The 59,102-nt window shown below is 43.9% G+C and overlaps 2 protein-coding genes across 4 annotated transcripts; both read left to right on the forward strand.

Annotated features, from left to right (window-relative positions):
* Positions 1–8,597: 8,597 nt before the first annotated feature.
* On the forward strand, positions 8,598–21,598 carry LOC307210639 (keratin, type II cytoskeletal cochleal-like). Of its 3 annotated transcripts, none has more exons than XM_079966680.1 (10): positions 8,598–8,899; positions 9,137–9,432; positions 13,780–13,991; positions 14,850–14,910; positions 15,276–15,371; positions 16,073–16,237; positions 17,535–17,660; positions 19,164–19,384; positions 19,874–19,902; positions 20,029–21,598. In XM_079966680.1, the coding sequence occupies exons 1-10, from the start codon at positions 8,665–8,667 to the stop codon at positions 20,625–20,627; spliced, it is 2,040 nt and encodes a 679-aa protein (XP_079822806.1). In that variant the 5' UTR covers positions 8,598–8,664; the 3' UTR covers positions 20,628–21,598. The 3 variants fall into 3 exon arrangements, with proteins under 3 accessions (XP_079822806.1, XP_079822807.1, XP_079822805.1); XM_079966681.1 differs by having other exon boundaries at positions 9,200–9,432; XM_079966679.1 differs by having other exon boundaries at positions 8,598–9,432.
* Positions 21,599–38,833: 17,235 nt separating this feature from the next.
* LOC307209911 (keratin, type II cytoskeletal cochleal-like) lies at positions 38,834–46,603 on the forward strand (the record flags this gene model as incomplete). Its single annotated transcript, XM_079965283.1, has 5 exons — positions 38,834–38,881; positions 40,659–40,754; positions 41,577–41,741; positions 44,752–44,877; positions 46,379–46,603. The coding sequence occupies exons 2-5, from the start codon at positions 40,698–40,700 to the stop codon at positions 46,601–46,603; spliced, it is 573 nt and encodes a 190-aa protein (XP_079821409.1). The 5' UTR covers positions 38,834–38,881; positions 40,659–40,697.
* Positions 46,604–59,102: the final 12,499 nt, after the last annotated feature.

Genomic DNA, 59,102 nt, shown 5'->3' on the forward strand with positions numbered 1-59,102 from the left:
ACAGAAGAAGATTTGTGCTGGAGAGTAAGAGTGGAATTTTAGAAGCTTTTGTTTAAACCCCCCCCCCCCCAGACCCGGGAGTGTCCTGTATGTGAGCTGGAGAAAAAGGAACAAGGAGTTTGACAGCTGTCAAAGGAGCTGTCAAACGGGCAGTGAAAGTTAAAAATCTTATTATTTAACACCTTTCTGGACTAAATTTGTTATATTTGAATTAAAGTGGTTGGGAACAAAGTAGTGAAATAACAAAGTAACGGACTGTTGGGAAAAGACTATTAAGTAACCAGAATCCCCCTAGGGGAAACATTGAAACACTACAATGGCTGCAGATGGAAAATTACAGGCAGAGATAGAAAGAATGTTTTTTCTCGTGGGAAAGTTGCAGGAGCAGACTACGGCTATGAGTAAACAACTTATAACCTTGAACTCTAAAATAAGTGACTCTGCTGAATGCACAATGGACTTGACCGGGAAAAAATCTGCAGCTGAATTATAAGAGATAACTTCGGAACAGGAGGAGAGGGAACAAGGGCCAGTACAGATGGAGAGTACCAACCAGAAGCCTACATTGTCAGAACACAAAGAAGAAGACCTTTGGATTACAAATTTGCGAAAGATGCGAAAGAGGAGGGAGGAAGCCCCTGGAACACTTGGAATATTTGAATTTAAAAGAAATAAGAAATATGATTGGGGCTTCCTCTTTGAGTATGGATTAGCTGACCTTTCGCAGCAGCTGGTACCAAGTACTTTGGATGGAAGAAAATCTGATGAGACTGAGCTGGAACTCCTTCGAGACCCGAGGACCAACAAAGAGGGCTACCAACAAAATCGGCAGAGAGAGACTGACAGAGATTTAAAGGCCTCAGATGTGAGGAATCCAGGCTAAAAACTGTTTTTGTGGACATGGGGACATTGGGAAGGGACAGAAACCGGGGCGGGGGGGGGGAAAGAATTTTTAAAAATATGTTTATGACCTTTGTGTTTGATTATTATGACCTATTTTTAAGATAAAAAGGAAATTCGTGGAAGGAATTCGAGTCGACCTTAGAAAAGGATTTAATATTTATAAGAAAACTGGATAAGTAAAATTTGGCCAAGTAATAAGAATTAAGTATTTCTTTAAAAATATATATATATAATAATAATATGTAAAGGATGAGAGATATGAACTTGCTGAGCTAATTTAATTGAATTAGGATGTATGAAGGGGGGGTGGGGGGAGGTCAAGAACTGGGGTTAGGAAAGTAAGGATATGAAACTTTATATGTGTTGTCTTTGTCTGTGTGTGTGTGTCTGTGTTTATAAAATGTGAAAACTCAATAAAAATTTTATTAAAAAAAAATGAACTGTTTGTGGAATGTCTTATATATATATATATATTTAAATTTTTATTAAAAGTTTTGTTAATACAGTAGAGAAAAGACAGAATAGACAGATAATAGACAGAAAAAAGAACAAACATAAAATTTAACATCTTGTAATACCCATCTTTTCTTCATCTTTTAGACTTCCTCACATCTCCCACTCTTGCGTTCCAAGTTATAAAACTTTAACAAGCAACTTATCACCTTGTTTCAATTCTTATTATGCACATTTCCAATGTTTGTCCCCAACTTTGAATACTTTTATCTGGGTCTTACATACCTAACTTTAACACAATGTTTATTCAAAATTTGTTTTTCTCATAAAATTCACTCATTCTCATAATCTTATCTACTGACTTTATGGGCCCTGTTATTTTCAAATCTCTCATCCTTCTTAGCACTCATACAGTTTACAACGTTTTTGTAGATAGTCCTTGAATTTCTTCCAGTCCTCTTCCACGGCTTCCTCTCCCAGGTCTCGGATTCTGCCGGTCATTTCTGCAAGCTCCATGTAGTCCATCAGTTGCATCTGCCATTCTTCCAGCGTGGGCAAATCTTGAGTTTTCCAATACTTAGCAACGAGTATCCTTGCTGCTGTTGTTGCATACATAAATAATGTTCGATCATTCTTTAACACCTTCTGGCCGACAATGCCCAAAAGGAAGGCCCCTGGTTTCTTGGGAAAGGTATACTTAAATAAATATTAAATATTTTTTTTTTCAAAACTGTGACTATTTTTTAAATTTTAAAACTGTTTTTAGAATGCTTCTTTTTTAAAAGGGTTTTATTGCAGATGTGCTTGCTGTTCTGGGCATCTTTGGGAAGAAAGGCAGGATATAAATTCAAATAAATTTATTCTTGATGTGTAGAGAATGCCTTTTGATATGTTGTCCACCTCTGAAGTGAAATTGGGGACTGTTCCTCAGATTTCCCCTCCCCTAAGAACAACAGCCTGGAGCAAATCCAAAAGATATTCAATAAAACTAGTGATATTTCCTGGATGTGAGGTTGGGAAGAGCAATTCTGTATATCTCTAGACCAAACACATCACAGGAGTTCTCTTAATCATCTCCCAGAACTGGAGAACGTCAGAATGAAAGGCATGGTTCTTTTCTTATGTCAAAGGCTGCCTGCAAAACAAACAACATACATACACAAACACTGAAGTTTGTGAGAACACTTTTGCCTGCAATAGTGAGAATACTTTCCCTAACAATGTGCAGTTTCTACAACCCTATTAGGCATTCACAAAGGGGCCTAAATGAATACATGGACGGGAGGAGCAGAGTGTAAGCTGCTGCTACTTCACCAACATTATTCCCTGTCACACTGGGAACCAGCACCTAGTGTGAGAGACAGGGCTAAGTCAAGGAGTCCTGAAGTTGCCCAGGTACTAGTCAAGACAGAGTTCAACAGGGAGCTGTCCTCACTGACAAGTCCTCCTCTTCCTACACAGCTTCTAGGCCATTGTCCACAGCCACCTTTTCCCTCCTATTGCGGAGACCCTGGCACCTGAGAAAGAACTCAGATAGAACTTCCTGATAGACAAACAGGCCAACTCTGGGCTTCCCACCGGGTCCTTTGCTGCCTTTGCTTTTGCAGCTCAGGTGGAAAAAGCATGGCTCAGGTAATTGTCATGGAGGTTACTGTGGGGCTCGGGTGAAACACACATGAGCTAAATCTGTTCAGGGCATCTTAGGGCCTCTGTGAGTTCTTGCAGTTCCTCGGTTGTGGTGGCGCCTCTGTGGGAATCCTATGCCTCTTGCTCAGAGGATGTATCCCTGAGATCTGGGTTGGGCTGGATCTTGACATGGTGAATTCAGGGGCACCCCTCTGCAGAAGGGGAACCTCCTGTACTCGTTTTGGAACCAATACAAATCAGTACGGTTCCCTGTTGCACACTTTGAACATGTGGATTGTTCCTAATTTACTTGCTCCATGCCCATAGCAGTCTTGCAGTATATCCTACCCCAAACTGGACAAAGCCTTTACTAGAATAACTTCACACCTCACCCAGAGTTACCACCTTGCCTGTTGACAAACCTGCTTATGGAAATGGCTCTAGGACAGTTACATTGCAGAAGTGGTGATGATGAGTCTGGCTGTGGTTGAGCATAACACTCACAGATCAAAGCCCTTTCGAAAACAGAAAAATGCCATTGGTGTGTCCCACTTCTAAGCAATTAGATGACAAAGAACAGGTTTCAGCTAAGGCTAAAGAAGTCAATCTTACCCAAATAAGGGAGTGATCTGCAGGGTGTGTGTGAACTAGTTTCAGTTAAATCAGATTCACCTTTCCCACAGAGAACTGTTCTCTGGACACTGGAATATGCTTGCAAGGAAATTTCACATGAACCAAAATCCAGCACGTATATATGTATGTGTATATGAAATCAAGTATTGTGCATTTAATGGAAATATTCCACATTTAAGAATTCCTTCTCCCAAGTTCATTACAGATCTAGCTTATATTGCCAGCTGTTATTATTCCTCCTCCTCCTCCTCCTCCTCCTCCTCCTCCTCCTCCTCCTCCTCCTCCTCCTTCTTCTTCTTCTTCTTCTTCTTCTTCTTCGAATCTAATCCACTCATCATCCAAACAGATCCCAGGACAGTATATAACAATAACAGAGATACTGGAGTACAATAAAAGCAAAACTTCATCATGAAACAGCCATGTCACATTTTGCACTAGATGACATTTTGTAATTTGAGAGTTGTTTTCGTTATGCACATTTATTTTTAAATGCATATATATTTTTTACATTACTGTTCTATAATGCTTGGAAATGTTTGCTGGGAAGCAGTTTAAAACCCATAAACAGACTGACTAACTAAAAAACTCCAACAAGAAGTAAAATGATGACAAATGTATACCCTCTAAAATGTCAGCCAGGCTCATTGGAAGACGAGCTCTGCATGCGGCATGAATGTTGGCAGCATCAACTCTGCCATGTGGGAATGCCCTGCAGGTGACTGCTGCACATGGAGACAAAAAGTGAAGTCGTGTATCCATAGCAGAGGAGAAATTACCACCAGTAGGAGTGCAGAAAGAAGAAACGCCATGATGATGCATCAGCAGCAGCACAACTGGATGCCTTCATCTGCCCCAGCTGCAACAAAACATGTCTCTCTCGTATTGGTCTCTACAGCCACAGCAGGTGCTGCCAACAGTTTGATTTCACCCCCAAAGACACACTCCTGTGTTGTCTCCGGAGACAGACGTATGCCAACAATGAAATGCCCTAACCTTGGATAAACGAGTCAGGCATAAAGAGCTGATAATGGAACTTAATAGTTGCCACTCACATGCTCCTTACACAGAATGGCCAGCAAATCGTCAGAGGGTAGCAGGCATGTAAACTCCCCAAATTGCTTAAACCAAGCAATGCTGGAAATAAAAGAGAAACAGAATCCTTTAAATGAAATCATGTAGAATAGATATACAGTGGTACCTTGGTTTACAACCATAATCCGTTCTGGAGGTCCATTTGTAAACCAAAACAGGCTGTGACCCTAGGTGCGCTTTTGCCAATGTGGCCTCCAGAAAGTTTTTGTTCAGAATCCCCCCAAAATGGGTTGTATTCCAAAAAAAGTTTGCAAACTGGGACACGCACTTCTGGGTTTGACAAGTTTGTAATCCAAAATGTATGCAAATCAGACTGTTTGCAAACCAAGGTACCACTGTAATATAAATATTGACAAGTACAATAATTTTTTCCACGTGGTACATTAATAATATTTTATAGGTTTGGGATTACCTTGGTGGCTGGCAGTGGAGGCTGGTCACTGCTCCACCAGCCTCACCTGCATGCCTTGTTTCTTATATCCAGATCATCTTCTTCCTCGGGGTTGTCTCTAGGACTGGTAGGGCAGCAGGCAAGGAGCCCAGACGGCAGCTGCTTCAATGGCAGAGCAGGCTAATTCTAGCTTTGTCCACATCCTCCTTGCTGAGCTCTACAAAGGCAACAGCCAGTGCCACCCTCTGGATGGTTTGGAAGTCAGAAGACGGGGGCATGGGGGCTGTCTGAGTGCAGACTGAGGTGTTGGGGATCAGCCACCATGGGATTAGAAAATTCATAATATTGTTATTTTATCTGTGACATGTGATATATATATAATTTTATTCATTTAATGAAATTTATATACTACCTTGAGGTAGTTTACAAAAAGAATACATCAATGAAATTATAAGTTTAAAAAGTTAACAACTACTATTTAAAACATTCAAAAGATAATTAAAATCGATGGTGAACTTGGAGAAAAACAACAGATTAAAACATCTGTCCACAGTCTGTATGTGTGAATGGGCTTGGCTAAACCAAAAGGGTTTTGGCCAGGCACCAAAAAGATTATAGCAAAGGTGCCTGGCTGATGCCACTGGGCAGGGAGTGATAAAGTGAAGCATAGTTTTAGCCCAGGAACAGAGGAATGTTTGCAGTCTGAGGTAAACCTGAAGTCTTACTGGCAATATAAAAGTTGTTCCCAAACCCAACAACTCAAAAGATAAAAAAATATACAAGTTTTAGCAACTTGATTTTGAGATGTAAATACTTGTGTCTGTAATAACTTTCTCACTGGAACCGGGCGCAAGCCTCAACCATATTCATTTTGTTCCATTCCTGTGATTTCAGACCTATGTTTGACAAATAAGCAAGTAGATTTAAGAACAAGAGGAAAGAGTGCTACTGAATCACAGTGAAGGCCCATCTTCTCTAACCATTGGCCATGCTGGCTGGGAGCTGATGTGTATTGGAGTCCAGCAATATCTCCAGCACCAAAGTTTTCACTGTTCTGAAGGAATAAGGGCCCATCTGATCAAACTGAAGACCTAGCCAGTCTAGTATCCTGTTCCTATGGCCAACCAGGTCCCTGTGGGAAGCCCTCAAGTGTAAGAGCACAAGAACATAAGAAGAGCTCTGCTGGATCAGGCCATCTGTTCCAGCATCCTTTCCTCCCATTGGCCACCCAGATGCCTGTGAGAAGCCACCAAGCAGGAAAGAGACCACCTGATATTCCAAGAGACTCGTCTTCAGAGGCATGCTGACTCTGAACTGGAAGGCTTCATAGCTTACAATAGAGCCATCTTATATAAATGCATCTTAATTTAATTTAAAAGCCATTCAAACTTGTGGCCATTACCACATCTTTTGACAAGGAGTTCTGTAAGCTAATTACTAATTGTGTGAGAGAAAGTATTTGGCTGCCTTAATAGACTGCTTTTGGTTGGTTTCGCTTGTGTGGCCACAAGTTTGGATATTATGAAGAGGAGAAAGTTCTATCTACTCACCATGCCATGAATATTTTTCTAAACCTCTGTAATTTCAAAACAGTACTTAGCTTTTCCTCAAAACCTAGTAAAATGTGGGAACTCAGCTGGCCCCATGGAGTCACTGCCAAGATTAAAAGGGAAACAAGAAGACTCACCTTGGAAACACCATGTAACTTCCTAAATTTTTGTCTGAAGAAAAATCTTGGCTGAATTTGGAAGCTCAGGCAAAAGATCTATGGGAATTGTTGAAGGGGTTAAAACAAACATTTATTAGCATAATCTGGTGGGCAGGGGAGGTGTGCTTGACTACTTTCACTGCCAGTAAAACCCAGTGGTATTTGGGGAGCTCCTATGCAGACAGACATCTGCAGGGATTCTGTGGGAAGCCAACATAGTTTCAGTTAGATCTGCCCAATTTCTCAAGGGTTCTTGCAAATGTCTCATCCCAACCCAGCATGTCTTCAAAGAGAATTACATTCTCCAAACTGGGGTGAACCAATAAACAACAAAAGTGTCATCTCCCAATTTTTCCAGGACCGAAAGTGTCATCTCCCACCACCCCCTGCGCCAGTTCAACACTTGAGCGCTGATTCAGAAGCACTAGAAACTGGACAGTGTGCCTGTCAATCACAAACAGAAGATTTTAACTGCAAGTTGAAACCATTCCGTTGTCTCTTTAATTCATGGACAAGGAATCTGACTACACTTCCCATCATCCCTGACTACTGCCCCTGCTGGTTGATGGAAGTTGGAGTCCATCAACATCTGGAGGGTAACAGACTCCCCACCTCTACTTTAAAGGTAAAGGGATCCCTGACCATTAGGTCCAGTCGTGGCCGACTCTGGGGTTGCGGTGCTCATCTCGCTTTATTGGCCAAGGGAGCCGGCTTACAGCTTCCGGGTCATGTGGCCAGCATGACTAAGCCGCTTCTGGCGAACCAGAGCAGCACACGGAAACGCTGTTTACCTTCCTGCTGCAGCGGTACCTATTTATCTACTTGCACTTTGATGTGCTTTCGAACTGCTAGGTTGGCAGGAGCAGGGACCAAGCAACGGGAGCTCACCCCATCACGGGGATCCGAACCGCCGACCTTCTGATCGGCAAGTCCTAGGCTCTGTGGTTTAACCCACAGCACCACCTGCGTCCCGTGTCCTCTACTTTAGGTCGTGCCTATTTCAGCCAACATCCCTTTACTGCTATTAGCTAGCTCCTTGTTTCATTGGATAGATACAACTAGGTGTGTACATAACGTCCCTGACTCCCCCCCCCAAAAAAAATTCTCTCAACATTCTTATATGCCAGACGTTTTGCTTAACATAGCAACCTCCAAATGCACTTCCAGCTTTGCTTTAGGCAAAAGTCTGCTAGCAAGTCAGAGCCTTTTGGAAGTCCCCCTTCCGGAGAAATCCCATATTTTACAGAACTTTTTCTGTCCTGGGTGATTTCTGATTAAGGGGGTGCCCCTCAAATTCATTTCTGATTCCCCTTTAAGCAAAATGCTGGCGGCAACTCAGAACACAATCTCCCCCATGTCCGTCCTTCTATCTGGTTGGAGGACGGTAATCCTGGAAAAATTGCTCATTAACAATAATGGTATGTTCCCTGACATAATTAAACATAAAAAGGGATGAAGCTGCAAGTGAAACACACCTGTAAACAAGCCACTTGAAGTATTTTGCTGAAAGATAATTACACATTGAGGAAGCAGATTAATTAAAGTAAAGCACAAAGGCTGCTGAGAAGAAAGCTTGCAAGCAAAGCAAGTTTTTTTAATTTCACACTATTTCATATATGATAAGTGTTTGCTCTGGAGCAGAGGCTGCACTAAAAGGAACTTTTTCTGGCTGCTAGGCAAACCAAACCCATGCTGTTTCATTTAATTTTTTTGCACCCCATGCAGCTCTTGAGCCATATATAAGAGCGGAGCTCCTGATTTCATATCAAAGGGATTCTCTGTACTTCGTCCTCTGCTCTTCCTTCGTCCCATTGCTTCACTTATAGTACCAGCTTGCTTCATTTTTCAAAAAGCTACCATGAACATATGTGGTGGTCCTCGATATCTTGGTGGACGAAGGGGCTTCTCCTCTGTTTCTGTCACTGGTGGCCTGGGTGGTGGTCGAGGCAGCTGTGCTCCTATGTGTCAGCCAGTTGCAAGGACGCAGGGAGCTGGTGGCTACTCCAGCGTGAGCCTTAATAACTTTGGTGGTGGAGGTCGAAGGATTGCTTGTGGTCAGGGCTATGGAGGACAAATATGTGGTGGTATTGGTGGTATGGGCATGGGCATGGGTGGTCAAGGCATGGGCATGGGTGGACAAGGCATGGTTATGGGTGGTCAAGGCATGGGCATGGGTGGACAAGGCATGGTTATGGGTGGTCAAGGCATGGGCATGGGTGGACAAGGCATGGTTATGGGTGGTCAAGGCATAGGTATGGGTGGTCAAGGCATAGGTATGGGTGGTCAAGGTATAGGCATGGCTGGTCAAGGCATAGGCATGGGTGGTCAAGGCATGGGCATGGGTGGTCAAGGCATGGGCATGGGTGGTCAAGGCATGGGCATGGGTGGTCAAGGCATGGGCATGGGCGGTCAAGGGTGTCAGGGTGGCTTTGCAGGTTATGGCAGGATGGGAGGCTTGGGTGGTGGCATGCCATGCAGAGGCGAAGGGATCCGAGGTGTCTCGATGGATGAGCGCCTCTTGAAGCCACTTTCGGTTGGAGTTGATCCAGAGGAGCAGAAAGCACGGACACATGAGAAAGAGGAGATGAAGACCTTGAACAACCAGTTTGCCTGCTTCATCGATAAGGTAAGAGCTTGGCCATCCAATGGGTTTTCTCCCCAAGGCAATTTTTAAATGAAGAAAAGAGAGCCAGCGTGGTGTAGTGGCTAAAAGCAGTGGACTCATAATCTGGTGAACCGCGTTTGCTTTCCCGCTCCTCCACCTGCAGCTGCTGGGTGACCTTGGGCTTGTCACACTTCTCTGAAGTCTCCCAGCCTCACTCACCTCACAGAGTGTTTGTTGTGGGGGAAGAAGGGAAAGGAGAATGTTAGCCGCTTTGAGACTCTTTAAGGGGAGTGAAGGGACGTGGGTGGCGCTGTGGGTAAAACCTCAGCGCCTAGAACTTGCCGATCACATGGTCGGCGGTTCGAATCCCTGCGGCGGGGTGCGCTCCTGTCGTTCGGTCCCAGCACCTGCCAACCTAGCAGTTCAAAAGCACCCCCGGGTGCAAGTAGATAAATAGGGACCGCTTACCAGCAGGAAGGTAAACGGCGTTCCATGTGCTGCGCTGGCTCGCCAGATGCAGCTTGTCACACTGGCCATGTGACCCGGAGATGTCTGCGGACAGCGCTGGCTCCCGGCCTATAGAGTGAGATGAGTGCACAACCCTAGAGTCTGGCAAGACTGGCCCGTACGGGCGGGGGTACCTTTACCTTTTTACCTTAAGGGGAGTGAAAGGCGGGATATCAAGTCCAAAAGCTGCTGCTGCTTCTTCTTCATCTCCTCCTCCTCCTCCTCCTCCTCCTTTCTTCTTCATGAGGACCCCAACCTCCTTTAGTTGTAGTTCATTCCGCCTTTGCTCCTTTCCCTTTCCTCCTTTCCTTTTGGGTTTCTGCCATGGTGCTCCCTAGTCCTAGAAGTACCCTCCAATCACATCTATTTAACATTTCCTACTCACTGGTTAAAATCCTACCATGAAATCTACTTCTTAAAAGCCTTTTCTGAAACACAACTATGTATTTAGCACATATATAATCCACTTTAGGGTTTAAAGGGCCCACTGCACTATTTCAGGAAACTTTACAACAGACTTGTTATAAAGATTATGCTCCTATTGCAGATGTGTAGTTGGGGAGGAAAGCTAAGAGATAGTAGCTTGCTTAGGGCTGCATGCACAACATACATTTAAAGCGCATTCTCTTCACCCCTGGGAAGTCTCATGGGGTCTGTAGTTTGTTCAGGGTGCTGTGAATTGTAACAATGTGATGGGTAAACTACAAATCCCAGGATTATTGGTGGTTGGGGGGGGGAGAGGTATTAAATGTATGGTGTGTACACAGCCTAAAAGACAACATTTGAGCCATGAGGTTCTTGGTTCAAAGTTCTCCTCCTAATTTGCTAAAGTAGCCCTCCAATGCTTTCCATTTGCTCCGTTTTCCTGACATGCCACTTTGTATGTCAAATCCAACACAGATTTGGTTCCCTCCATCCTGCTTTGTTTTGTCCATCTTACATCAGTTGTAAAAACCTCTGGTTCTTCGGGGAGCTTCTCATTCCAGTTTCAACTCATGGAGTGAAGAAATGAAATGGCATTGTTTTTCCAGGAAAATGTATTTGGCCTCATTTTGGACAAACTGGATAGACTATATTTTCCTGTAAAAATGTTGCAAGTATCATAGAGGAAAGGCAACTGGTTATTATTATTTTTAAACACACATACACAAATTGCCTTGGGCGAGATTGGAAGGTAGAGTGAAAATGCAAACGTAAGTTGCAAGGCCTGTTTGAAAAAAATATTACTTGCAACAAAACTCATTTTGGTTTTGTACTCACACAGTTACTAAGACTTCTGGGTAGTAGAAGAAACTTCAGATTGCATACAAGTAAAATGATATCCTGAATCACTGCAACCTGGTTTGTTGCAGGGTAGTTTAAGAGAACTTCCATCCAGGAAATAAATGCATAGCATTTAATATTACAGAATTGCAGACTGGTTGCATTAGATTCAGGAGACTATTTCCAGCACAGGAGAAAAAGAAATGGGAGGTTATAAAGCTACTAGTTTCTCCTTCATCCTTCAGATTATTTTTAGCTAACAACTCTCACCCCTTTTCTTTTTCTTGTCTGCTGGAAATACATTGAATGCTGCATTCTTATTTTCTGCATGGAAAATAAGTTCCCTGAAATACTAAACATTTGAATTCCAATTCATTTGTTACTTAGGGATAAAAGGGTGCTTATGAACCAGTCCCATACCCACAAGAACGTTCCTTCATTCAAACAAGCACCAGGGAGCTTTGTATCATGGGAATCAGTTTATAGTATGTTTCTGAACCGTTATATCTAACACCATGAGAACCTCTGGAAAAGGTGGGAGTGTCTTATCTTTGGTGCCCACCCCAAGTGAATTAAGAGCATTGAAGAACCTTCTAGAACAGAGATGTCATTGGATTCCAACTCCTATCAGCCCCAGACAGCATGTTCAAAAAAGACCTTCCAAATGTCCCTATATTCCAGGGGTGCCCCTGATTAGAGATGCCCTCCCAGTTTCTGATTTGATCCTGGAATGTCCCAATTTTCCTTAGGATGCCCCTATTTTCATTGGAGAAATGTTGGAGGCTGTGGTAGGATGTCCCTAATTTAACTGGAGAAATGTAGAAGGTATAGTGTTATCCAACCCCTGAGCCGTCTGAAGGCAATGCTGTATAGGGAAGTTTTTATTTAATGTTTAATGTTTTGCTATGTTTTTATGCATGTTGGAAGCTGCTCAGAGTAGCTAGGGCAACCCAATAAGACGTGTGGGGTATAAATAGTAAATGTATCATTATGTAATGGGACATCCTTATTTTCATTGGATAAATGTTGGAGGGTATGTCAAAGGTCAGGGAAGATGGGAGCTTTAGTCCACCAATATCTGGAGGGCCACAGGTCCCCCATGCCCGATATCAACTTCTCACTTGAACGACTCATTCATAGCTCAGCCAGTACAGCATTTGACTTTTTATCTCAGGGTCTTGGATTTGAGCCCCACATTGGGCAAAAGATTCCTAAATTCAGGGGGTTGGACTAGATGACCCCCTGCAGTCCCTTCCAACTCTGCAATTCTCTCATTCTATGATTCTATAATTCCCAGTAGGGAGTGGGTGACTATCTTGCTCAACACATAAGTTAATTGGCAATAAAGGTTTGTTTGTACTTAGTTTTGAGGTCTATGACTAAACTGCACTGAAGTATTATTAAAAGAGGGTTTGTTTGTTTTGTTTTTTAAAAAAACACAATGCAAAATGAGGTGGTAGACCAAGGTGACAGAATGCAGGATGTTACCTCTTCAGACCATGGGTGGTGCTGGGTGGCAACGTTTGTAGCATGTAACCCCTTCATTCATTTGGGTTGGTCAGTTGGTAGAGATAAGTCACCATTGACTGTTCGCATCGCACCACCCCCAAACTTGCGCAAACCCTATTCCTGATTTGGCTACTAAATTCTTGAAACCCATTGTCTGACAATCTGCATTTCATTATCTCAAACACAGGATTTTCTGATAAGCAGTACAAGGAGTCTAGAGGGATTACTATCTGTTTAATTTTGTTCTCCATCCCCCTTAACCATCCTGATTATTGGTATTCAGCTAATATGGCCGCAACAAGAATATTAGGTCCATATCTGTAATGCAGCCACAGCTAAAAGTTAAATGTTAGGAACGAAACTTTTGTTTCTAAAAGTATTTGGCTTGTTTCTGGACATATTTCTGGACATAAATCAGCATAGGGGACACAATTTGATACACCAAAGAATTTTTGGAAGAAAACTGAAGTCTTTCAGTAGCCTGGTTGAAGGCATTTAACCAAACTAGGGTAACATATAGTAAGCTACTGAGCTGTAGCCTACCCATAAGATTTTAGGCCTTGCAATTTGATCTGCACAGGGGCGAGGTTTCATTTTGGATTGTTGCTGGAAAAGCATGAGCAAGAAAGTGTGTTCTCACCTCTGAATTGTGCTATGTAATGCACAGCAAGAAATTAGGCCTTGTTGGGAGACCTGCCAGAGTGGGAAGTATAATTGGAAGGCAGTGGAAGACAGGAGTGCCTGGCGTGCACTGGTCCATGGGGTCAGAAAGAGTCAGAAGAAGAAGAAGAGTTTGGATTTGGTATCCTGCTTTATCTCTACCTGAAGGAGTCTCAAAGCGGCTAACATTCTCCTTTCCCTTCCTCCTTTCCTCCCTCACAACAAACACTCTGTGAGGTGAGTGGGGCTGAGAGACTTCAAAGAAGTGTGACTAGCCCAAGGTCACCCAGCAGCTGCATGTGGAGGAGCAGGGAAGCGAACCTGGTTCACCAGATTACGAGTCTACCACTCTTAACCACTACACCACACTGGCTCTCAGACAATACTAAATGGCTAAACAACTAAATAACAACAACATGTTCCTTTCAGGTCCGATCCCTGGAGCAGCAGAATAAGGTGCTTGCCACCAAGTGGGAGCTTCTGCACCAGTGTGTCCAACCTGCAAGGAAGAACCTGGAAGGCTACTACGAGAATTTCCTGGCCACACTTAAGAAGCAGCTAGAATGCCTCTTGAGTGAGAGACAGAAACTTCAACATGAACAGAAGAACATGCAGGAACTGGTAGAGGACTACAGGTCAAAGTAAGTAAACTCATTCACTAGGGTGTGGCGTGCCGCACTGGTGCGTCAGGAGACAATGGCAAGTGTGGCGGGAAAGTGTGGTGGGAAAATTCAAGGACAATCAAAAAAGCATTTAAACATTTCAGTGCAGTATAATGTAGTACAGGCATGTCCAACAGGTCGATCGCGATCTACTGGCTGATCACGGTGCTCCCCTGGTCGATTATGGTTGATCCGTGGACCCCCAGCAATGTACCCCCCCCAAAAAATGCACCCCCTCTGATGTAATGTACACCCCCCCGACAATGGGTCAGGCGTCCAGTTGTCTTATACTATGAGTAGATCACAGTCTCTTGAGAGTTGGATGTGCCTGGTGTAGTATAATTTTATTTTATTTTTATTTCTTTGCAGAATATAGATAGATATCAAGCACTGCTAGGAGTTGTTTTGTTTTCTAATGTGTTTCTCATCAATAAAATTTGGTGTGGCACGATCAATTTTTTATTCTGAAAATCTGGCCCTTAGAAAAAGGTTTGAGAACCACTGCACTAGATGAAAGTTTTGCAGCCTGCCTAACTCCTCACCCAGGAGTAGAGGGGCCATTTTAATTCTTCTTCTTCTTCTTCTTTTGGAAAAAAAAAGTTTCTATTCCAATTTCCCCTTCTACACATTGGGATAAAGCCAACTAAGTCACACTCAGAGTAGCCCCATTGAAATCAATGGACTTAATTTATTTCAGATAAACCTTGCTGACCCCTTCCTTAGTGTAAACACTCCTTTCTTGGGTCCCACTGATGGTTCTTGCAAAGCAGGTTTTCTGTTAAATTCTTCCAACAGTAAGAGCAAACCCTAAGTGTTTTCCCCTTCTCTCCAAAACAGATATGAAGAGGAAGTCAATAGGCGCACATCAGCAGAAAATGAATTTGTGGTGCTCAAAAAGGTAAGAAATTGTGGCCTGGAAAATATTAATTACATACATACAGTCTAATTACTATGGGGCACCTGGAACTGTGCATGTGATACCTTGTCCACAAACCTACCCTGTATGTACCTCAGTTAAAGCAGATACTCTGTCTGTACACACAGACTCTGTCTGTACACACACAGCAGGAAACGATGCCTGGAGGTGTTTCTGCTTTCTGGAATCATGCAAATGCCAATTCCAAGATAGAAAGAACATAATTATTTTTAGCTTTATTAAATTCAATTCTACCAGTCCTTCCTTCCTTCCTTCCTTCCTTCCTTCCTTCCTTCCTTCCTTCCTTCCTTTCATGTTTTTTTTGTGTGTTTTCCTTCTCTCTACAGGATGTTGACAGCGTATTCCTCACCAAGGAAGAACTAGAATCCAAAGTAGATGTGTTGGCACAAGAGTTGGAAGTCCTGAGATGTGTCTTTGCAGAGGTACGATTTAATATGAACCATGTGGGAAGCTTATCCCTCAAGAAATAGGAACTTATTACTTGGACATCTTATACAAAATGGGATTTAGGTCTGCTTGGTCACCCCCCCACAACTGCTACACAGGCCCACTGAAGGTGCCTGAGGCAAGCCACCATGTCAGACTCAGTTCAGTTTCCCCAAATGTAAAATGGGAGTCACAAAGTCCCATGACATTATTCACCTCTGTGGAATTTCCTGGTTGGAGCTTTGTAAGGAACAACCGAAGGGAAGAGGAAACTCTTGTTTATGTGAAGAGCTATATACTGTATGCATCGGAGCTTGAGCCACATTGCAGATAAGATGGTAGAAATGAAAACAAAAACAGGAAAAGGGGCATATTTATTTGAATAGATGGAGGTTGCATCCTGCAAATTCAGTTTATTCCCACCATACTCAATGGGAATGTCTCCATTTGCCTAAATGTTTACATTTTAATATTGGGTAGAAGTTATTCCCTACAAATGTATCTCCGAAGACAGCTTGGGAGCATCTGCTGTTATTGCGATCCAGCACATTTTTACAGAATTTGTCTTAATAAGAGCAGTTTGAAAAGCCCAGTAAGTAGTCCAACTCATTTGTTTGTCCAAATTAGGAGCATGATGTTTAAAAGGGAAAGGTTAGGCATGTGCAATCTTACAGAGAGACCATTTCATGTTCTGCAGGAGTTGGCTCAGTTCGACCACCAGATTGGTGACACCTCGGTGGTTCTGAAAATGGACAACACACGAGACTTGGACATGGACCTCATCCTTAAAAACGTAGAAGCCTGGTATCAGAATATTGCTCATACCAGCAAACAAGAAGCTGAAGCTTTTTACCACAACAAGGTGAGTCAGAGTACAAGAATTAATCCCCATTTAGGGATCTCTGCACATGATCAGTATTTAGCGCAACAAGAATACAGCTGCCCCTTTATTCATACTATTATGTATGGTCACGGTGCCATTTCAGCCCAAGGAACCATTATGATGTTGGAATGTGCAGCTTGGAATGTGGCTACACAAGTGCTTGACTTGAACATCAGCAGTTAGGCAGCAAGGCAGAGGCTCTGCTTTCATGTACCAGACTGAAGATTGTTCAGCAGCCATGATCTCTCCACCCTGCAGCAAACCTATTGACTCTGAAGTATATGCTGATTTTTAAAATAGTTGGTTATGGAGTTGATGGTGACTGAAACTATTGTGGAAGATCGTTTAGAGATCTATGTGCACAATGTAGATCAGGGGTCGGCAGCCTAAGGTCCATGGCTGGAAGCAGCCCACGGAGGCCATTTAACCGGCCCACGAGCCACCCCTGAACCAAGCTGCCCGCTCGGCGAGTAACCGTACGCTGCGCTTAACCGGCACAGCGTGGCATGGGGACTCTCTTCCGTGGCTCCGGAAATCACTTCTGTGCATGCCCAGATGCAGGAAATCGTGTCTGCGCATGTCCTCAGTGCCGGAAATTGCTTCTGCGCATGCCCAGGTGCCAGAAATTGCTTCTGCACAGGCATGATTTTCAGTGCCTGGGCATGCGCAGAAGCGATTTCCGGCACTGAGGACATGCACAGACACGATTTTTGGCATCATGCTACGCCGGCCCGGCCCACGGAAGATCTCCATGGGAGTGATCTGGCCCAGGCCTGGTAAGTCTTGCCGACCCCCTGCTCTAGATAGTGGTCCTTTGCTCTAGGTCAAAACTAGAGGCATTTTGGCCACACATATACACACACAAGTTGTAACATAATGCAGCCTAGAATTAAAGTGTGATGCTAATAAAGCACAAGGACCTTGGGCTGTGCAATGGAATTTCCCTCCATCTCCTCTCCCTGTGCCCCACTCCACACCACACTAAATCCGCTCTGGAGGTTCCCCCAGGCCTCCAGATCAGATTTTGGGAGAGTGCAAGAGCATGCAGGGAGAGGGACAGGAAGTTCGGTTGTACAAGCAGAAATTCTTGTACTGGTGGAAGTAATTAACTGGATACCCCATTGTGTATATATAAATAAAAATGTGCATGTTTCAGTAAGTGCACAGTTATCGGCCTTTTTCAGCAAATGCATTATAGGAGATAAAGCACTGGTTTCTTCAGCAGCTATTCAGGTGGTGCTGATTCCCAGGAATAACTGTGTTTTCCTTGCACTAGATTGCAGAAATGCAGAACCATCGGGGCAAATTCAACGAAGAGCTTAAATGCAACCAGCATGAGATCACAGAGCTGAACAGAGTGATCCAGAGGCTGCATAGCGATACTGACAATGCAAAGAAGCAGGTAGAGCAAGTCTTGTTTTAGCCACTTGTCTCAGCAGATGAACTTGTCTTCCTGTAACAGCAATGGTGCAGATCGCAAGCTACCCATAGACACAGGCCTAATACAGTAGTTCCCCAACTGTGAGAATGGTGGGAGGGTTTGCTGCAAGAAAGAACCCAGATATAGCAACATTCTTTCCTTCCTTCCTTCCTTCCTTCCTTCCTTCCTTCCTTCCTTCCTTCCTTCCTTCCTGTTGCCTCTGCTGGGAATGATTTTGCTTTGCCCCGTATTGGATACAATAAGATCATTTGATTATTACTGATGCAGAGGAGGTGCAGATTGACCAGCTCTCAAAAAAGTTGTGTGGTGTGAGGCTGCATAGCAATAGTGGAACATTTGCCTTGCATGCAGCAGCTCCTAGGTTCAATCCCCTGAATATCCAGGCAGGGCTGAAAAATGTTCCTGTCTTCATTGCCACTGACCATCACCAGTAGACCATACTGAGCTAGATGGAGCAATAGTCTGACTTGGTATAAGGCATGCCCAATGGACTCTTCTGGTGGCTTTGATCTTTTGGTCATAAGGCATCAGATACTGCCAACTACTAAATGCTAGCACATGGCAACTATCAAAGATGGTTACATCTGAAATGCCCATTGCAAATGAACTATTAAATATCTAAACCCCGTCACATGTTAGCCATTCAGATACTGTAAATTTCCAATGACTGAAATCAAATCTCAAAGTTAAATCTCCAAGATATATAGTCGTACCTTGGATCTCAAATGGCTTAGTTGCCGAACATTTTTGCTCCCAAACAACTGGAAACCAGAAGTGAGTGTTCCGGTTTTCAAACTTTTTTTGGAAGCTGAATGTCCAGCGGGGCTTACGCAGCTTCTGATTGGCTTCAGGAGCTTCCTGCAGCCAATCAGAAGCTGCGCTTTGGTTTCTGAACATTTTGGAAGTCGAACGGACTTCTGGAATGGATTCTGTTTGACTTCCAAGGTATGACTGTAAACCACGTATCATTGGGTGTCAACATTACAGATTGTCTAATAATATGATATATGAGTGTTCAGGGGATATTTGAAGAATATATACTAAAGAGAATTCAGAAAGCCATCTCAACCATATCCATGACTAACCATTGAAAAGGATGATGGGAAAAGCCCTTGAGAAAAATCACATAGCCCTTTCCTATTCTTTGCAGTGGCAAGGTCTGTAAAAGACAAGTTGCAGCAGCAGAGAGGAAAGCCAGTGCTTGCATTTACTACTTCAGGGGTAGGGAAACAGTGGCCCTCTTGATGTTGTTGGACTTCACCACCCCTGACCATTGGCTATGGTGGCTGAGCCTGGTGAGATTTGGAGTCCAACAATGTCTGAAGGGCCGCAGGTTCCCTATCCCTGCCCTCACTCATCAGCACTGCAAGAAGCCACAGGGATCCCATTTCCTTCTGCTTTTAGCTTTATCTTGAGTATTTTCCCGACAGAACCATTAATTTTTATTCTTTTCCCCATTCCCAGGTTGCAAGCCTGCAGTCAGCTATCTGTGATGCTGAGCAGCGTGGTGACATTGCCCTAAAAGATGCACGGAGCAAGCATGTTGAACTGCAGACAGCCTACCAGCAGGCCAAAGATAAATTAGCTTGCTTGCTTCGTGATTATCAAGAGCTGCTAAACACCAAGCTGGCTTTGGATATTGAGATTGCTACTTATAAAGCAATGTTGGAAGGAGAGGAGAACAGGTGGGGTGCCATTTTGAATATATACATATAATTGAATGGATATGTTTTTTGGGTTTTAGCTACCATTTGCCCCAGGCAGCATGGGCAATGATTATGGAGGTTGGAAGTTTCAGACCCACAGCATATGGAGGACCATAAGTAGGGATATGGGAAAAGCTTGATTCAGGTCACATTCAAAGTTGCATCTGCCAATTTTCCACCTTCAGAAACAGTGCGTACGGAATCACAGCCATCCTGCAAAATTCACACTTCACTGGCTTTTTATCAGCCAAGTAATCAGCGCAAAAATGCACATATTGAGGTAAAGTGTGCATGAAAAGGCATATAGACTGGGGAAAGGGGCCCTCTGTTAGATTCCCCACCACCAAGACTCGCTCCCGGCATCCTCCTTTTTCATCTTCAAAATATGGCAATCGTACAAAAATTCCGTATGTAAGCCACCTTCAGTTGTAAAATAATTAATGCATTTTGTTTCTCTGTTCCTAACAGGATATGTGCAGGGAACCCTGTCAGCGTTGGTGAGTATATTCAACATTCACCTCGTCAAAAGAATATTAATATCAACAGCTTGTTTGCTTGTTTGTTTGGATTTGTAAATCTATCAGCAAAATAACTGAACCTGTTTTCTTGGTCTTCCTTCACAGCTATGGTGAGTGGCGGCTTCCCGGTTGGCGAATGTGCACCTGGAGCTGGAATGGCCTTTGGAGCTGCTGTAGGAAGAGGCGTAGAACATGGAGTTGGTGCCTACGGCGGCGTTGGGGACGGGTTTAGCACTGGAAGTGCAGGATGCGTCCACACAATGGGTTCCCGAACTGCAGCTGGCTCAGTAGGCAGAGCGGCCGGTGTTGGTTATGGGATTGGACATAGCGCTGGAGTAGGAGCTGGAGGAGGGTTCAGTTCCAGAAGCGGAGGCTACGCTTCGAGCATTACTACCACTAAGCACGAGGTGACCTCTGGGGGTGGCAGGCACAGCTCAGGCATTTCTACAGAAGGGAGTTGTGGGGGTGGGCACCACGGTGGGATCCACCACGCAGTTGGGGGAGCCGGAGGAATTAGCTCCTCTGGAAGTGGGGGCTATGGGGTTGGAGTGCAGAACTTGGCTGCTGGGGGGGCTTATGGCACCGGGTCTGGTGGAGGCATGCTATCAGCTATACATGGCGGTTCTCGAGGGGACTGCACCACCGGTGTTAGAAATGTGCATGTAACATCCGTCAGTTCTTCATCCAGAAAATGCCTCCACTGAAACCCAGCTGTTGGGAAGGAATGAAGCCCGCCTGTAGACAGCTGCACGAATCATTCAATTTGTGGCCAGTGGCAGCCATGTGCTAAAGTAACAGCCCTGCCCAACATACGATCTCTAGCAGAGAAGTTTCTGATTTCTTGTGGATTGCTGTAGCTTGAGTTCAATGGCTCGGTAGCTATCTTTGGGAATTATTTTGGCTATGCAAGCAATCTCCCTCCATGGTTTCTCCTTTTCCCCTTTTTCACCCCCTGGGTTTTCTTGCACAGGCTAAATTAGGACTCACTACATTTGGATTCAGAAATCCCCCCCCCTCCTCGTTCTAGCAAAGCATTTCAGAAGGGGAAGCAATGGCTTCACTGTCCGATATGAGATTGCAAAGTAGCATTTATCTTTCCAGTTGCATTGCGCAGGAATGACATTTAGCTATATGCATATTTTACTCAGTTGGTTTTTGTTAACCCCGCTTTGCGTGTATGCTCTCATCATACCAGAACACTCCCTTTGATATAAATTACAGTATTGTTGCAACTACACCTGCAACAGATGTGGGTGCTTTGAGGTCAAATTAATCCAAAATTGTTAGCAGCCAAATTTGAGGGTTGGGGGAAGTGACAGCGTGTGGTGTGTTTACCTGCAGTTAACTTGTGCATCAGTACCCTGGTTTTGGTGACAAGAACTGCGTTTCAACCTTCCTAAAAGCTGTTTATGGAATTCAAAAAATAATAATCAAGAAATCTTCAGAATTATTCTGTTAAATTCTGTTTCAGCTCTACTTGCAATAAAAATTAGTAACAATTAAGCACTTTTATATGTTTTTCCCACACTTCAATGCATGCATTGCTATTTCGTTTAAAGACTGGTTCAAAACATCTTGTGCTGTCTGTATCTACACAGTTGTAACATCACTGCCTACACTTTGCTTCTTGTCAAGAACTCCAAACCCTCGTCTGCATTTTAAATAAACTGCATGCATGCACCTGGCTTCCGTCTTACATAAGTGTTTTCCATTCTCCCCTCTCTCTGAGAAAACAACAATATGCAACTAAACTTATATACAGTGGTGCCTCGCAAGACGAAATTAATCCGTTCTGCGAGTCTCTTCGTCTAGCGGTTTTTTCGTCTTGCAAAGCAAGCCCATTGACGGCTTAGCGGATTAGCGCTATTAGCGGCTTAGCAGCTTTTAGCAGCTTAGCAGCTTAGTGGATCAGCTGATAAGCGGCTTAGCGGCTTAGAAAAAGGGGGGGGGGGAGGAAAAAAAACCCGCAGGAACTCGCAAGACATTTTCGTCTTGCGAAGCAAGCCCATAGGGAAATTCGTTTTGCGAAGCACCTCCAAAACGGAAAACCCTTTCATCTAGCGGGTTTTCCATCTTGCGAGGTGTTCGTCTTGCGGGGCACCACTGTATGCTAATACAGGCCCTCTCTTGAGACAGGTATTTTGCTGCAATGTGCTTTGAAACACTTTATTGATGCAATAATAGTTCATCATTGGTGGATTTATTCTGCTTCAATTAGTCTTTTTTGCAATGCTTCACCAATGCTACCACACAACTGCTATTTACAGGAGCTACAGTGCTACAGGGACGCGGGTGGTGCTGTTGTCTAAACCACTGAGCCTTGGGCTTGCTGATTGGAAGGTCAGCAGTTTGAATCCCCTCGATGGGGTGAGCTCCCGTTGCTCGGTCCCAGCTCCTGCCAACCTAGCAGTTCAAAAGCACACCAAAAAGTGCAAGTAGATAAATAGGTACCACTCCAGCGGGAAGGTAAATGGCATTTCCGTGCACTGCTCTGGTTTCACCAGAAGTGGCTTAGCCATGCTGGCCACATGACCCGGAAAAACTGTCTGCAGACAAAGGTTGGCTCCCTCGGCCAGTAAAGCAAGATGAGCACTGGAACCCCAGAGTTGTTTGTGACTGGACTTAACTGTCAGGGATCCTTTACCTTTTTTTTTTACAGTGCAACAAAATGGAGACAAAAATAAACTGGAACAGGATTTCAGCAGGAAGTAATGGGATAGGCACACATTAGAAATGGAGCAATATGGCCACTCCAGAACTTTTGCAGCAGCAGCAGCAAGTAATATCAAAAGTGGGGTCACCCATGACCAACCCAATAGCATCATGAGCTCAAATAATCAAAAATGAACAATGAAAAGGGTGTCTGGAAAGTCCATAGTTGCTTGGATGAGGCCTGGTCTACAAATACAGAAGAATTAGCTTGACTTGAGATGGTAAAATCCTACCCAATAGTTTAGTGGGGTGGAGGCAAAGATCCTAAATTCTGAGGCTGCTTTGGGAGAAATACTGGGATACAAACTGAATACATATGGGAAAAGGTTGGCCAAAAGAATTGTCAGTGGGTTTGCTGTTTGTCTGTGAAATATTCTTAAACTTCATAACGAAAACCCAATAGGTGTAAAACAGAAAATGGGGATATCTCATAAAATGGCGCAAAAGAAAACCCACTGATAGCCACTTTCTTTGAGCTATGCCCTGTGATGAGGTATGCTTAGAAGGTAATCCTTCGCTTGATCTCCCTGTCTTGGGTACTTGTACTTATCCCATGAAATCACAGTGGCTGTTGATCATGATTAATAGTAACCACAACAACAAAATAGGTGGAGGAACTTTCTTTCCCCCCCTTGGAAATTGCTTCACGTGAAAAAAAATGAAGCATTTTTTGAAGAAGTATTTCTCTGAAGCATCCAGAAATGGATCCCAAAAGACCAGGTGGACTGGATGGACTGTTTCAATGTTGAAGTGCTATATAACTTATGGCAGGCAGATTTCCTTGCCAAGCTTTTAGATATGCAGTTGTAGTAGAAGAAGCATCAGATATGCCAGTTGCAATGTGGCTGGTGATTTTGATCTGTAGAACCTTTCTAATGCAACCACCAGCACATACACCCTGTCCGGTTTTGGCTTTTCCTAGAATAAAAAGGCCAAAGCAAGACTGAGCAACAGTTGAAGCTAGACAATACCCACCTTCTCAGCCCAAGCCTGTACACATTGTTCAATTCCAATTTATTATCACCATCATGCTACTAAAGTTGACTGGGACAACTCGCCACTAGAACACTACTGATAACCCACCAAGCCAAATACACAGCCCTTTAGCCATAATAAAGTGCTTGACAACCCCCCTAGTTTTGCTGTCTGGAATAGCAAAAACAGACTTACAAAGTCCCTGGGGTCCTGCTCCACATTGCCGATTGGCTTAATAGACTGCCACTTATGTAGGCCTCCTCTAATGGTTTAGGGCCATCACTCAGTGGCTGAACACATTATTTGCGTGCCAAGGTTCCAAATTCAGCCCCTGTCATTTCCGCCTAAAGGATTAGGTAGCGGAAGATGCCTTGCTTTAAGACAGGGGTAATCAACATGGCACCCTCCATATGTTTTTAACTACAACTTCCACCATACCTGACCATAAGTTGTAACTCCATTGACAAAAATGTTACATTCAATTGGATTAAATGGCAGTGGATCAAACACAGGAGCCAACTTCAGGGGGCGGTGGGTGCTTGGGCACCTGCAATAATATAATTGTGGGGGCTGGGGACCCACAAAGTCAAAGAGAAAAGCCTCTAAGAGAGAAGAGGTTCAGCTCCGCCCTCCATAACCCTCCAGCAAGGCACCCAATTTTGAGAACAGGGGCTTGGACACAGAGGCAGAGTCTCTCTGTCTCTGAAACTGAGCCTCTCACAGAAAAGTGTGCCTCACTGGCTGTGGAAGAGAGGAGGAAGAGGAGCCATTGCCACTGGCCGCCATTACAGTGGTGCCTCGCAAGACGAAATTAATTCGTTCCGCGAGTTTTTTCGTCTTGCGATTTTCTCGTCTAGCGAAGCACGGACTTTGGAAAAGCTTCAAAAATCACCAAAGTCTTCAAAAACCTCAAAAAAGGCTATCACACCGCGTGCTATGAGTTGCTCCTCGAAGTGAATGCACAGTTTTAAGAAAAAGGAAACAAACTTGCAAGACAAAGGAAACAAACTTGCAAGACGTTTTCTTCTTGCGAAGCAAGCCCATAGAGAAATCCGTCTTGCAAAGCAACTCAAAAAACGAAAAACTCTTTCGTTTTGCGCGTTTTTCATCTTTCGAGGCATTCGTCTTGCGAGGTACCACTGTACATGAATGTGCGATGTCACACGCACACACCTGCACATAGTGCATGCGATGTCACACACACTACGTGTAGTTGTGTGTGAGATGCTGCACATCCGTGTTGTGGCAGCCAGTGGCAGTAGCTCCTTTTCCTCCTCCTTTCCGCAGCTGTGGGCACCCACAATCTTGAGGGCCAGATGGCACCCCGGGATCAAATAAAGCTGAATGACGACGTCAAGAAGAACGGCATCTAAACCACATGAATGCCAGATGTGCATTGCTGAAAGCAGAGGGTGCTTTTCAACACAAACCAAAAAGAACAGCATGAGCAGTTTCAACTCATCCCTAATTATAGCAATGGAAATAGCTCCCTGATTCACATTCTGAAATGGGTTGGTAATAAACACAATAGCATCAAACAAGAAAATTAGTGGGTGGGAAGATGGAAGCTCCACGACGAATTATGTCACTTGCCCAACCTTCTAGGCATGAGAGAAGTATAGCAGGACCAATCAAACTCTAGGGGTGGGGCATAAGGATTTGACAGGAAATAGCACCCTTATACTACTCATGACTGCAGCAGAAAGATATCCCAACTGGTGCAATTCAGTGTGAACATAACCCTCTCATGTGAAGAGAGAAAGGTTAATTTCCACAAACACAAATTTCATACCATTGTAGACGAAATAAATAAAAAAATTGTCCAGTAGCACCTTAGAGACCGACTAAGTTTGTTCTCAGTATAAGCTTTTGTGCGCATGTGTATCTGAAGAAGTGTGCATGCACACAAAAGCTTATACCAGAACAAACTTAATTGGTCTCTAAGGAGCTACTGGACAATTTTATTTATTTATTTATTTCAACTGCGTCAGGCCAACACGGCTACCTACCTGAATCTAATACCATTGTAGAGTAAAGCGAGAACAAGAATCCAACATTTTATCTTGAAAGAAAGAAAAACCTTCCACTCCGTGTCATTTATATTCACACACATACATGTGCAGATGCAGATACAGTAGTACCTCGGGTTACATACGCTTCAGGTTACACACTCCGCTAACCCAGAAATAGTGCTTCAGGTTAAGAACTTTGCTTCAGGTTGAAAACAGAAATCGTGCTCCGGCGGCGCGGCAGCAGCAGGAGGCCCCATTAGCTAAAGTGGTGCTTCAGGTTAAGAACAGTTTCAGGTTAAGAACAGACCTCCAGAACGGATTAAGTACTTAACTCGAGGTACCACTGTATTTATAAAAAGGCTAACCTAAGTAAACCTTTGTCCTGTGGAAATGTTACTATGACCTTAAGACCTTCATAGCACCAGTACTGGAAAGAGCTTACCACTAAAATGAGGTACTAATGAAGGTTTGTAAACATCTGTGGCGAAACACCCCTGGGGCCCAGCAGCACTTACTATTCTATTATAATTACAACTTAGCTTTCCATAAGTCTTCAGAAACACCTGCCGATTTTAAATCAGTTTCCTCCCACCTGGTGCCCTCCAGATGTTTGGGACTGCAACTCCCATCATTCCCAGCCATGGGAATTGTAAAATGTTGTGTTATGAGGAAAGTTATCATGTGCCTTGTTCCTTATGAGGATCTTCCCTCACCTTTCTTAACCTGACGGGGAAGGAGGCACCATTTTGGGGTCTGCCTCAGGTGCCAAAATGTATTGGGCTGGCCCTGCCTAATGCCATTTGCCCTATACTTAACGCTAACTATTTGTTGTATGTGTTTGGAAATGGAAGGGCGAAAGCGTCCTGGAAGTTCCAAGTACAGAAGGAATCCTTTGCACTGGTTAGTGTCCAGAAAAGTGTATGTCTGTCTAATAGAGAATGGCAGACAAGGTTAAAAAGATGGAGACTAATATCCACAAGCGAAAATGCTTTCCTTTAGTTCCTTTGGAAACCAAGCTGGCGGAAGTGACCTTTCATCAAAGAAAGTTTGGTACATATGCTCTATCACCCCTAATGTGAGCCCTGAATGTGGGGCTAAATTCAAGAAGGGATTTGGCCCAGGAAGGCAAATTGTATGTACTGTATTTTTTGCTCTATAAGACTTACTTTTTCCCTCCTAAAAAGTAAGGGGAAATGTGTGTACATCTTATGGAGAGAATGCAGGCTGCACAGCTATCCCAGAAGCCAGAACAGCAAGAGGGATTTCATTGTGTAGTGATCCCTCTTGCTGTTCTGGCTTCTGAGATTCAGAATATATTTTTTCCTCCAAAAACTAGGTGCATCTTGTGGTCTGGTGTGTCTTATAGAGCGAAAAATGCGGTACTAACACACTTTGTTTATACTCTCCAGCTCAGGTACTTACATCAACCTGTAAATACAAATTAGGGAGAATAGCTTCTGAAACTATTAATTAGGTAGCTACAGTAGCTATTCTCCTTATATTATATTTACAAGTTGCCAGCGTGTGTTGAATTTGCACCTGATACTGGAGTGCATCTGTCAGATGTGCATCTGTCCGACTGAGAAATCAGATCAAATAATCAAATTCTAAAATTGCCCGTATTAAAAGTGCAATATGCTGAGTGATGAAAGGGTTGGGTGGGGAATCCTAGCATTTAATGCTAAAATATTTGCAGGGACATTGTTCTGAAGCTCACAGTCATGATCCAAATTCTGGATCACAGCACCACTGGGCAAAGGCGTTTACTGGGCACAGAACGCGGCTTATTTACAGAATTATTTATTTTTCATCCTAACGTAAAATATTAGGGTGTCAGGGACTGGAATCAAGAGGAAGAAGAATGGTGGAGATCTCCTTCCCCTTCTCCTGTAGCTGACAGGGAGGAGGGAGGCCAGTTTGAAATTACAGCCGAGCTGTGAGGGAGATAACAAGGCAGAGATTGGTGAGCTGCCAAGTTACAAAGTGATAGAAGAAGCATGGGCATACCGAGAATGCAATATAAATTGTTAACAGATGTTAAGGAAAGAGGGGCCTTTGCCCTGCCAGATTTGAAGTTGTATTATGAAGCAGTTTGCCTCTGTTGGTTAAAGGAATGGATGTTGCTAAAAAATACAGATTTGTTGGATTTAGAAGGTCATGATAATAGATTTGGTTGGCACGCATATTTATGGTATAACAAAACAAAAATCCATAAAGCATTTGGTAATCATATATTTCGAAGATCTTTATGAAGTATGGGATAGGTACAAAAATTTATTAGAATCTAAAACACCGTGGTGGTTATCTCCATTGGAAGCAATGAGTGTGAAAAAGATAAATATGAGTAAAAATTGGGTTACCTATGAGAAATTGTTGGGGGGGAAAGGAAATAAATGGAAAATGAAATCTTATGAAGAGGTTCAAGAGTATGTGAATGATTGGTTGCACTATCACCAAGTCAATGAAATGTATAAACAAGATTTTAAAGAAAAAGGATTTGATGATAAAAAATCAAAATTTGAAATAGAAATATTAAACAATGAATGTAAAATAATATCTAAAATGTATAAAATACTGTTGGAATGGCATTTGAAAGATGTGGAAGTGAATCAGTAATGATACATTGGGCAAAAGACTTTGGATATAATATACAGCTTGAAGAATGGGAAAGGTTGTGGAATAAAAGGATAAAATTTACAGCCTATAATGCTTTGAAAGAGAATATGATGAAAATGATGTATAGATGGTATATTACACCAGTGAAATTAGCTAAAATGTATAAGACAAATAATAAATGTTGGAAATGTAAAGAAAAAGAAGGAACATTTTATCATATGTGGTGGGAATGTAAAAAAGTAAAGAACTTTTGGGAAATGTTATATAATGAAATGAAAAAGACGTTGAAATATACATTTTTTAAAAAACCAGAAGCATTTTTACTTGGTATTATAGGTCAGGACAATCATTCATCTTGTTTTTATTATTGCTTGTAAGCCGCTCTGAGCCCGGCCTTGGCTGGGGAGGGCGGGGTATAAATAATAATAATAATAATAATAATAATAATAATAGGCAAGATATTAAATTGTTTTTATATACAACAACTGCGGCAAGAGTATTGTTAGCCCAGAAATGGAAACAAGAAGAAATTCCAACGAAAGAAGAATGGGAGACAAAAATAATGGACTATGCAAAATTGGACAAAATGACAGGAAGGATTTGAAACCTGCAGGACCAGAGATTTACAGAAGATTGGAAGAAGTATATGAACTATTTGAAAAGCAATTGTAACCAACAAGTTATGCTAGTAGGACTACAAGAAGTTTTGTAAGGAGGAATATATGAAGTGCTACAAAGTAGATAAAGAATAGAGATATTGGTTATGAGTTTTAAATGTAACAGGGAACATAAGAAATGTATACGAAGAGATTAGATTGGAAAATTTTCAGACAGGACTGATGGAAGTCAAAAAAATTGAATAAGGTGTGAAAATATGTTTAATTACTGTTGAAAATGGTATGTTAAAAAAAAATCTTTTGGACGCTTCATTAGACAGCATAGACAATCCGCCGTCTCCTAGAACACAACATTAGTTAAGTGTGCAAGAGCAACAAATGCAGAGACATTTAACCACAGGGGGTCTTTACAGGGTCAGGTGCTGTTAGGAAAGAGGGAAGAGGAGGGAGCCAGAGTGAGCAAATTCATTATGGAGGAATGACCGGAATTTTTTGTCTTTTACTGCGATGACTGAATAATTCATTCATAAGAATTTTCTTGTTTCCTCCCTGCCTCTTGGTGCCATCGGGGGGGGGGGGATTCCTCAAGCCTAACATAGGGTGGTGTTATTGTTTTATACGTTTTGTTGGTGTTACGATTTCCCCCCTCTCTGTTGGTGTGTAAAAAACCACCCCTGGGTGGTTAAGTCCAGTCAAAGGCAGCTATGGGGTTGCAGCACTCATCTCGCTTTCAGGCTGAGGGAGCTGGCGTTTGTCCACAGACAGCTTTCCGGGTCATGTGGCCAGCATGACTAAACTGCTTCTGGCACAAGGGAACACCACGACGGAAACCAGAGCGCATGGAAATGCTGTTTACCTTCCCACCACAGAGGTATCTATCTATCTACTTGCTCTGGCGTGCTTTCGAACTGCTAGGTTGGCAGAAGCTGGGACAGAGCAATGGATGGTCACCCCATTGCATGGATTCAAACCACTGACTTTCCGATCAGCAAGCCCAAGAGGCTCAGTGGTTTAGACCACAACGCCACCTGCGTATTTTATGAATCATAGTGTCCCACCACAGATAGTGGGTGGGATATAAATTAAAGAGATTCACAGATGTTCTGCACACATAGCAGAGCATCCCAACTGCAATCTTCATGGAGTATCCTTCAACTCGTGAGGGAGACCTTGCACACATAGTGCTCACTGGAGGTGCACCATGCAGAATGAAGCCCTTGGCCCTGGTGATCCAGCTTCATGCAAGCACCGTAGCAATTGCTGTGCGTGGGTACCCCTGGCCTGATCGGCAATTGTGCCAGTCAGCTCTTTGGGGTAGGGAAAATCGGAAAGGTGACCTGCACCACTCAGCTCCTCCACTTCACCAGATTATCCATCCTCTTGCTCATTATCTGAACAGATCCCATACAAGATGGGTGACACCTGGCTTGAGAGCAGTACATGTGAAAAGGATCTAGGAGTCTTGGTTGACCACAAACTTGACATGAGCCAACAGTGTGAAGTGGCAGCTAAAAAAGCCAATGCAATTCTGGGCTGCATCAATAGGAGTATAGCATCTAGATCAAGGGAAGTAATAGTGCCACTGTATTCTGCTCTGGTCAGACCTCACCTGGAGTACTGTGTCCAGTTCTGGGCACCACAGTTCAAGAAGGGCACTGACAAACTGGAACGTGTCCAGAGCAGGGCAACCGAAATGGTCAAAGGCCTGGAAACGATGCCTTATGAGGAACGGCTAAGGGAGCTGGGCATGTTTAGCCTGGAGAAGAGGAGGTTAAGGGGTGATATGATAGCCATGTTCAAATATATAAAAGGATGTCACATAGAGGAGGGAGAAAGGTTGTTTTCTGCTGCTCCAGAGAAGCGGACATGGAGCAATGGTTCCAAACTACAAGAAAGAAGATTCCACCTAAACATTAGGAAGAAGAGCTGTTCGACAGTGGAATTTGCTACCAAGGAGTGTGGTGGAGTCTCCTTCTTTGGAGGTCTTTAAGCAGAGGCTTGACAACCATATGTCAGGAGTGCTCTGATGGTGTTTCCTGCTTGGCAGGGGGTTGGACTCGATGGCCCTTGTGGTCTCTTCCAACTCTATGATTCTATGATTCTATGTCTGGTCTTGGCAGCTGGAGAAGGTCAGGAACTGTTTGTACAGTGTCATTTTTCTTTAACTAGCTATAACCACAGTGCAGAACAGTAGTAGTTACTGTCTAATCTGACACTTGAAGGAACACTTCACAAATGACATTTTATGGGTGTTTACCTTTCTTTAAGTATACACCTAAAAATGTAAAGTGTGATCACAACAAATACAGTGGTACTTCGGGTTAAGAACTTAATTCATTCTGGAGGTCCGTTCTTAACCTGAAACTGTTCTTAACCTGAGGTACCATTTTAGCTAATGGGGCCTCCCGCTGCTGCTGCCCGATTTCTGTTCTCATCCTGAAGCAAAGTTCTTAACCCGACGTACTATTTCTGGGTTAGCGGCATCTGTAACCTGAAGCGTTTGTAACCTGAAGCGTCTGTAACCAGAGGTACCACTGTATAGCCAAGTCTATTGTAAAAAAATAAAAGTAAATAAAATCTTCTGTCAGGAGATAGCAAAATGTGAGATCACTAAGTTGCACTCAGTGCTAAGGAAGCAGTGAGGGTCTTTGAGTTCTAGTCCAGTAACAGCTGCTTCTTGCAGCCTGTCTCTTGTAACAAAAAAAGAATAAATGCCCAAATGGTATCAGTATCCTGATCTGTTACCCGGGCCAGATTTAGGTTTGGTGAGGCCCTAAGCTACTGAAGGTAGCTACTGGAGGTCCGTTCTTAACCTGAAACTGTTCTTAACCTGAAGCACCACTTTAGCTAATGGGGCCTCCTGTTGCCACCGTGCCGCTGGAGCACGAATTCTGTTTTCATCCTAAGGTAAAGTTCTTAACCCGATGTACTATTTCTGGGTTGGCGGAGTCTGTAACCTGAAGCGTCTGTAACCTGAAGCATCTGTAACCTGAGGTACCACTGTACATGTTTGCAAACATCCAGATTGTACAGAAACACTCTCCATGGAGGTTCCACTGTCTGTAACTTCTTGTGGAGTATACAGTCCATGGAAAACCCAGGTTTGCCTTTGCACCAGGTGGTTCAAAGGGGAGCATCGCCTGGAGGAATGTGGCCAAGCTATTTGCATGAACATTTGTATGTCAGTGTCAAGTGTCAAGTTTCCCCCAAGCATTTTAATTAACGTTCCTTGTTCTCCTGTTCCTTCAGCAGGGGGTAAATTACCTGTTTACAGTACTTCAAAGTGTCACTGTAAACATTAATTCATATTTACTTCGTATATTGAAGGTGCAAAGTGTCAAAAGAAATATATTATTATAATAATTAACATGTGTCACTTAAAAAAAGGCATTTGCAGAGCATCGGTCACAGAGCACACATTCATTCATATCCACCTGCATTCATCTTTCTCTCCACAGCTACTCCTTCATCTATTGAAATCCTTGTCATACATGGGCCAGTCCCCACTCCTACATAAAGAGCATGTCAGGTGAGACATGTTCATCAACCCAACAGAAACAAATTAATGACGAGTGCAGGTGGCAGGGGTGCCAGCTTGAATAAAATATGGGGGGGCAGGTAAGCCCCACCCCACATAATTGATCTCATACACCATTTGAATGCCAATGCCCATCAACTTTTGGGGGGCACCTCCCTCAAATATTTTATGGGAGGCATAGGAGTTGGCTTCTGTGGCAGTTGGCAATTGTCACAGTCCAGTCCACCCATTTAACAATGGCGAGAACAACATCACAGATGGAAACTTGGAGATCAGCTTGCAAAACCAAAGTAGGAAGAAGGAAGCATTTTAGATTCTTGCAGTGCCTTTGCCCTCAAGGAATTTCATTTGTATCATGCTAATTCTGACAAAAGAGTAGCCAATCAGTTCATAAAGGAAAACATCTTCCAAATCAAAATTTGCCAACAGGGCATTTTAAAAAGTGTTTCCTGTGCCACACTGTTTACTGTTTGTCTAGCACTTTTTAACTTCATCCTTTAGCCTGTGGAGGTCAATGTCCTGCTGCCAGGCAAGGCAAACCCCGTAATATCCTAAATTACCACTGCAAATTTCAGAAAATCTGCCTGACTAGTCAGCTGCATATAAGGAGTAGCTCTAAGTCTTGCATCAAAGGAGCTCCTTCTGCTGCTCTCCTTCTGTGCACCCCCTTGTCCTTTTAGTCCTTCTCAGACGGAGCCAACATGATGAGCCAACAGTTCTTCACCTCTTCTCCTCGAAGATGTTTTACCTCTGCCTCCTCTGGTGGAGGCAGTGGAGGGATCAGAATCAGTGAGGCATCCACCTGCCAACCTTTTGCCACCACCTGCCTGGAAGGAAGGGGAAACACCAGCAAAAGTTTCCATAACTTTGGTGGAAGACATCAGATTTCTTGCTGTGTGGGCCAGGAGAGAAGTAGCTATGGAAACGATATGGAAGCAGGACAAGTGGTGGGCCACAGCATACTTGCAAGGGGCTTTGGACATAGAAGCACAACAAGTCCTTCTGCCAGCTGTAGAAGTGATAGGATCCGCGAGGTCTCCATTAACAAGCATCTCTTGGAACCTCTCTGCCTGGGGGTCGATCCGCATGACCATCAAGTAAAAGCACTGGAGAAGGAGCAACTAAAGGACCTCAACAATCAGTTTGCTTGCTTCATTGACAAGGTGAGATGATTCCATTAATGATGATGGGGATGATCCCAGACCGAAGGGACTGCACACATGTGGCTGAACATCAAGATATTTCAAGCAGAGTTAGAGTTCTAATTAATTCTGCTGCCACATTAAGTGATATGTTTGCAGAGAGCAAATTTTGAATTGTGCCTGGAGACTTTGAAGGATATGGCCTGATTCACACCTGTACACTTGACAGCAGAATGTGTGAATTGACTCAGTTGAAATGTGCTGCGTTTGTGGATGATCGTGTGCTAAGAGTTCTGTCCATGGTGTTTACATCTCTCCATAGAAGGCTTGTGTCATTGCTTTCTAGACTGCAACATACCCAGCAGCCTTGAAATTTGGTTTCAAGGTTTCTCGGGACAGAGCTATCCAGTGGTAAAAAATATATATTATGTAAGCACCATGCCATTTTTCAGCATAGCCACACTACAAACTCATATGGGAGGGGGTTATTGGCTTGTTTTTTTGTTTTATTATGTATTTTTTGTTCTCGTCTTGTATTTTTATGTTGTGAACCACCCTGTGATCTTTGAATGAAGGGTGGTATGCAAATTTAATGCTAGTAGTAGTAGTAGGGGACGCGGGTGGCGCTGTGGGTTAAACCACACAGCCTAGGACTTAGAATCATAGAATCACAGAGTTGGAAGAGACCACAAGGGCCATCGAGTCCAACCCCCTGCCAAGCAGGAAACACCATCAGAGCACTCCTGACATATGGTTGTCAAGCCTCTGCTTAAAGACCTCCAAAGAAGGAGACTCCACCACACTCCTTGGCAGCACACCACACTCCTGTCAAACAGCTCTTACTGTCAGGAAGTTCTTCCTAATGTTTAGGTGGAATCTTCTTTCTTGTAGTTTGGATCCATTGCTCCGTGTCCGCTTCTCTGGAGCAGCAGAAAACAACCTTTCTCCCTCCTCTATGTGACATCCTTTTATATATTTGAACATGGCTATCATATCACCCCTTAACCTCCTCTTCCCCAGGCTAAACAGAAGGTCGGCGGTTCGAATCCCCGCGACGGGGTGAGCTCCCGTTGCTCGGTCCCAGCTCCTGCCAACCTAGCAGTTCGAAAGCATGTCAAAATGCAAGTAGATAAATAGGTACCGCTCTGGCAGGAAGGTAAACGGTGTTTCTGTGCGCTGCTCTGGTTTGCGAGAAGCAGCTTAGTCATGCTGGCCACATGACCCGGAAGCTGTATGCCGGCTCCCTCGACCAATAAAGTGAGATGAGCGCCGCAACCCCAGAGTCGGTCACGACTGGACCTAATGGTCAGGATTCCCTTTACCTTTACCTAGTAGTAGTAGTAGTAGTAGCAGTAGTAGAACCTCTGTGACAGCCCATTCACAGCTGGTTAGAACATGGTGTTCAGTTGGTTAGAACATGGGGCTAATAATGCCAAGGTTGCAAGTTTGATCCCCATGTGGGACAGTTGCGTATTCCTCATTGCAAAGGGTTGGACTAGGTGACCCTCAGGGTCCCTTCCAACTCTACAGTTCTGTGATTTTATGATCACACCCCATCATGAAGAGGATGGGTAGCTTTTTTAAGCCCACAGCTTTTCCCTTCATGGCTAACTGTGGCTTAAGAGGGCACTTCTGATCTGGTTCAAGGCTGTAGTGCAAGCAGAAATGGGCGGACGGTATACTTTATTCAATATACAGTGGACACAGGAAAATACAGGCCTTTTTGTGGTGGCTCCTCACTAGTGGAATGCTCTCCCCAGGGAGGGATGCCTGGCAACTTTGTTACATTTATTTCGGCGCCAGGCCAAATAATTCCTCTTCTCCCAACCTTTTGGCTAATTAAACAATCTATGGTCTTTTAAACGGTGGGGTAGGGGTACTGTTTTTGTTTATTACTATGTTACACATTTTGTGTGGGTTTTCATATTTTAAATTTCCATGTGATCCTCAGATGAAGGGCAGTATACAATTTTAGCAATACCATAGGTGGGGAGAAGGGTGTGGCTGAGGTGTTTTCGTGAAAAATGGATTAGAGTACACTTAGAACGAACCATAATGTAGGATTTCGATTATATACGTGAGATATATCATTTGAATCACTTCCATAATTGTTTTGTGGTTATGGGTTATATTTTGTATTTAAAAACAACAACCAACCATTTATTCAGCACCTAAGAGCGAATCCCGTAGCAGCAAAATGCAGCCTCATTCATGCATTTATTTCCTATCAAAAGTTGCAACAGCTTCACAGCAACTGGCCTTTGCTTTTCTTGCTTGGATTTCAGGTCAGATCCTTGGAACAGAAGAACCAGGTGCTGGTCACCAAATGGAAGCTGCTGAAGAACCAGACAGTTCCCACCGTTCGGAAAGATCTCAAGCCTTTATGTGAAAATTTCCTCAGTAAGCTGAGGAAAAAACTGGACTGCTTATTGTGTGAGAAGCAGAAGCTCGGAAACCAACAAAAAACAACGCACAGCATGGTTGAGGAAAACCGGTGCAAGTAAGTTAACCTCTGGAGGCAGAGCCCATGTCCACAGCCAGCCAAGAGTGGCCTGACCTCCACAGAACTAGGAATGTGATGGGGGGAAGGCTTTCACTTTGCATTTTAAGGTGAGCCTATCTAATTTGTGCACCCCAAAACAACAGATGAACTGGGGAGTTGTTGCTGTTTAGTCGTTTAGTCGTGTCCGACTCTTCGTGACCCCCTGGACCAGAGCACGCCAGGCACTCCTGTCTTCCACTGCCTCCCGCAGTTTGGTCAAACTCAGGCTGGTAGCTTCGAGAGCACTGTCCAGCCATCTCGTACTCTGTCGTCCCCTTCTCCTTGTACCCTCCATCTTTCCCAACATCAGGGTCTTTTCCAAAGAGTCTTCTCTTCTCATGAGGTGGCCAAAGTCTTGGAGCTTCAGCTTCATGATCTGTCCTTCCAATGAGCACTCAGGGCTGATTTCCTTGAGAATGGATAGGTTTGATCTTCTTGCAGTCCATGGGACTCTCAAGAGTCTCCTCCAACACCATAATTCAAAAGCATCAATTCTTTGGCTATCAGCTTTCTTTATGATCCAGCTGGGGAGGTAAAGGTAAAGGTAAAGGTACCCCTGCCCGTACGGGCCAGTCTTGACAGACTCTGGGGTTGTGCGCCCATCTCACTTAAGAGGCCAGGGGCCAGCGCTGTCCGGAGACACTTCCGGGTCACTTGGCCAGCGTGACATCGCTGCTCTGGCGAGCCAGAGTCGCACACGGAAACGCCGTTTACCTTCCCGCTGGTAAGCGGTCCCTATTTATCTACTTGCACCCGGAGGTGCTTTCGAACTGCTAGGTTGGCAGGCGCTGGGACCGAGCAGCGGGAGCGCACCCCGCCGCAGGGATTCGAACTGCCGACCTTTCGATCGGCAAGCCCTAGGCGCTGAGGCTTTAACCCACAGCGCCACCTGCGTCCCCCAGCTGGGGAGAGGGAAGGTTAAATCCCCACTCAGCTAGTAAGCTCACTGGGTGGCCCTGGGCCAGTCACTTTCTTTCAGGGTTGTTAACAACCTAGCGGTTCAAAAGCACGTCAAAGTGCAAGTAGATAAATAGGTGCCACTCTGGCGGGAAGGTAAACGGCGTTTCTGTGCACTGCTCTGGTTCGCCAGAAGCAGCTCAGTCATGCTGGCCACATGATCTGGAAGCTGTCTGCGGACAAACTCCGGCTCCCTCGGCCTATAGAGTGAGATAAGTGCCAACCCCAGAGTCGTTCGCGACTGGACCTAACGGTCAGGGGTACCTTTACTTTTAAGGGGATTAAATGAGAGGGAGAACTTTGAGCTGCTTGGAGAAAAAGTGGGACATGAATGCAATAAAACAACACAAGTGGAATGTTGCTTTCTGTCCATTCCTAGCCAAAACTAGATGTTATGGCTGAAAACAACAGCCCTGCATCTTTTATCTGTCTCTCTCCAGTCACATGAAATTAAACATGAGGACCCTGTGATTACCTCCCACGCCCCATTCCAATCCAATGGCTGCTTCCTATGAACCGCCAGAAATTTGCCACATGATAACATCATGCCATTTTTCCCCAACACGGCATGGAACACCCATGTGAAGTGGCCTTCAAATATTGAAGGAACAGCGAGATCATGCCGGTAGCTTGCTCTGTGGAAAACCTGCTTGATGTTTGCTCTGATTCAGTGGTAAAATGTGGGTTTTTCCAGGTCTGACACAGACCTGGAAAGCCCAGACCTGTGGTACAAAAGGAAGTGAGGATGAGGTCTCAGAGCTGGGACATTGGCATAGCCCCTTCAATGGATAGCACTACCTTCATGTTGTTAACAGGTGAAGGGGGCTTAAACGTTGCTGGAAAGCAGGGGAGAGAATGGGATGTGGCATTTTCAGTTTGGGCAACAGCCCTTAACCTGCCATTTAACATCTAAAGCATGTCAGAAACCAGGCTGAAACCTACCATGGCTTCAACCTTCGCTCTCCATAGTGCCACCACAGGCATTTGTACTTTTGCATGCGAGTGCAATCCTCAAACCTGTCATTGACCAAATAGTTCTACTAGTCCTGTGGTGTTTTAACTAAACTTAAATGTATGTATGTTCTTTTCCCCTGAAACACTGACATTCAAAACCGTCAAGTACAATCTTGGAAAAGACTTGTTGTCTAGATGCATACATACCCAGAGAAGTTGAGATGTATGCTGCTTAAAATGTGATATAATTTGTTCTGTTTCCAGTTCCTTCTTCTTTTCATCCTGGTTTCTACAGCACAGGATTCATGGTTCCTGTCACATTTTAATTATGTGTTGCATGAAAATGCATGTCATAAAGACTGCGTGCCTGGTTGTTAGGCTTTGTTTTGGTCTGATGTCAAATTGTTTCAGGAGGGGGCAATTTTGACTGGAGGATTGGCAGAAGAAGAGGTCAAAAGTGCTTAACCCTTTTCATGCCAGTCCAGCCACTAAACATAACATCCCCAAGCTCCCCCCCCCCCATGCAGGGTTACAGACATTTTTACACTGTGGGGCTAATAAAACACTGTGGAGTTAGTAAAAGCAGCTTCGGGAAAGGGGATGTGGAAGATAAAAGAGGCCAGCAAATAATGGGATTCGATGAACTCCCCCTTTTGCTGTCCCTGCTGTTTCTTGGCTCAAAATTCCCCCATCCTGAACTGCTTTTCTTTACATCAAATGACCATTGGGACTTTGTACATGTGGTTAAGTGTAATCCATGCTTGCTTATTGTGTTTGGATAAAGTGTTTCTCTTTCCTCCACTTTCTCTCTCTCCCTCTCAAATCCTGCAAGATATGAAGAAGAGCTGAACAGACGAACAAATACAGAAAATGAGTTTGTCTTGCTCAAGCAGGTGAGTGATTTAGGTAGGCCTGCACAGTAAAATGTGCATGCCAGCACAAATTGAGGAATACAGTGGGGATTTCTAGATTTACACATTTTAATTTTAATTTACATAAGTAAAGGCAACTGGGGGCATTGATCACCAGCAAGGAACTGCAGTCAGTTCCAGGTTGTGATGAACATCTCTGGGCTCAGTCACACTTAACTTTTGCCCCATGCTTTCTAGGTACAGAGCTACACTTTCCTGATCCAAGCCCACTTTCCCCAGGAAAACCTGTTCTTTAATCTTGAATCAGAATGAAAAATGGCAATTTGGGTTTCCCACAAATTGCATGGGGGGGGGGGAGAAGCATTCAGACATGGTCCAGAAAACCACAGACTTGTGCCTAGAAAGTACAGAGGAAAATTAGTGTGGATGAGCCCTCTGTTACATTCACACTTTCCATTTTTTAGGTGTACGCATTTAAAAGAACATTATTATTGGCATTTTAAAAACATAAATGTGGGAAGAGGTCCTAAGGAGAAAATCCTAAAGCCACTGCAGGCCTCTGTTTTTTCTTGGACTCTAGCTTCCATCTGTCACAGCCAGTCAATGGTCAGGGATTATGGAAACTGTAGTTCTATAGCTATAGTACACAGGTTCCCCACCCTGTACTATAGGATGCTTTGGGGGCAGTTGTTTCTTGTTCCAAATTGGTGGGAGAGGTAGTAGGAGAGATGGGGAAATTGCTCCACTAAAGGGAATGATATGTTGTTGTTGTTGTTTAGTTGTTTAGTCATGTCCGACTCTTCGTGACCCCATGGACCAGAGCACACCAGGCACTCCTGTCTTCCACTGCCTCCCACAGTTTAGTCAAACTCATGTTGGTAGCTTCGAGAACACTATCCAACCATCTCCTCCTCTGTCGTCCCCTTCTCCTTGTGCCCTCCATCTTTCCCAACATCAGGGTCTTTTCCAGGGAGTCTTCTCTTCTCATGAGGTGGCCAAAGTATTGGAGCCTCAGCTTCAGAATCTGTCCTTCCAATGAGCACTCAGGGCTGATTTCCTTAAGAATGGATAGGTTTGATCTTCTTGCAGTCCATGGGACTCTCAAGAGTCTCCTCCAGCACCATAATTCAAAAGCATCAATTCTTTGGCGATCAGCCTTCTTTATGGTCCAGCTCTCACTTCCATACATCACTACTGGGAAAACCATAGCTTTAACTATACGGACCTTTGTTGGCAAAAAGGGAATGATATAGCCTGCCATAATTCAGCATGAACACAATGCTGATCTTGAAGACCGAACATCCCTATTGAACTGCAAAAATGTATCAGCGTGGAGAAATAGAGGGCTGAAACAATGTACATCACTTGATTTCTCATTGCCACTTGAAGCTCATGTCTTCAAGAGATGAGGGTACATGTAACAAGCAGCCAGCCTCATTTCATTGGAAGAAAAGGCATTTGATAAACACAGATGTCCTAAAAAAGTACATACCTGGATAACCTCTTTCTGGCTATATCAATGCATCAAGGAACCTTCAGATATCTCCATATAATCATATATTGTATGTTCTTGTTGAAAAGCATAGTGAAAGGGCTCCATTGCAATTTGGAACTCTGAAATTGCAGGGAACTCAGCCTAAGCATATAAACTTGTATGGATAGATGCATGTTACAAACATATATTTCAGTGTGTGTGGGAAAGTCTTAAATATTAATTGGTGTATAAATGCTATAAAATAAATAAATAGTGTTGGCTTTGGAATGGCATAAGAATTAAATCTCAGGTTTTCTCCCCTAGAAAGTTGATGCTGCATTTGAACATCAGAAGGAACTGGAAATGAAGAAGGAGCTGCTGAAAGAGACTGTAGAATTTCTGAGAGCTTTCTTTGCAGAGGTCTGTTAAGATAAGCTGCAGCATAAAAAGCTGTTGTTACCCCTCAATTCAGATATTTTAATTGTGCATCTTTGGGAAATCAGGTACCCCTCAGCCCTGGGATGTGACGCCACTGCCATTATTTCCAGTGCCAGCTAAAACAGACTTGACTCTTGTGTAGCAATGGAAAACTGCCTTATACTTAGCTAGACCCTTGGTCCACTTTGCTTTGCATTGCCTACACTGACTGACAGTAGCTCCTTTTGATAGTCTTTCCCAGCCTTACTTGGACAGATGTCAAGAATTGAACTATGGACCTTTTGCATGCCCAGTAGTGGCCCTATCATCGAGCTATGGATCTTGATCCTTTCCTTCTATAGGCTATGCTATTCATTTCAACACAGGAGTCCTAGTGGTTCCTTTGATTTTTGTTCTAAGCAATTTATGCTTTGGATCACAATGTTTAGATCTGTGTGACTATCTTTTCAGATAGAATACTGGGTGCAGGAGTTTACCCCCCACAGAGCTACAATTCCCAGCACCCTTAAAAACTATAGTTTCCACATTTTTTTCGGGAGGTGTTTTAAATGTGTAGTATTCAACAAAATGATATGTGAATCTCACCAATAACTCCAAACAAGCTACGTAAGTTAGCCTTGGTCCTTCACCTCGGGATAGTTTTACAATTTTATATGTGCTGTAAGCCACCCAGAGTGGCTGGGAAAATCCAGCCAGATGGGCGGGGTATAAATAATAAATTTATTAGTATTATTGTTATAGTTTGCAGTTGCTTTCTCTACTGCTGTGCACTAAGATGTCACTCAAATTCTGTGTAACCTGCAGGAACGCACTGTGCTGGACTGTCAACTTTATGATACGTCTGTGGTTGTCAGCATGGACAACAGCAGAGGCCTAGATATGGATGCCCTGATCCAGCACATTGAAAGATGGTATCAGAACATCGCACTAAGAAGCAAAGAAGAAGCTAACATCTTTTACAAGAGCCAGGTATGACCAAGAGACATGGAATGGGTTGAGATATTTATTTATTTATTCAATTTCTATATCACATTAGATTTTTAATAAAAAACTCAAAGTGGTGTACCGCATATTAAATCAATAAAACAATAGATGAGCAATGTTCCTCTGGCCTCTTGAGGAGCCTCTTTTGTAGGGCTGGTGAGTGTGGGCCCAGCCCCCTAAGCCAGGTGGAAAGGGCCTTGCGGGGAGCAGCCTTCACCCCTCACAGCCAGGTGATGTTATTTCAGAATCTCAACATCACTCTTCTTCTTTTTAAAGGAATCTAGATAATATAGGAAACCATACCCTAGATTTTCAGCAATTCGATTTGCACATCCTTGCTTGCCAACTTCTAGCTGTCAGATTTCTTAATAAATAGAAAAACTCTGCTGTTCTATCCTTTTGTTAAGATCAGTGCAATGAAATGACTGCCAAGTCCCCATTCTGATCATCTAAAGCCATATATTACTCTTCAGTTAATCAGATTTATTGTTTCACCAAGCAAGTCTTAGGAGCATAATAACATAATAAAATTAACCAAAATGAAACCAGTTTCTCCTTTGGAAGTCAGCTTTACAAATCCACCACATTTTCTCCAAACAAACCTTCACTGTGTCACTGCCACTGCCAATGAGATTACTCTAAATATAACATAACACAACTTATACCACACAAAGATATTTCATCTTAAATTAGTTGGATATATGACACCCATCCAGCTAAATATCTCTGTGGTTATTCACCATACATAGAGCTTCATATATTTATGTGTGATGACCAGGGTGATTTAACAGAGAAAATCATAAAAATACAATGGACACCAACACTCAATTTAAAAATAAATAAATTGTAATCTAGACTTTCCTTGGATTTCCCACCACATATACAAGATGTAGGGTTAAAACATGGATAGCTAACCCTTTTCAGCCCAAAGGTTGCATTGACTGTCACCCACACCTCCAATAATAATAATAATAATAATAATAATAATAATAATAATAATTTTTATTTATATCCCGCCCTCCCTAGCCAAAGCCGGGCTCAGGGAAGCTAACAACAACAAAACAGTACAAAAGTACAGCACAAACAACACTCTAAAATCAATCATTATAAAATTAATTAATTCAAGCCACTGGCAACCATTGGGCCAGAGCTCCGCGAAAATTGCCAAGGGAGGGAGTCAGGCTGTGCCCTGGCCAAAGGCCTGGTGGAACAGCTCTGTCTTGCAGGCCCTGTGGAAAGATGTCAAGTCCCGCAGGACCCTGGTCTCTTGTGACAGAGTGTTCCACCAGATCGGAGCCACAGCTGAAAAAGCCCTGGCTCTAGTTGAGGCCAGCCTAACTTCTCTGTGGCCTGGGACCTTCAAGATGTTTTTATTTGAAGACCGTAAGTTTCTCTGTGGGGCATACCAGGAGAGGCGGTCCCGTAGGTACCGTAGGTACCAAGGGTATCATATCTCGGTAAGCATGGCCAACATATATAACCTTTGCAGAAACCAGACCCCTCAAAGAACTGTTTTGGCATTGTTTGCAAGCTTAGAACCAGAAAGGCCCAACAGAAAGTTATTTTGCCAAGTGAATTGCTCTGGTGAATTGATAAGTGGAGGCACAGGATCTTGATGTCTGAATCTCCTTCAGGTTCCTTCTGAACAGTTTCTAATATATCATTGGATATGAACAGCTTTTGCCTCACATGCAACCAGCTATCTTGTTTATCAGTTTTATTTTTGTTCTAAAGCAATCTTTCCTCCTCAAACTTAAAAGATTATAATATTGTTTTAACTATCCTCATTTTAACAAGCATAAATCCTCATTCTGTTACAGGTACTCCTGGATGTTCTCTTAGTCCTAACAAAGATCTCAGAAATTAGTTTGGGGAAACTTAATGTTGTATCTCAATCAATCCCTCATATGGAATCTGTGTGCATTTTCCCTTTTTACATGAGATTTTATTAGGACTTTTAATAATACACTAAAAAGCAAACTAATCTAAACAAAAGAAAAGAAAAGGGGAAAAAAAGAATGCAAAGTCCTCTCTCACATGTAGATCTTAACTCTTGTCTCACACAGAAAGAGGTGAACTCTCTCAGCTCTTACCTGGCAGCTTCCCTTTCTTTCTTCCTCTCACACAGGGTCCACTCCTTTGTTTTGAGCTCTTTTCATCGTTCATTCAATAGTTGCTGCATGACACCAACAGTCAATGGGGTGTTTTTCAATATTTTCACCATATTGAGTGCTTTCTTTGAGATCCACACAGTCCTTACTTATCAAAATACATTCCTAGCATTCCTCTCTCACCGTGAGGCAGCCACGAAGTTTCACATTACAATCAACACATTCACCAGTGAAGTGGAGGATCAAAACCAGAACAAAATAAAATGAAAATTTCTCAGAGTTGGAACACTGCTTAGCTGTTTAGAAACTTTCCTAGTATGCACGGTTGAAGCACACGTTGTTTTATTTTAATTTCAGCCCATTGTGTGGGCATTTTTTTCAAAGAACTCAGTATTCACAGGAACTCTGTTGAGGAAGGTGGTCCTAGTTTGGTAGCTGAGGATTGTGGCATAGTTTTTATATAGTCCCTGGGGGGCAGGGACACCTCAGGCCTTGGTGTCAAATGTGGCTCTCCAAGCCCCTCTGTTTAGCCCTCTCCCCAGTCCATGCCTCACATTGACCCTGCTTCACTGCCTCCTCAAGTGCTTATGTCCAGATGGAAGCATCTTTGAATTATGACAGTGCATTTTGTTTGTGTGGATGGAGGATAGAGAGGTAAGTTGATTGTAATGTCACCTATTTACAAAGGTAATTGTCATAGGCATTGTTCCACCCATTTTTGCCTCTGGCCCCTGGGAGATTATCCACAAAGGACTGTGACCCTTTGGCTAACAAGGGTCCCCCCCCCCAATATAGCCAACGAGGGGGGAGCCATCACTGCCTCTCTCCCAATATTTAAGCATGAAGTTGTACCTCTGCTCTTCTGCCTTCTCTCTGAATATTAGATTGAGGATCTCCAGAACAAACGATACAAGTTCCATGCAAACCTGGAAAAAAACAACAATGAAATTACTGAGCTAAAACGGGTGATACAGATAATGCAGATCCAGACAGATAATGAGAAGAAGAAGGTGAGGAAGCTCTTGTGTTCCCTGATCCAAGTCAGCCCTGGTTTGGTGGGAGTGTCAGACCTTAAGGCCTGCCTTCACAAACTGAAGGACACAACTTACTGGCTTTTCTATGGTACCACTAATGGTTTGTAACCATATGCTACTTAAAGGTGTTTCTGAAATTTGTATTTCCTGAAAAAGAAACATGGGACACATTCATAACGCTCATTACAAATGTGAGAGATGTATTACAGTCCCATAAATTCTTCTCTGGCTCAGGTTTTAATCTGAGCTGGAGAAGAATTCAACTCCTTTCCCACTCCATGCACCCAGCCCCTAACCCCTGTCTGACATGCATAGCCTTCCAAGAAGCAACTCTAGGCAGGGGAATAGGGAGAAGACCTTTGCCGCTGCCTTTGCTACCAGATTCAGCAGCCAGGTAAGCAGGTGAAAGGGGAGAGAAAGGAGGTTTGGAAGTCTATAGGTGGGTAGGTGGGTGAGTGGGAAGAAGAGTTATGGTGGGTGAGCAGCAGCTTCAAAACTCACAGGAATGCAGAAAAATTTAACACCGATTGAGAAAGAGAGGTTTCAGAAGGAGACAGGTTTAACATTAGTTAAGAAAGTGAAATATCTGGGGGTTAATATGACTGCTAAGAACTTAAATCTATTTAAAGATAACTATGAGAAATGTTGGACAGATGTGAAAAAAGACTTAGAAATATGGTCAAATTTGAAGCTCTCCTTGTTGGGTCGAATTGCAGCTATAAAGATGAATGCATTGCCAAGAATGTTATTTTTGTTTCAATCACTGCAAATTTTGGACAAAATGGACTGTTTCAAGAAGTGGCAGAGAGACATTTCTAGATTTGTCTGGCTGGGCAAGAAGCCTAGAATAAAATTTAAAATATTAACTGACGCAAAGGAAAGAGGCCGATTTGCCCTGCCAGACCTTAAACTTTATTATGAGTTTAGTGGGGTCCTTATTAATTCAGATTAGCTCCACCTGACCACTGGCAGTGCTGGTTGAGGCTAATGGGAGTTTGTAATCCAACGTATCTGAAGGGTGTTGGGTTAGGGAGCTAGGATATTTCCCAGTTTCCAGTTTGGGGCAGAAATCACTTAGCTTGTTTCAAGCCAAACCAAATGAGACCGGGAGAACATATCTATCACTAATTCAGTTAGTTCCTGAGCTGAAACAACCAGGGATGATTATTAGGAGTCACTTTTGTCCCCATGAAAAGGACTCAACTATCAGGTGATTTCTGCATCACTTTGTATGACCTGAAGGTGCATCCTACCCAACACTCCTCTCTAGGGAGTTCAACAACAGGGGCAGGCAGATTATCTTTCTGCGGAAGCTCTTCTCCCTTAGTGATCTTGCTGTTGAAGAGCTTGTGATAAGATTCCAGGAAATTCCTGGTTGCCCAGAATTGCTGTTGGAGTGGGAAGGCGGAAAGGGACTGACTCCAATATGGATTGATATTGGTGTTACATCTGGACAACGTTCTCCCATATTTTGCAGGTGGCTTCTCTGCAGGCAGCCATTGGTGATACTGAAAAACAAGGTGACCATTCTCTTAAAGATGCCCAGGAAAAGGAACAAGAGCTCCAGAAGCGCCTGCAGGATTCCAAGGACAAATTGGCTGGCCTCTTGAGGGATTATCATGAACTCATGAATACCAAACTGGCCCTTGATATTGAGATTGCTGCATACAAGACATTACTGGAAGGAGAAGAGAACAGGTGAATGCAATATACGGCATCTCTAGATAGTAAGGATTCTGTTTGTATTTCCAAGTTTTCGAGCCTGGAATGGAACAATTCACCTACACATGCCACACCCTCCAACATTTTCAAGCCAAAATCCAGGGCACTATATTCCTGGTTTTTATCGCAATAGCATGGCAGCAATTTTGGTTACTATGATATTGCGTGCCCCCCCCCCCCGAAGCACTTTTTCCAGGCATGGCACCCAAAAACATCCATTTTGGGGCACTGCACAAGACCACTGCCCTAAAATAGTGCTTTCTTGGGGGGAAATCGCATCGTGAAATTGCACTGAATACTAAGTATATAAATACCAAGTTCTCTTATTAATAATTTAAAGGTAAAGGTAAAGGTACCTGTTATGGGATTAGGGGGGCTACTCATGCGTAAGCGTTTAAAGCCTCAAGGCTCTGCAATCAGTTTCTAAACTCTCCCTGTCCGTGGAGCCATGGGTGCATGGCTACCTCAATCGCTGGCAGAATCCGTCAGTGGGTGCTTCCGGAATTTACGCCAACATAAGAGTTCCTTAACGGAAACTCTCCTTCTGGATTCTCTGCGTGACAGTTTCCTGCGCGGAGTAGGCGTCCCCAGCGGAGGTCCTGAGACCTCTCCGCTGTGCTCACTGGAAGTATCTTGGAGCCATTCCTCCGACTGAGTTTCTGCAGGAACTCTCCCTCTCCCCCTGCTGGTTCCTTCCTCAGCATCCGAGGCTCTCCTAGTCTCCTTGAGCCCTTCCACCACCTAACTCTCCGATGGCAGTTCCCTGACAGTACCCCTGCCCACACGGGCCAGTCTTGCCAGACTCTAGGGTTGTGCGCTCATCTCACTCTATAGGCCGGGAGCCAGCGCTGTCCGCAGACACTTCCGGGTCACGTGGCCAGCGTGACAAGCTGCATCTGGCGAGCCAGCGCAGTACACGGAACGCCGTTTACCTTCCCGCTGGTAAGCGGTCCCTATTTATCTACTTGCACCCAGGGGTGCTTTCGAACTGCTAGGTTGGCAGGCGCTGGGACCAAACGACGGGAGCGCACCCCGCCGCGGGGATTCGAACCGCCAACCATGCGATCGGCAAGTCCTAGGCACTGAGGTTTTACCCACAGTGCCACCCGCGTCCCATTAATAATTTACCTAGTAGCAAATAGCTACAGCTGTGAGCAGCACTGGGATCTACAGATAAAGGGTACTGTACAAATTTACCAAATACAGTGGTACCTCTGGTTGTGAATGGGATCCGTTCCGGAGCTTCCGCGCATGTGCGTGATGTCATTTTGCGCGTCTGCGCATGCGCGAGCAGCGAAACCCAGAAGTAACCCTTTCCGGTACTTCCGGGTTGCCGCGGGACGCAACCTGAAAAGACGTAACCTGAACCGAACGTAACAAGAAGTATGACTGTAGTAATAATAAACAAGTCATTGAAACATTGCAAATGGGTCATTGGCAACAGATTTTCCTTTAAAAACGATGGGATTTCCCCTGGAAAGCATAAATTCAGATTGGATTATGTGGGGCAGGGGTTGGCATTTTGATGATAACATTTTTCACAGATGCCAAAAAAAGCACCCATCTCATAATAAACACTCTTCTTTTCAGTTTAATAAATAATAACCAACCTGTATTCTTTTTCTTCCCCGCCACCCGGCCCGTCTCTAAAAGAATATGTTCTGGAGCACCTGTGAGTCTGGGTAAGGACCCCAAGGATTCTTGCTTTCTTCTGTAGTCTGTAAGATTTTGTTCACTACATTAACAGCCTCTGATGTCAGTGACATGCTGTAAAACTTATTCACTGAATATATCATTCTCTTGCAGCTGTGATGAACACTTCTTGTGCAGTCCACAACACAGTCCACGGTGTGAAAAAGTAGACTGAAATGGAAGCAAACATTGGATGCACTTAAGGAATTTTAGTGTGCTGTTGTTTGCAGGGTTGGCAATGAAACTTCAAAAGAAAATCTACATATAACCCACGTGATTTCTAGGGATGTTTTGTCTTTCCACAGCACGTGTGCAGATTAAAGCAGAAATGAATTGGGTTTTTGCCATAAAATTAATCACAGGAGATAATGGCTGTGTTATGATAAACCATGATGAAAACAAGTCTAGCCTAGCCTTTACTTCTCTTGTTATTAACTGTGCATTAATAGTATCATCCAAACCCAACAAAATGTCCGTGATCTTAGCTACAGTTCGTTTGAAACAAGTTAATGTCAAGCCATAGTTTATGAAAGCAGCTTGTTTTCACTAACTAGTTGAGATTAACCACACTTTTAAGCTTGGGCCTGTGGTGAATTGAATATTATGACTATGATGATGATTAATAATAATTGAATTTATATCCTGACTGTCCACCCCAAGGAGCCCAGAGTGGCAGATTTAAAACGTAAAAGCAAAAACAACATTATAAAACAAATTGAAAGAGTCTAAAAAACAATTTAAATTAATTAAAAGCAGTTGTAGTTGAAAACATTGTAAAAATAATTGCTATTAAAAAAAAATAGGGAGATTCCCAAAGCTGTAGTCACAGTGGGGTCACATGTAGAAATGAAGATATATAAATGTGGCAGGAGGCTGATTTAGCCACTTCTGCATCTTTGATGCCTGCTTCCTCCCTATAACAGACAAAGCTCCTTTTCACATATTCAGCTGGTGTGGATGCAGGCACTGCAAAATAGCATGCTGGGGAAAGACACACACACAGGTAGACATCATTGTGAGTTGGGCTCTCTAGATGACCAGCCAGCCCCACATGGGCTGGTTTAGGTGATTTCTGGCTTTCAAATATGTGGAGGAAAGGATCATGCAGACATTTTCAGGATACATACAGATGCACCCATTTCCACAATCACATTAACATGCCCGGCATCTGTATCTTAGATCTGCTTAAGCAGATTAAACAAATTAAGGAAGAGATATAAACCGCAATGCATCTCATTCTGGTCTGGCAGAGATTGTATACATGCCAAGCTCTTCTGTCCTCTGATGACTTACATGTTGTTTAATTCCCAAAGACAAAATGAAATCTTGGCTTTGTTTAAATGAATGCAAGTTTCCCACTGGCTAAGCAGGAAAAAAATGGAATTGGGGGAGGGGGGATTGGAATAGAATTTATTGCACCATAATATATGCAAGTTAGAGTAATGTGGACTTAAGAATATACTGTAGAGTTGTCCGAGTTAAATATAATCCTCTCTTTTAAAAGCATGTGTCTCCGTGTGTCAGTTTGCCTCCATTACGAAGGGGCCAGCTACTCTCTTCTCCCAACTCAGGGATGGGGACCCTGTAGCCCCCAAATGGTTTTCACCTCCAACTTCCATCACCCCCTATACACAACATCCGGAAGGCCATAGATTTCCCAGTGCCAGATTACCAAATAGGCAGTGTAGGCACCAGCCTATGGGCCCCATGCCTTTTAGGGGCCCTGCAATTGCGGATCAATATAATATTGTGTAATCAAATTTGCTTATTGAAATTGTTGGTTGGTAAAATCAAAAACTTATTAGGAGATAATTCCCAAGGGGCTCCCCAAGATTTTGACTGCCTAAGGGCCTCCACCCCTAGGGTTTAATCTGGCAGTGAAGTTTCCCATCTCTGCCCTAATAGCTGGTTTATGATATTCCAGGCACTCAGGTTTTTCCTACTGAATACAGTGGTACCTCGGGTGTAATGGTTCTAGGGGTTGCTCATGCGTAAGCTGGTGCAAACACCTGGCTGGGTTGCCTGAGTGAACCTTTTCTGTCCGGACAGCCACTCACCCATGGCTGTCTCAATCGCTGGCAGAATCCGTCAGTGGGCGTTTCTTAAACTTCTTCCAGCAAAGAAGCTCTTTGACGCCTAGTCTCCTCCTACTCTCTCTGCGCGAAAGCCTTCTGCGCAAGGAGGGCGTAGGCAGCGGAGGACCCTTACTCTCCCCGCTGGTCCCCAGCAAGGAGTCATGGGGCCGCCTTGCCGCTTCCCCCATCTGCCCCCCTTCTCCACTGGTGCTACGCTGATTCTCTTCCCCAGAAGATGGGCTGCCTCTCCCCATCCCGGGACGCTCTCTGGAATCCCTCTGGATTTTGCTCTCTCCCTCCGGCACTGATGGCAGTTCCCTGACATCGGGTTAAGAACTAAATTCATTCTGGAGGTCCGTTCTTAACCTGAAACTGTTCTTAACCTGAGGTACCATTTTAGCTAATGGGGCCTCCCACTGCTGTTGTGTGATTTCTGTTCTCACCCTGAAGCAAAGTTCTTAACCCGAGGTACTATTTCTGGTTAGCGGCGTCTGTAACCTGAAGCGTCTGTAACCAGAGGTACCACTGTACAGCCAAGGCTAATGTAAAAAAATAAAAGTAAATTAAATCTTCTTTCAGGAGATGGCAAAATCTGAGATCACTAAGTTGCATTTAGTGCCAAGGAAGCAGTGAGGGTATCTGAGTTCTAGTCCAGGAGCAGCTGCTTCTTGCAGCCTGTCTCTTGTAACTAAAAAAGAATAAATGCCTGCAAGTGCCCAAATGGTATCAGTATCCTGATCTGTTACCAGGGCTGGATTTAGGTTTGATGAGGCCCTAAGCTACTGAAGGTAATGGGGCCCTTTATATGTCCAGCTGTCCTTTGTCAACAACAAATTGTCACTGTTTTTTTGTATTGAATATATGCTATGTGGTATTTTATGGATCTAATAGGTATCTAAAGCTATTTGCACATGTTGCTATGCAACCAGTCCATGCAGAATGTTGGCACCCTATATATAGAAATAAGCAAACCAGTGATATTTTAGGGAGCAGGCTAGCAGGCGGGGCCCATTACTTACATCATAGGTGCCTAAAAGGTAAATATAAAGGACCCCTGACAGTTAAGTCTAGTCGCAAATGACTCTGGGGTTGTGGCGCTCATCTCGCTTTACTGGCCAAGGGAGCCAACGTTTGTCCTCAGACAGTTTTTCTGGGTCATGTGGCCAGCATGACTAAGCCACTTCTGACGAAACCAGAGCAGCGCACAGAAATGCCATTTACCTTCCCGCCAGAGCGGTACCTATTTATCTACTTGCAATTTGACGTGCTTTCGAACTGCTAGGTTGGCAGGAGCTGGGACCAAATAACGGTAGCTCACCCCATCATGGGGATTCGAACCGCTGACCTTCCGATTGGCAAGCCCAAGGCTAAGTGCTTTAGACCACAGCACCCACAAAACATTGTTGCTGTATGTAGGTGGTGTTTTTAATCTTATATTTTAGAAATGTACATCCAATTTTTTTCCCTTAATTTTTTTTGGGGGCCCCAAGAGAGTGGGGCCCTAAGCTACAGCTTGTTTAGCTTATACCTAAATCCGGCACTGTCTGTTACACTTCCTGGACATTTGGAAATGCTAGTCCTGATTGAGTGTGGGTTCTTTTAGTTGATGGCCATGATCTCTGGAACTGGAAACACATGTGCTTTGCCACTGGTCCAAATGTCAACAAATGAACAAAGCAAAGGATGGCGCAGTGACCACAATGCCCTAAAGGTAATGTCATTTTGCTGTTGCATGCAGAATCTCTTCACAGCATGGTAATTGTCAGCATCGCCCTTGAGCCAGTGTCACCAACTGGACTCATGCACTTCAACCCTGACTGGGCTAGGCGAGCTGGGTAGCACTTCCAGAGACCACCTTCTGCACAGGAACAGGTCAAAGTTCTGTGGACTCACAGCTTAGAGTTGTGAGCACCGGATTCACTTCCACAATACAGTCGTCGCACAGCAGAGTATAGCAGAGTCTAGCAGTGTATAAACGACTCGGAGAGCAGCTCTGTAGAATATCTTCTTTTATTCTATAACTACAACTATAATACAAAACTATATACAGAGCTAAATAGGTCTAAGCATAAATGAATGCTGCACTGAGTGTCTGCAGCTGCTCTTAGCAGCAACCTTATCTCTACACACGATCTCTAACAATCAGTCTCTCTCTCTCTCCCCGACACACTGACTGACTGACTGACTGACTGACTGACTGACTGACTGACTGACTTGGTGCTGGAGCTGAATAAGTAGAAAGCAGAACACTGCTCCTCCTCTCTGGAGAATCAGCAGACTCGTCAGGAGATTCTTGGATATGGGAGGGGTGAAATCTCCTCAGTAATAGTGCAAAGCTGCACCCTCACACCAAACTCTGGAGACGCCACCAAAATGAATGAAGTCTTCAGCAACTCCCACTGGGTCTAAAGGCCAATTCATATACACAGCATAAGCGCATACATGATCCGTGTGGTTATGGAGTGCAGGAAGGAGACGCCTTCCGCACCACAAGTATAACCTGCAATGAGAAGCAGGGTGGATGCGCATTTGGGCTCTGGTGCTCCTGACAGGTTATATTATGTGGGATAATATGGCTTGGGATTAATGATGTGGCTAAGCCGGGAAGGAGAAAGAAGCAGCTGCCAAGTGGGAACTCGTGTCAAAGCAGCAGCAAAACTGAGGGTGGGGGTAATGACTCGGAGACTAGATGAAAAAAAAAAAGAAAAGACTAGAGAGGAAATGTGAATAGCTGTACAATTGTAGTATGTAAAAATATGTACAGCTAGAACATTTTTGAGTGCTGGGGAGAAATCCCACTAGCCAGTGTGCCCACCAATCGGAAGTAGTGCTGGTGACAATGCCCCCCCCAAGGAAGGCAATGAATTCACAACAAGAGGGACATAGACCTCTGTGACCACATACCCAACCAGAGTGCCCCCTTTCCATCAGCCCCGGTGGCACAGCCACCACTGTCAGTCTCCAGCCATTCCTACAGCCAGCAGTTCAATACCCCTACTGTTACTCACAAGCACCATTTTGGAGCACCGCACACAAAGAGAAGGCCCATCAGGAAAAGCACTGCATGGACCAAACAGACCTGTTGTTCCACCGACTCTTCTGGCAACTCCTGTGACCAACCCACCCTCTTGCTATTTTGTCCTATAGACAGTCCTGCCAAGAAGTATCTCAGCTTTGCCCCTCACAGGACACATTCACAAATTTAAAGCACTGTGATACCACTTTGAGCAGTCATGGGAGCTGTAGTTTGTTAAGGATGAGACCCCTAGATTCCGCTCACAAAGTTACAATTTGCAGAGTTTCTCGAGAAGAAAAGTTGCTTGTTAAGCCACATCTGGAAATTGTAGCTCACTTTCCCTATCCTGGTTTGTTATATCCACCATTGCTGATAGTTGGACCAGTTTAGGATTCAGCATAGCTCTTTGACCAGCCTAGCTCTGTTCGTTCCCAGCTCCAGATTAGGAGAGTGGATTGCTCTATTAGTCCAATGCAGCTAAATAACCAAAACTCTTGTGGAACCTTACTGACCATCAGATGACCATAATACATTAAACCACTTCCAAGCTGGAGAGGAGGTGGGGTTGCAGGCTTCATGCCCTCCCCCCACATGTGCGGGGGCTGTCTTGCAGCCCCCGCGAGAGCAGGAAACCCTTGGGCGCGTCATCTCCCTTGCCAGCCAATCGGCTGGCCCGGGAGGCGTGGCCCGCGCTATTTAGGGCCGGCGCCTGAGGATTTTCCTCTTTCTCCGCTCCAGCGCCCCAGCTGCTCTGGTTTCCCACCCTCCCACCCTTTAGGTTTGGCTCTTTGACATTGCTATGGACTTCGGTTGGTCACCGTCAAGAGGCCTGGTAGGAATTTTTTCCACTTGGCAAATTGGCACCAGCCATTTGGTTTTTCGCCTACCTCGTAGCAAATCGTCACAACTTCCTCGGCATTGGCAGTTAGGCATTGGTAAGGCTATTGTTATGCAGATGAGTGGGGGGGGAGGCAGTGCCATCACCTTCCCCCATATCGAAGGGTAGTCCGGTAAAGGATTCCGGGGGGCGTTGCCCTGTCTGAAGCCTATGGAGGTGTGGGCCTAAGGCATGCCCCTGAGCGGTGACCCTGGGGGAGCTCCTAGTTGATGTACATCAGCAGGACTCCCCTACTGGTGGTTAACCCTTGCCGGTCTTCTAGCAATCAGGCTGAAGCCGGTTAGTCGATAGGACCAATGCCTAAGCCAATACCGCTCAATTCCTGTAATCAATAAAGTTGTGGCCTAATTTTTCCCATTAACCTAAAATACTGGTGTCCTGTGTCTTTATTTCCATGGGGGAGGTGGGAACTCGCCATGCAATATGACATAAGTTTTCATGGGCCACATTCACACAATGCATTTAAAGCTCTTAAGCAGTCATGGCTTCCCTGCAAGAGTCTTGGGAGCTATAGGTTATTAAGTGTACTTAGAGTTGTTAGTTCTTCATAGGGGATTGTAGCTCTGGAAGGGGAATAGGGGCATTGGGCTGGTTCTGCCTTTGCACATTCATATGACAGGACAAGGGAAAGGTGTGTGGCTGGCCATGAAATTGACTAGATCCAGGGTATGGTGCCGTACAGAAAGTGTTGGACCAGAACCCTCATCATACCTGATCATGAGCCATGCTAGCAGTGGCTGATGGGAGCTGGAGTCCAACAAAATATGGAGGGCACCATACTGGTCAGCCCTGAACTAGACTTTTGCCTCTCTCACACACAATTCCAGGCCTCAAAGTCACCCAATGGAATTGCTCAGCAGTTGATCTGGTACTGATGAAAGAATTATAATTAGCGTATAGAATGTTACGACTTTCCCTTCACAATGAAGTATAATTAACATAAAGAATTCATCATCCGAGTTTGTTGGTAATTACCATGAGCTTAGATGTCTCACTCCATGCTTTATTATAGTTCTAAGAAGTAGCATAAAAACATAACTGGCATAATTGACAGTAGATCAATACAGCATATAAGATCAAAGGGCATAATAAAACAGCAGGTAACAATAGCCAATTATAAAAAGTCAAATTAACTCGAGTCATTATTTACCTGACAGATGGCTCCAATAACATTTGACACACTTCTGAGTAATCATGCACATTGGGTTGCGCAATACATCTTCTTCAGTTTCTCTCTATAGAAAAATGTTTGTGATGGTAAGCAGTGTGCAGCAAATTCTATACGTTAAGAGGGCAGGGAATCATTCCTCCCCATCTCTCCCCATGAAGTTGCGGACCTTGGGGTCTCAAAATTCAGTGGTACCCTGTGCAATGCCAAAATTTGGCACCCTTGTCTCTCATCATAGTTGCGGTGTCCCTGAGACTCTGCCCCAATGTGACCAAACCGATCGCACTCCCCTAAATCTGCCTCTGAAATACAGCTCCCATCATTCCTAGCAAGAACAGCCAATTCCCAGGGATGATGGGAGTGGCCAGGGGTGCCAACCTGAATGAAATATTGGAGGGGGCAGGAAAGCCCTGCCTCAAATAATCAATCATTTGACTCAGTGCACACACACCATTCGAATGACAATGCCCATCAACTTTTGGGGGTGGCCCCCTCAAATATTTTAGGGGGGGGGGGCGAAGACTCCTTGACCCCTAGCAATTGACTCCTATGGGAGTGGCAGTTCTGAAATCTCTGGAATGCCAATGGTACCTCACACCTTCTATGTATGATGATTCCAAAGTATGTCTCAGTGTGTTCAGCATAGCTTACTCTCAAATCAGTGTGTGTAGGGCTGCAGCCATAATTAATCTAACACACACACTAATAACCAGTGATATACAAACAGAAAGCACGCATGAACATATATATGCCATGGTCACATCCACAACACACATACTGAAACACATTGAAAGCACAAGTCTTACCCCATAGAATGCTGGTAATTGTAGTGTGTTAAAGATGCTGGAAATTGTGGGATATGTGTGTGTGTGGGGGGGGAGATTATAAGCCACTATTTTGGGTCCATGTACCCCAGAACCATGTGTCTCATGTGGTTCTCCAAGGCCTCAAATGGTCTTTTTCAGCTGTGCAAGCAGAGATTTTTTAAATGAAAGATACCAGGAATTAAAGCAGTAGCCTTATAGATTCACAACACGTGATACTGTTCTTCCACCAAACTGCAGATGATCCCATGGCTATCTTCATTATTCGTATTGGTTGGGCCAGTGACTTCTGCCCAGGTCAAAATTAGAAACAATCCACAACTATATCTGATTCTTGACACCTAAGATAATTATTATTTTGACACGGAACTATGCTTTGCCCTATTTTTGTCCCTGTATTCTTTTGAATACAGCACTTTTGATATAACAGTAATGTATACAAAGGTGTTCTCTCCCATAATAAAGTAAAAAGAGCCAGAGATATTGATGTCAGACCATGAAGATCCCTTTTGGGATAACATTTTTCACTAAACTGTAATTAGAGTTAGGAGGCAGATTAATTAAACAATATCCTCTCATGACATTCTTGCAAGCCGTGCATTTTTTTGTTTTGTTTTGTAATTTATTTTTGAGTTCTCTTCTGTGCCTAGCACTGTGTTTTGCTGGCGGGCATACCAACCACATGAGTCCCAATGTTACCCATGCAACCAAGCCCAGTTCCTCCAACACATAAAAGAGAGGCCAGCTCCAAGGTCTTCCATTGCAGCTGCTGGGTCTCCATCTCTACGTTGTCCTCTGCAGTTGTGTCCACAACAATAAGGCAACATGAGCCGTCAGCTCTTAGTAGGCAGACAACGTGCTAGAAGCCCCTTCACCAAACTCTCCACAAGTAACTCAGCCTCCCGGTTTCATCCTGGCAGCTACAGAAGCAGAAGTATGTCTAGGATTAGTGGAAGAACAACATTCTTGTGTGGAGACTACAAGAGTGGCACCTGTGGAGCCAATGGTCAAAGTGTGCATAGAAGATACAGCATCCATGGCGTACAGGTTGACCCGCATCTGCTGGAGCCTTTCCATGTGGACATCTGCCCTGAGATCCAGAAAGTGAGACAACAAGAGATGGAGCAGATGAAGAACCTTAACAGCCAATTTGCCGATTTCATTGATAAGGTGAGATCAGAATGGGAGGCTTTCGTTGTACCACCAGACTGTTGCCATAGCCAGTGCTGCTGGGAAGCATTCAAGTAATGTTTAGCCTGGTCCTGGTATCTGCAATAGGCGCAGCTGTTGGGTTACGACTCCTTGTCCTTGTAGAATGGTGAAACTGGTGCCATACCCCTTTTTCCTGGAACAAATCTTAGGCCCCACCCCAGCATGCAGCACCATCACCCTTTCAACAGTGATGGCTGCCATCTGCTATCAATATGGTGACCACTGAGATGTACTGCTGTAGTCCATGAGTTGCAGGATTTCTTCCAGCCTTGTGCTGTAGCATCTATAGGTGGGATGGATCATCAATAGACTTCTTCTTCCTGCCACTCCTTAAAGCATACTAGTAAAAGATCTATCATCTGAATCGAGTAGCAATTATTTCCATGTGAAAGTTATACCAAAGCTGAACAAAAAGTGATTACCGTATTTTTTGCTCTATAAGACTCACTTTTTCCCTCCTAAAAAGTAAGGGGAAATGTGTGTGCGTCTTATGGAGCGAATGCAGGCTGCGCAGCTATCCCAGAAGCCAGAACAGCAAGAGGGATTGCTGCTTTCACTGTGTAGCGATCCCTCTTGCTGTTCTGGCTTCTGAGATTCAAAATATTTTTTTTCTTGTTTTCCTCCTCCAAAAACTAGGTGCGTCTTTGGTCCAGTGCGTCTTATAGAGCGAAAAAACGGTAATTAGCTGAGTACATTTGTTATGAGCTAGTAACTTGGGTGGACTTATTTGCAAGGTTGATTTTAAGACTTGGAAAACAGTTGACCTTAATCTTTTCTATGCACTAAGCAAACCTTTTCTAATATATAGATTAATCCTTGTTTTGATCACTTTGCTTCCAATATTCTCACAAAGGCCTTTCTTTTCTTAGCTAGTTGCACCAATCCATTTTGCACCTTCACTAAACCACTGAATTTGTAGCCATGTTGTAATAATGTGAAACAGTATGAGCAGTAAGCATTGCTGGGAAAAATCTCAAAATCTCCTTCATATCTATTCATTTGCTTTATGTTGGATTTCAGGTGCAGTGCTTGGAACAGAAGAACCAGCTGCTTTCAACCAAATGGTCCTTCCTACAGAAACAAGCCAAACCGCCCACAAAATGTCTGAAATCTCTTTTCGAGCAGTTCATTTGCAACCTGAAGAAGCAGCTGGATCATTTGCTGTGTGAGAAAGGAAAACTGGAGACTGATTGTGAGTGTTCAAAAGAGGAGGCTGAGGACTGCAAGTGCAGGTGAGTTGACCAGTTCATGGAATCAGCTGTTCTGGAATTGTGCAAAGAAAGGAAATGATGACTCTAAGAATGTAAAGGGTTTTCTGTCTTTTCTCCCTAAATTGGCTTTTGTCCTTCATAAATGGAGATTTAACAGAATTGTGCTTCTCCCCTGCACACTTCTGTTTCTCTCTGGTTTTTGGAATGAATTAAAACTCTCTAGGGGAGCATCTGAATTTGCTATATATTACGTCAGATCGTACTGGGGCGCAAGTGGCACTGTGGGTTAAACCACTGAGCCTAGGACTTGTCGATCAGAAGGTCGGCGGTTCGAATCCCCGCGACGGGGTGAGCTCCCGTTGCTCGGTCTCTGCTCCTGTCAA

Source organism: Podarcis cretensis (assembly GCF_951804945.1).
Source record: "Podarcis cretensis genome assembly, chromosome: 2".
Taxonomy (NCBI): domain Eukaryota; kingdom Metazoa; phylum Chordata; class Lepidosauria; order Squamata; family Lacertidae; genus Podarcis; species Podarcis cretensis.

What these genes read in the sequence shown, in the direction of transcription:
- LOC307210639 (XM_079966679.1), top strand. Translation starts at nt 8,665, where the DNA reads ATGAACATATGTGGTGGTCCTCGATATCTTGGTGGACGAAGGGGCTTC. An exon ending in AATTTGTGGTGCTCAAAAAG is followed by an intron (nt 14,911 to 15,275) that starts GTAAGAAATTGT and finishes TTCTCTCTACAG; the next exon opens with GATGTTGACAGCGTATTCCT. An exon ending in AAGCTTTTTACCACAACAAG is followed by an intron (nt 16,238 to 17,534) that starts GTGAGTCAGAGT and finishes TCCTTGCACTAG; the next exon opens with ATTGCAGAAATGCAGAACCA.